The 72089-nt window shown below is 42.2% G+C and overlaps 1 long non-coding RNA gene across 1 annotated transcript; it reads right to left on the reverse strand.

Moving 5' to 3' along the window:
- Positions 1-24662: 24662 nt before the first annotated feature.
- On the reverse strand, positions 24663-37829 carry LOC117517810. Its single transcript, XR_004562843.1, has 3 exons — positions 37406-37829; positions 35141-35142; positions 24663-24677 (listed from the first exon to the last, which is right to left on the reverse strand). It is a non-coding gene; the product is annotated as an uncharacterized LOC117517810 (long non-coding RNA).
- Between the last annotated feature and the right edge of the window lie 34260 nt (positions 37830-72089).

A 72089-nucleotide genomic window follows, 5' to 3' on the forward strand; every position in this document is an offset into this window, starting at 1 on the left:
ATGCACAATTTCTCGGATAGTCACACGACTGAAAAGCCACCGAAACCCATCTGAGCCATCTCAAAGCCATCCTGTGAGACCAACATGGAGGTGGTTTTGTGGCGCGCCATGAGCGGCACGGTGGCGCATCCCTCCGCTCCTCTTTCCATGAAAAAAAACTCCTGTAACAGTGGAATGTGCCGAAAAAGTGCTGATGTCCACGCCTTCTGCCTTTTTTTGTGGAAGTCAGACGACGTCCCGGATCAACAAAGCCTTCACGTTGGAAATGATCTGGTTGTTTCAGCGGGGTGTCAGGCTGTCGATCGGCACTCGGAGTGCGCCGCTCTCTCAGACGCTGTGGGCGGTCTTTAAACCGTCTGGATCACTACTTAATATGTGTAATGCCCATAAAATCGTCGCTGAAAGCCATATGAATTTTCCGAATGGTGTCCACCTGGAGGCCTCTCACAGTTTCTGAGAAAGTTTGATGCAGCAAAGCTCCAAATCATTCAGACATTTATTCGCAATAAAAATCTGACGAGAGGGGTGGACCACTGCTCACACAAAGCCTGCTCACAGGCGAATGACGCAACCGACAGGCGTGAAAAAACTCACGCATGCGCACGAAGGTTCAAGCTTGGCTGATGCAATCACACGTGATTCAAATCCATATGGTTTTTGCAAAAAAATAAAAAGGTTGGATACTTTTCTAACAGACCTCATAATCTAGGACACCGGAGTCTTGATCCCCTTAAGAGCACCCAAAACCAAATTGTGGTGACGGCCACTAAGACACAGCCATCCACGCAGAGAACCAGATCACAGCTAAATATCCGATCACTACTGCAGCTGGTGTGTTGGGCCAAGACAAAAGTACAGAACCTTACCATATGACATGGACCACTCCTGCACATCAGAAGCCATACAGCCGACTACACGCAACAACGGAAATGGGTCCAGGATGCAGGGCCCCAGGAGAAAAAGGGCAGCGGAAGGGCACAGGGGCCAGGAAGGGCAGCCACTGGACAGCAAGATGAACCACCAGGGGAGCTGCCCGGCGGCACCACAACCCCCCCCCCCCCCCCCCCCCCCCCCGAGGCACAGAAAGCAATGATATCGATACCAAAACATTAAGTGGCTTATTTATTACTGATATTACTGACTATTTACCAATTTTTTTTTATAGTAACTGATCTAAATTTCAATAAAAAGTGTACTGAGAAAATACAATATTGCAAGCGCCTGCAATCTGAAGAAGCTATCACTACCTTAAAAGTGATTTACTTTTACAGGATTAGAATCCTATTTATGAGAAGCAAGATGCAAATTTAGCATATTCCGAATTTGAAAACATATTTCTCAATATATACAACAAATATTGTCCAATTATACAGTATAAGAAAAATAATAAATATAAAGTTAACCCATGGATAACAAAAGGTCTTCAAAAGGCTTGTAAGAAGAAAAATATGCTATACAGAGAATTCATTAAAAGTTAGTCAAGAGAGGCAGAGATTAAATATAAGGACTATAAAAATAAACTAACAACTATTATGCGGAACTGTAAAAAAAAAAAATCATAAATTGAAAAAATACTAAACAATATTAAAACAACATAAAGGAAACTTGGAAAATACTGAATAGTATTACCCAACTACCCAACATACTTCAATCATAACAACAAAGATGAATATAACATGAGTCAAGTAGTGAATAGTTTCAGTAAATTTTTTGCTAATACTGGGCCAGATCTGACAGCTGAAATTCCACACAGCCCATGGGAAAATAAGCAATTAATCACCAGAAATCCGCACACAATGTTTCTTGGCCCGGTAGATGAAAAGGAAATTATTAATGTAGTTAGTAGTGGCAAAAGTGATAGCCTTATTTAAAACTGGTAGCGGCATCTTTTTACTAACTACAAGCCTGTGTCTCTATTGTCACAATTTTCTAAGCTATTGAAAAAAACTTTACAATAGCAGACTGGATTAAAAAAAAAAAAAACAAAAAAAACAAAAAAACAACACAACTTGCTTGATGAAAGTCAATATGGTTTTAGAGCGAAAAGGTCCACTGCACTGGCATTGCTCAATTCAATAGAAGAGATCAATAAACATGTGGACCAAAGGGACATAGTATTAGGTTTATTTATTGACCTAAGAAAGGCTTTTGACACAATTGATCACAATATATATTTTCAAAAGATGGAACTGTAGGGATCAGAAGGGTGGCTCTGAGTTGGATTAAAAGTTACTTATAAAACCAGAAGCAGTTTGTTAAACTCAGGGACTACGGTTCTTCATGTCTGGACATCATTTGTGAGCTTCCACAGGGTTCTGTGTTGGGACCAAAATTATTTATTTTATACATCAACAAGTTATGTAAAGTTTCAGATTTGTTTAAAGCAGTTCTCTTTGCAGATGACACAAACCTGTTTTGCTCAGGAGAAAATCTGCAACAATTATCTGATTTAGGAACTGAAATGATAAAGTTAAAGAGATGGTTTGATATCAACAAATGATCACAAAACTTGTCAAAAACTAAATTAATGTAATTTGGAAATTATAAAAAACATACAAATACAGTTAAATATACAAGGGGTAAAAATATAACGTGTCAAAGAAAATAAGTTTTTAGGTGTCATTATTGATGAAAAAATGAATTGGAAAGCTCATAGTCGACATGTTCAAAAGAAGGTATCGAAGAGTACTGCTGTATTAAATAAAGCAAAGCATGTTCTTGATTGCAGAGCACTACACACTTTGTATTGTTCATTGGTTGCACCCTACCTGACTTACTGTGCTGAGGTTTGGGGCAACAATTATAAAACTACATTGCAACCATTATTCATTCTTCAAAAAAGAGCATTAAGAACAATTCATAATGCAGGTTATCATGACCACACCAACCCACGTTCATTAAATCTCAAATATTAAAACTTCACAATATGATTTTGTTCAAGACTATTCAATTAATGTACAAAGTGAAAAATGAACAAGTGCCCTTTAGAATTCAAGAATTTTTTACTGAGAGAGAGGGAAAATATAATTTACGGGGCTTGTATCATTTTAAAATTGCTGGTGCTCGGACGACCAGGAAAGGTTTGTCTCCATGTGTGGCCCTAGAATATGGATAACCTGACGGAGGAACTCAAACGATGTCCAAATATCAATCAGTTTAAAGATCAATATAAAGACATGATGTTTTCAAGATATGTATCTGCTGAAGAAGGCTGAGTTTTGTGTGTTGCCAATTGTAAATGTAAATTTGTAAGGTAGCATTCGGAATGTGTCCTTTATGATGAAGTGATTTAAGTGGTTGAAAAAGGGAATGGGAATAGATGTTTTGTTTTTTTTTTTTTACTTCTCCCCACTCCTTTTGGAGTAGATAATTTTATTTTTGGTTAAAGGGGTAGAGTTCACATACAAATACTTGGGAACTGAACAAAATGCTACAATCAAGCACAAAGAAATGAGAACAAAAACAAAGGAATACCTAAACCGCTTAAAAAAGATCTGCAAAACAGAGTTGACACCAAAAAATAAGATCACAGCCATAAACTAGTTTGCAATAGCAGTGGTGACCTATGGGTTTGGCATAGTAGACTGGCCACAGCGTGAGCTTAATAAGTTGGACAGAAAAACCAGGAAGATGCTCAACCTCCACAAAGTCACGTACACAAATCAGTGCATGGACAGAATATATCTCCCTCGCAGAGAAGGTGGTCTGGGTCCCACTGAAATCAACCAGGCCTACAGAGCATTGATAATAAGTATTGGACAGTACTTAAAGACCTCTGAAGAAGAAATCATGAAAAAGGTTGCACAACACCACGAGAAGACCTTATCCGAACAGACCTCAGTCACCAAACTGGGAAAAAAAATTTGGTGGACAACTTATACGAGAGAGAAAGCAACATTCTGATGCCTGCAACAAAACTCGCAAGACAGACTAGAGAACAACACAGCAAAAGAGAAAGAAAACATCGAGTGGACAGATGGAAACAGCACAAAAGGGCTGGATGAGTCCAAGAAGTATTTGAAAAAGAATACAATGACAAAGTTGGATCAATGCAGTGGCTGAAAAATGGAGAAATTGGTTTTGATGGAGAAAGAATTCTAGTTGGAGCACACACATACATCTGGAGCTGGTCGCCGGGTGCCAAAAAGGCGACCTCTGCTCCTAACTGGCAATTAGGATGGGTAAAATGCAGTAAACACATTTCATTGTGCAAAGAACATGTTCCTATGTGCATATGACAATAAACTTCTTTTGAATCCTTTGAATCCTTTTGAATCCTTTGAAATGGCTTCAGAAAATGGCAGGGATCTCACAAAATGATAAATGCAGATTCTGTCATACAGCTGTTGAGAGTGTAAACCATCTAACATCAGCATGCCAGATCCTCATGGCAAATGGACATTATACATCCCGACACAACATCCCTCTCCACTGGAAAGTATGCAAGGAACTGGAGATGGAAATCAAGGAAAACATCTGGGAGTATGAGCCAGCACCAGTCTCATCCAACAGAAAAGTAACTGTCTTCTATGACAAAGAGATCCCAGCAGGAAGACATTTTGAAGGAGGTGCAATAAAACCTGATATTGTCATCTGAAACAAGCAAGAGAAAACAGCCAAAATTATCGATGTGACAGTCCCCAATGACTACGGCCTGAACTGAGCTGAAAGGGGAAAGATCACGAAATACCAAGACCTGAAAAATGATGTACGAACAACATGGTCATTAAAAGACATCGATATCATCCCAGTTGTGGTGGGGGCAACAGGCCTAATGAAGAAGAACCTGAAGAAATACCTTGAATCAATCCCTGGTCACCCAAGTGTCCACGAGGTGCAGTTATCAGCAATTAAAGAAACAATCACCATCTTGAAGAGAGCCCTTGGATACAATGCCAGCAATGCCTAGGGTCCAATGAGCATTCTATTAAAAAGAAATCCAAGAGCAAAAAAAAAGGTGTCCATCAGTGTGTCAGAAGATTTGGACTAAAAGGTGGTGTGAAGGTGTGATGTGTTTGGATGTTCATGGTGTTTAACCTGTCAGCAAGGTGTGGCAGTAGTCGAGGTGTGAGATGGCGTCTGTCAGGAGGCCTGTTGTATGTTGGGAAACATTCTGATTCTCTGAATGTTGTAATGTTGAAATTGTAAATTTTGTTGAAAATACAGAATATTTTTCAGTAAAAATGGAAACATATCCTAATTTTTTTCCTTCTTCAGTTCTTTATGGATTTTGATTGTTTCTGTTTGCTTCATCGACGCACTGTTCACATTTCTTACTCACAAATTAAAATTTTGAGTTGTTGTGAAAAATGTAGATTTTTTTGTGAAAATATTGAAATTCATCAAACACATTTTCTACTTCAGTTTCTGATTTTAATTCTGATGAGTTTGATTCATCTAAACACTTCACAATTCTTTCTCACAAAAGTTTGAATTTTTGTCATCATTAAATACTGTTTGTTTGGAAAACAACAAAATTCACCCAAAACACTTTCTTCTAGTTTCTGATAAATTTTACTTCTGATGGTTTTGTTTGATTCATGAAAGCTCTATTCTAAATTACAGAATTTTAAATTTGGGCAAAGTACTAACTTTTGGTCATGAAAACTGAAATACACCCAAAGTGGTTAAGTTTTCAAATTCCCTGAGAGACAAAAATAAATAAATAAATAAAAATAATAATAAGGAAATAAATAAATAAATAAATAAATAAATAAATAAATAAATAAATAAATAAAAAAAACACCAAAACAGGATAACATTGAAGAAAATTTACAGATTATCATTAAAGATTTGAAGAACCTCAACTTCCAGCAATATTTCCAGCAAATTTCTGTCCCCTGATACAGTTGACACACTGCTGTCAACATTTCAGCTGGTAAGAGAGTAAACTGAGCGACCTTATGTCAAAAACTGATTTATGGCCCTGTCAGCCAATCAGAATCGGCTACGTCACTAAGCACCCGCCCCCTAACCACGCCCTTAACCCCCTCTCCTAGTCCCACCTCCAAGCCCCGCCCCTGGCCCCCTCCCCTAACCCCGCCCCTACCTCCCCTCCCACCCGGGTCTAATATTTTAATGTCATTTTATTTCATGAATTAAAGAACGATTAAAAAAATACCTAGATCTTTTTTAATGTATTAAAGAATTAACTAATTCTGAAATAATTAAACATAAATCAGTGTCTAATATTTAATACCCCTTTAATATTTTTTAATTCTTAAATTAAAGCGCGTCCTTTTATGGTTTTTAATGCCTCAATTAAAGAAGGATTAAAAAATACCCGTATCTGTTGCACAATTATGGGAGGTTTTCTTCAATTTAGTGATTAAACACGAATATTTTAATACCCCTTTAATATTTTTTAATTCTTAAATTAATGCGTCTCCTTTTCTGTTTTTTAATTCTTAAATTAAAGAAGGGTTAAAAATAACCGTCTCTCAGCTGTAACGGCTGTAAGTCTTTGTAGCAAGACGGTCAAATACCCACGCATAGAGCTCTTCACGGAAACATGACCCCACAGCTGTAATACCTGTTGCAGACACTAGCTGTGTGTGTGTGTGTCTGTCTGGGGGGGGTGTGTGTGTGTGTGACCTGCGCAGCAGTGGTGTCACGCCGGATGGTCTTTTATAACATAGTAGAGAAGCTTGAATCTTTGGTTGAAGCTTGAATGTTTTATTACATCCGATTTCCTGATGACGGGGTCGTTCGCTGGGCTTGTTTGAAGATGGAAAAACAAAGCTTATTCTTAGTCACGATAGATGCAGTTTCTTTTAAGATATTACCCGGTCGATCAGGGGCTGCGGGACACCCGCTGATCGCTGATGCCGCCCGAGGTGATGAAGCCGGAAAAAACAAAGTTTCTTCTCAGTCACGTCCCCTTGTGGGAAGGAGTCACCGCTCATTTCCACTATGACCGGTGAAGAGTGAAGGCGTCTGGACCCTGCAATGGGTATAAAATAGAATTAATTTGCGGTAAAAAAAAAAAAAAAATCCCCTGGTCCTGAAAAACCATGTTGTTTAATTAAGTTTTCTTGTCTTCGAGCAGAGTGCAAAAACCACATCAGCTTTCAGGGTAAGTGATTTAAGTAATCTTTTTTTGATAGAAATGACTGTTTTTAAATGATGCACGCGGTCTGAAACTGTGTCTTTTTTAGACAAAACCACGCAGACGCTCCAGAGTGCATTCGGACCCGGCCTCGGTAATATATGTGAAATATTACAGAATATCTGCTTGCGAGGGTGCTGCTTTTTATTTATTTATTTATTTTAATTCTAGAAATCAAGTCAGAGCCCCCTGAAGAAGTTCGAAGGCTGGAAGCCCCGACTTCACCACGCAGATGTAAGTACACCGACCGAAATTAAATCACGGTTAAAACTCTGGAATAACCCGATTTTTTCTGTTACAGCCCGTGGAGAAGCGGGTCAGCGGCACAGAACCGTAAAACAATCCACGGATTTACACGGTAAGGAGTCGGAGTTTATGGAGTTTTTCTCTTTTTTTTCAGCACGTGGTGGAGGGAGACCATCTATTTTCCACCGAGACGCAAGGCTCGAAGATATTCTGAGCTGGGATTAATCTCATCTCGCAACTTTTTTGAAAATGTGTATTCTGTTTTTTTTTCTTATTCCAATGGAACGGGAGAATTCATTTTGAAGAGGTATATTAATTGATTTTCTTGAGGTAGATTCATCCTGGTACAGATTTTAAAAGATGGAAGGAGAGAATTCAGGTCGGGAAAATAACTTCGGACGTGTATTGGATTTAAACGCTTCAATAATCGACTCAGCGGGGAGCGCTCCTGGAACAGATGGCCCATTACCTGAGGCGTTAAATTCGCCGCCTCGAAATAACATCGAATCCGGAGAGAGACTTTTAAGCCGTGTTCGTTTAACACCGCTAAATGATGCTCTTAACAATTTGGCGGCTGAACAAGAATCGGAAGAAATTAACCCCTACATCATTTCTGCGGTTAACGCGATAAATTCGACGGTCCAGTCTGATACTGAAGAGCCCCCTGACCCCCCGCACACCCCGCCTCCAGACGAGTCCGGTCCCGCGCCGTTGAACCAGGTACGTCTGACTCCTCTAAATAACGCCGTAAACCTCCTCGCATGTGAAGTTAATCCTCACGTCCAATCCGCGGTGGATGAATTAAATCAAACGCCTAATGACGCGCGCATTTTTTTACCTTTAAGAAGTCCCTCCCCGCGCAATGCGCACGGAGAAGATATTTTAAACAGAGCTCGTTTAACCCCGATAAACGCGGCGATCTCTGTTTTGATGGAAGGCAGGGATGATGCACGACCGGGGTCCAGCCGACACTCTCCCATGATGGGCGGTGGGGCTGCTGACGTCATCAGGAGACCGGCTTTAAACAATATCGAAATCAGGCAGCCTCTAAATTTCCACCGCGTCGACGAAATTCCCGACTACGCGGAATTTTATCGTAACGTCGTTGGGACTCTTCAGAACTTGGTCGAAAAGGCTTTAACACACGCCAGGGCCGGGGACTTTATCCAAATGGAGATTCGTGGGGACTCAGTCTACAACGAGGCCGCTTTGATCAGCTCATATAACGACGCGGGCGATGTGACGGGCTTCCAAAATCTGTTAGAACGATTGATACAATCGAATTCCAACGTTTTATCTGACGAGTCTCTGGAATTAGTGGTCCAAGTCATCCGCAACCAGAACGGCGCGGGGAAACGCAGAATAGATGAAATCCTCCATCATGAGGTTCTGAGGAAAAAATCCAAATGCCTTAATATCGTGTATAATCCTGACAACAGTTTATGTTTCGTGATAAACCTCGTTCAATTATTGAATCCTCATCTGACTACGCACGAGGCGGAGCAGCGCGGGTAGGCGTTACAAATTAGCGTCGGATTAACGGCTGCTACGCCGGTATCTTTAGAGCAGGTGGGAAAATTTGATAACGTTCTGGGTTGTAAAATTGTGGTGTTTTTCAGAGCTGAAGGGGAGAGAAATCTGACAAAATTCCAAACAGGAATACCAGCGCAGCAGAAAACTCTTTTCATTTTTCTGTTTAATAATCATTTTTACGGAATCACCGATTTAAAGAGATTTTTGGGAGTGAGATATGTGAGTTTTGCTTTGAGGGGTACAATAACCCCGCCTCCCATAATTGTCCGTCATATTGTAAAATTTGTGAATCCACGCAGTGTTACGAGAAAAATAACCCGGTATTCTGCAGCGAATGTAACAAGAAGTGTCGCTCACCCGCCTGTTACAGCCTGCATAAACAACCGAAGTATCGTCCTTCCGCCGGTAAGTTCGTTAATGTGTGTGATAACAGAAAAAAAATGCCCTTGATGTAAACGCGAGTATTACATAGCATTTTCTAAAAACAGCGCTCCGCACGTGTGTAAGCAGAAGAGGTGTCATATATGCGGCGAGGCTCTCCAGGAGCCGAGCGAGGGTCACCTCTGCTATATGACGCCGGTCAAAGCTGAAGAGATGCATTCAGAGAAATATGTTTTTTATGACTTTGAAACGTATGTCGATAATAACGGGGAACACGTGCCGTTTTACGTCAGCGCTGTAACAAAGACGGGTGATTTTTGGAGCGCATGGGGGACAGACTGTGTAGCCCGCTTCTTTAAACATTTTAGAACGAGAAAATTCAAAGAATACGTGTTCATCGCTCACAACTCAAAAGATTTTGATGGCTATCTGCTTCTAAAGTATTTAGTCCAGCAGGGCGTAACCCCCGCTGTGATTATGACCGGGAGTAAACTATTACTCATGACAGACGCCGCCTTTAAACAGAAATATATAGATTCATTATCTTTCCTTACAATGCGCTTATCTCAGATGCCTAAAGCACTGGGAATCCGTCTGAAAGACGAAATCGTCCGCAAAGGTTACTTTCTGCACCTGTTCAGTTCAGAAAAAAATCTGAACTATGTCGGGCCGTACCCTGACTTTGCGGCTTACGGGGTCGTAAATATGTCAGAGGGAGAAAGAGAGGAATTTAACGCGTGGTACATGAGCAAAAAAAAACGCGATTTTCGATTTTAAAGCCGAGGCCGTTATGTCCGGAAATTTCTCTCAATAATTTCCGGATGTCCCGTGGGATATGTGAAATTTACGTTAACGTAAGGATACAGCGAGGTCACGTCGACGTAATAGACCCTCTCATCTAGCTTAACCGTGATGGAAGGCGGGGATGATGCACGACCGGGGTCCAGCCGACACTCTCCCATGACGGGCGGTGGGGCTGCTGACGTCATCAGGAGACCGGCTTTAAACAATATCGAAATCAGGCAGCCTCTAAATTTCCACCGCGTCGACGAAATTCCCGACTACGCGGAATTTTATCGTAACGTCGTTGGGACTCTTCAGAACTCGGTCGAAAAGGCTTTAACACACGCCAGGGCCGGGGACTTTATCCAAATGGAGATTCGTGGGGACTCAGTCTACAACAAGGCCGCTTTGATCAGCTCATATAACGACGCGGGCGATGTGACGGGCTTCCAAAATCTGCTAGAACGATTGATACAATCGAATTCCAACGTTTTATCTGACGAGTCTCTGGAATTAGTGGTCCAAGTCATCCGCAACCAGAACGGCGCGGGGAAACGCAGAATAGATGAAATCCTCCATCATGAGGTTCTGAGGAAAAAATCCAAATGCCTTAATATCGTGTATAATCCTGACAACAGTTTATGTTTCGTGATAAACCTCGTTCAATTATTGAATCCTCATCTGACTACGCACGAGGCGAAGCAGCGCGAGCAGGCATTACAAATTAGCGTCGGATTAACGGCTGCTACGCTGGTATCTTTAGAGCAGGTGGGAAAATTTGATAATGTTCTGGGTTGTAAAATTGTGGTGTTTTTCAGAGCTGAAGGGGAGAGAAAGCTGACAAAATTCCAAACAGGAATACCAGCGCAGCAGAAAACTCTTTTCATTTTTCTGTTTAATAATCATTTTTACGGAATCACCGATTTAAAGAGATTTTTGGGAGTGAGATATGTGAGTTTTGCTTTGAGGGGTACAATAACCCCGCCTCCCATAATTGTCCGTCATATTGTAAAATTTGTGAATCCACGCAGTGTTACGAGAAAAATAACCCGGTATTCTGCAGCGAATGTAACAAGAAGTGTCGCTCACCCGCCTGTTACAGCCTGCATAAACAACCGAAGTATCGTCCTTCCGCCGGTAAGTTCGTTAATGTGTGTGATAACAGAAAAAAAATGCCCTTGATGTAAACGCGAGTATTACATAGCATTTTCTAAAAACAGCACTCCGCACGTGTGTAAGCAGAAGAGGTGTCATATATGCGGCGAGGCTCTCCAGGAGCCGAGCGAGGGTCACCTCTGCTATATGACGCCGGTCAAAGCTGAAGAGATGCATTCAGAGAAATATGTTTTTTATGACTTTGAAACGTATGTCGATAATAACGGGGAACACGTGCCGTTTTACGTCAGCGCTGTAACAAAGACGGGTGATTTTTGGAGCGCATGGGGGACAGACTGCGTAGCCCGCTTCTTTAAACATTTTAGAACGAGAAAATTCAAAGAATACGTGTTCATCGCTCACAACTCAAAAGATTTTGACGGCTATCTGCTTCTAAAGTATTTAGTCCAGCAGGGCGTAACCCCCGCTGTGATTATGACCGGGAGTAAACTATTACTCATGACAGACGCCGCCTTTAAACAGAAATATATAGATTCATTATCTTTCCTTACAATGCGCTTATCTCAGATGCCTAAAGCCCTGGGAATCCGTCTGAAAGACGAAATCGTCCGCAAAGGTTACTTTCTGCACCTGTTCAGTTCAGAAAAAAATCTGAACTATGTCGGGCCGTACCCTGACTTTGCGGCTTACGGGGTCGTAAATATGTCAGAGGGAGAAAGAGAGGAATTTAACGCGTGGTACATGAGCAAAAAAAAACGCGATTTTCGATTTTAAAGCCGAGGCCGTTATGTCCGGAAATTTCTCTCAATAATTTCCGGATGCCCCGTGGGATATGTGAAATTTACGTTAACGTAAGGATACAGCGAGGTCACGTCGACGTAATAGACCCTCTCATCTAGCTTAGCCGTGTACCTCAGACGGGACGCGCAAGTCCGACCTCCGTATAAAGCGTTGCGAGGTTCGAGGGGCAGCGGTAACCCCCTGCGGCTGAGGAAACGGTGAACGCTCTCATCCCTCAGCCTCATTTCAAGCCACTGATGTTCCCAAATTACGCTGAGGCTGACGCCCAGCATAGCCTGCAGAAAGGCTATTTTTTTCTGACACGCTGCGTGGAGCTCTCCAAATGAAGTGTTTGTGAGAGAGTTTATTTTGTGCTGTGTAAAACACGTTGCACACCCGTGGTAAAAACACCCGAGAAACTCCCACACTTTTATCCGCCCGTCAATCTGAGCATACCCATCAACATAATAACCTCCTATTTTTTTCTCCCCCCTGTTTAGAGCGTGATCGACGGTAATGTTTTGCATCTCAGCAACCCATTCTAACCACTGCACGGCCACGTCCGAATATTTTTTATGCTTCGTTCTATAATTGTCGGCGGAGGGGATCGCCAGCGTTTTTGGAGCGAGAAAGTTAGTTTGGAAGACTTTCATACACGCCGAGGCGATTGTAACGCAGGTAAAAGGATCCACGCGTGTTTCAGCGATGAATTCAGCCATAAATTTGGAGCAGACTGCAGCCAGGATTTTTGTATCATTATCACAATACATAACGGCCTCAGCTTTAAAATCGAAAATCGCGGATTTTTTTGCTCACGTACCACGCGTTAAATTCCTCTCTTTCTCCCTCTGACATATTTGCGACCCCGTAAGCCGCAGAGTCAGGGTACGGCCTGACATAGTTCAGATTTTTTTCAGAACTGAACAGGTGCGGAAAGTAACCTTTGCGGATGATTTCGTCTTTCAGCCGGATTCCCAGGGCTTTAGGCATCTGAGATAAGCGCATTGTAAGGAAAGATAATGAATCTATATATTTCTGTTTAAAGGCAGCGTCTGTCATGAGTAATAGTTTACTCCCGGTCATAATCACACTGTAAAAAACAGAATTACGCTTTGTTCAAGTAATTTCATATTCACTATTGAACTGACAAGAAAATGTGAATAATTATGAATGAAGAGAAAACGTCGCATCAAACTTATAGGGTGCACCTCAATGATGTGCAAATGTACAATAGTGAATATTCTGGATTGAAAATACATAATTGCCACAGGTGTTGTTTTAGCGCATGACTAATGCACGGGGTTTCCTCCAAGTGCAAGGGCATTGGCAACGCCGTTCTCTTTGAAGTTCTCCCACTTGGCTTCTTGGATGGGCAAACTTTGAAACGGTACATTTTTTACCCTTCTGTAAGCATGTATATAACATTGTATCCTACTCAGTAAATAATTTAAAAGGTCTGTGTGCGTTTTGATGAATTGCAAGATTTCGATGCATGTACTAGTTTTGACCCAGTGTTTGCTGTTGGGCTAGCTGATATGGTGTTCACGTTAGCTAAATTTTGGAGCGAATTCCTGCAGGAATGGAATGTGTTTGTTAAGCCCCGGTCACAACCCACCGTGCGTTTTTTTTTTCGCCATACGTTTTCTGCGGATGCCATGGCCACTACGTTTTTGTACAGGGCTGTGAAAACTGCGGATCCGCCAGGAAAAATACCACTCAAAGTGTAGCTGTTATGACAGTTGTCGTAAAGCAGGACTGGTTGGTGCGGCGACGCTGTGTGGCTCCTGTGCGTCGCTTAAGCTAAACTTAGCATGTGGATATCCTGAACTTTTAGAGCTTTCAAGTTTTTAAAAGAAGATTTGTGCAGCATGTCTGTGTCACGGAGCGATGTCGCACAGAGAGAAGATGGCGAGAAAGACTGTTTGAAAAAGTCTTATAAGGACAAGAATCCGTGAAATTGTCACTGGCTTCATCAACACACCTGAAAGATAAAAGAAACGGGAAAAGTGAACTGTGCCATCAGGAAACACGGTAAGAACTTTTATCTCCCTGGAAAATAAACATTCTGCTGTTCAAACGGGATTTTAGACAAGATTATGTGACTTTTATTCACTAATCAAGACTTTATTTCATTGTAAAAAAAAAAAGACTGTGGCTTTGAATGGATTTAGGCTGCATGAATTTACACAAGAATTTGTGACTTTTTTACTATAAGGTATGTTATTGATATATTATCATGATTTTCCAAATATTCTACAAGCTTTAGCTGTGGTTTTTGAAATGCTGTAACGGTCTTTTCAGTCTTCATGAATTTCATGTAGTTTAATTGTTCTGAGTTAATGCATAATTTGGTTTACAATTAAAAGGAAAATCATTCCAGGTCCTACTTCCACGTCATATTCTGTTATTTCAACATAATCATTGACAGGTCAAATAAAAGGTTGAATGTAGGATCATTTAAATATGCAGTAATTTTGAGATTTGTTCTTCCAGGAGATGCTGAAAAAGTATCATTAGATAAAAATTTAATTCTGGGGCCCCACAGGGCCCTAGACCCCAGCTCCTGGACGCTGTAAATGTGAAGCTGTTCTGTGTCTGTGCAGATAATCTTGGAGCGCACAGTTTAGCAGGATTCCAGGAAAGTTTTACTGTTACATTTTGTCATTTTTGTTTGAGTCACAGGGAAATAGCAACTGTCAAACCAGGTGATTTTGTTTTGAGAACTGTTGAGCAGCATAATAAGTTTATGGAGGAGCTTAAGCAAAACGAAGCTCTTCAGAGTGTAAATGGCGTTAAACGAGAGTGTGTGTTGAGTAAGCACTTGTCTTCCTTTCATCCTGTGAAGGGGTTCCCCCCGATGTCTTGCACGACACTTTTGAAGGCATTGTTCCAGTCGAGTTAGCATTGTGCCTATCAGATTTGATTTCCAAAGGTTTTTTCACATTGGACAGACTTAACCACAGCATCAGATCATTCCCATATAAATACTCAGATAAAGTCAACAAGCCGAAGATCATTGCTAAATCAGCCCTTTCAAAGAGGTCTATAGGGGGCAATGGTCATGAAAACTGGGCGCTGCTGCGACTGCTTCCTCTCATGGTTGGTGGACTTGTCTCAGAGAATGAACCACCATGGGAGATATTAATGGACTTGAAGGAGATCGTTCAGATAGTTGTTTCTGACAGATTCACAGAGGAAACATTAAGCTTTCTGGCAACCAAGTTATCAGATCATCGCTTACTACTCAGATCCACATTTCCTGATTTTGTCTTAAAACCAAAGCATCATATAATTGAACACTATCCACACCTCATACGTTGTTATGGTCCATTAGTGGAACTATGGACCATGAGGTTCAAGTCAAAGCATAGTGTCTTCAAGACAGTTGCTTGTGATGTGCATAACACAAAAAATGTACTGCTTTCTGTAGCTACTAAGCATCAGCAGTTAATGGCTTACAATTTGTGTGGACAAAGCCTCTTCAAGTCTGACTTGTACATTGACAAAGTGGTAGCTGTTCAGGTGGGAACTTTGGACAGTGCACAGAGGTCTGCGGTGTTAAGAAAGTTACCACATGTTGACACTGTATCTATTACTCGTAAACTCGAACTGTTTGGAACAGAATATTCCCAAGCCATGATTGTCACAGCGGGGCATTGCCATGGCCAGCCAGACTTTTTCAAAATTTTGAACATCATTGTCCATGGTGACAAAGTATTATTCCTGTCAAAGAAGCTTATCGCCTGGTACTTTGAGCATTATAGGTCTTTTCAAGTAGAGGACAGTGTCTATGGTGAAATCACTGTTGTTGACGTCAATGAATTGAATAATTACTATCCTTTGGCAGCTTACCTTGTTGGGGGAAGGCTCTGGGTGACACTGAGGACACATTGTTAGAGGGATAATGGTGAGTCTTAAAACGTTATTCCAAAACTAATCTCATAATTCCAATTCCATGAATGTTTGTATTGTGTATAATGTATCTTCCTGAAGCTGAGTGTTTTCTGTTTCATAGGCACTGTTGCTTAGAGTAATATCTGCTGATGAAGCAAGACGTGTCCAACTTCCACGAGTGCCAGAGTCGGTGGATGCGCTCATGGATGTGATAAAAGAAAAACTACAACTTCAGGGGGATTTCCAGTTACAATTTGAGGACCCTGAATTCCAAAATGCCCGCTGCGATTTGTCACATATATCAGAACTTCCGCCTGATCGTGCAATTCTACACATTAAGTGGACAGGGCATTCATCTTATCAAGATCCCTTGGATATATCTCAGTCCCTTGGATCTATCTCGTCACTTGACACTGCAAGCTTAAGCTCCTCCAAAGGCCCCTCACCCTCCGCCTCACCCAGCCCCTCGCCCGCTGCCTCAACAAATTTACGGAGTGCGTCAGAGTGGCCCTCTCCATTCCCTATCCCCGCTATGTCCCTTGATGTTGAGCTGAAGTTAAGAAAAGGCAATGAGGCATATGAGAAGACAAATAAAGGCATTGATGTTACAAGAGACATTAAGACAGACATTCTTGACAAAATTGCCCATGCTGCTTTTGATATAAAAGCGTATCCTCAGCCTCATGAACTTACATCCATTGCATTTGCATTGATTACCAAATACCCATGTCTCAGAGAGGTCAATGGCAATGGTTATGATGGGTGGCTTGGCAGTATCAGGTGTTATGTGTCGGACGCAGCTCGGAGAACCGACCAGCGTTTGAAAGACCCAGTATGAAATAAGCAGAGCACGGTACAAAGGCTAACTGAATTTAATACATAACAGTGATACATAAAAAACAAAGTGCGGTCTGGCGTGGTGCGCTCCCAGCAGCGCTAACGGTCCGGAGCCAGAAGCTGTTCGGACTCAAGGACCCCGCCGACACCCCCCAGGTGGCCGCAACAAACCGAGTCTGTGAAAGAAGGAACCATTATGTGAGTCCACACTCTACACACAGAGAGAACACTTAAAGGTGTACAAACAGCAAACACTTCCTGGCTTGATTACTAATCAACTTCCCAACCTGCAGGCATGGAACATCCAGTTCACAAAACTCCACTGCAGTGGAAGTCGATACATGACTAACATACAGCTCAATATAATAAAGGTGTGAGGGACACCACATTTACTGACTGTATAAATGTTAGTCACAAAATCTAACGTACCTCAGGAAGTGTGCTGACGAGCGTGAGACCTCACCCCCTCCTCTTTCACAGACCGTGCATCAAACCTGGACGTTCTCTGCATCCATTGATGATGAGATGGCTCCCAAGACGACGATCTCACCCGTCTGGTCACAAGGTCGAGTCTCTGGCAAATACACACTGTGCACTCCAGTCTTAAATGCCACCATGTTCCAATCCATGCAGATGCACCACAGCTGTGAGTCCTGATGAGCCGCAGGTGATCAGCCTCAGGTGATCAGGGTGAGGTCCTGATAAACTCAGCAACACAGCCACTCAGTTCCAAATGCAAACCACCTGGAAGGAGAAGCAAAGGACAGAAACAAAAAGGCAGCCAGGCCCCCCCAGCCATATAACAATCAGGAACAAGTTCAACAACTTCAGAGCAAAGCTGCGGCTGGCTGGCTGCAGTGAAGTTTCTCTTAATTGCAAAAGAAAGGCAGATGGAGGCACTGCAGCATACACACTGAAGAAGGCCAAGCGTGGTGAGATTAACCATTTTCCTGAACATCCGAATCAGCAGGATGATTCCTCACTTGAACAGCACAGAAAGCTCTTAGTGGAAGCAACAAAGATGGCCAAAATAGATGAGAAGTTCATTAGGGAAACCATGGAAATGACCTTTTCCCTGAGAAGGGAGGTTGTTGATGATCAGCCGATGGTGATTGAAGTGCAGGACAGATGGCCTGCTTTGTTTTTCAGAGAGCAGGTAAGAATTTACACATTTTGTCTTTCTGTAACTTCTGTAGACGTCTCTTAACAGGTATGTTTCCTGAGAACCCTTCCACTGTGTTTAACTCGTACCTTTGTATGTTTGATTTTTGTATTTGACAGATTGATGCAGTGTTTTATTGCATCACAAACAAGATGCTATTGGCAACATTCAGAGCTGCAGTGGACAAGTACACTCCCAAACTACTTCGTCTGTACCGTGCACGAAAAGCAGCCTTTGGGAAGGCTATGGACGATGTGATGGCAAAGCTTGATGATGAGGTATGTTATGGTTGAAATACACTATATTACCAAAAGTATTCGCTAACCTGCCTTGACTCGCATGAACTTAACTGCCATCCCATTCCTAACCCATAGGGTTCTGTTGGGAAAGTGTAGGTACACGGACCCACAACAGGGGGCGCAAATGAACGGACAATGGAGGAAGTCAAATACAACACTTTACTGTTGTGAAAGGGCACAACAAACACAACAGATTACAATAATAGACAAAAGGTCAAATCGCAACAGGTGTCGTGTGGGCAGGCTCGAAGATAGGAGACGTCTGTCCAAAGTAGAACCAGAACCACACGATTTCCTCCGCCACCAGACCCCGGGAATACTGGAGCCGCCAAGTCCCGAACTCCCAGGTGGCCACTGTCTCCGCGTGTCGGATCTGGTACTGCTGGCGAGGAACAAAAAAACAATTAAAGGTGGGCGTGTATGCACCCAGCAATTCACACGGCAGGAAAACCAACTCCACCTCTTGTTGGAAAAAGAGTCTGTTACACGATACACAAAAAGTCACAAAAGGTTACTGTCGAATAAATCTCACAGCCAGCTGAGAACGTTACCTTCCTGGTAAAGCGATATCTCGGCAAAGAGGTGGAGATGACGTCTTGCTGATATACTGATGCTGATCAGATGAGTGGTGACAGCTGTCATTAGTGATGAGTGTCAGCTGTCACCCCGGCTAGTCCTGTTAGGCGGCAGCGCCCTCTGGTGCCTGGAGCCCGCACTCCAGGCAGGGTGCCCTCTGGTGGTGGTGGGCCAGCAGTACCTCCTCTTCAGCGGCCCACACAACAGGGTTCGGTATGATATCGGTCCACCTTTTGCAGCTTTTACAGCTTCAACTCATCTGGGAAGGCTGTCCACAAGTTTGAGTGTGTTTATAGGAATTTTTGACCATTCTTCCAAAAGCGCATTGGTGAGGTCACACACTGATGTTGGTCGAGAAGGCCTGGCTCTCAGTCTCTGCGCTAATTCATCCCAAAGGTGTTCTATTGGGTTCAGGTTAGGACTCTGTGCAGGCCAGTCAAGTTCATCCATACCATACTCTGTCATCCATGTCTTTGTGGACCTTGCTTTGTGCACTGGTGCACAGTCATGTTGTAAGAGGAAGGGATGCGCTCCAAACTGTTCCCAAAACGTTGGGAGCATGGAATTGTCCAAAATGTTTTGGTATCATTTGGACAATTCCATGCTCCCAATGTTTTGGGAACAGTTCGGAGCGCGTCCCTTCCTCTTCCAACGTGACTGTGCACAAAGCAAGGTCCATGATGACAAAGTATGGTGTGGATGAACTTGACTGGCCTGCACAGAGTCCTAACCTGAACCCAATAGAACACCTTTGGGATGAATTAGAGCGGAGACTGAGAGCCAGGCCTTCTCGACCAACATCAGTGTGTGACCTCACCAATGCGCTTTTGGAAGAATGGTCAAAAATTCCTATAAACACACTCATCAAACTTGTGGACAGCCTTCCCAGATGAGTTGAAGCTGTAATAGCTGCAAAAGGTGGACCGATATCATATTGAACCCTATGGGTTAGGAATGGGATGGCAGTTAAGTTCATGTGGGTCAAGGCAGGTTAGTGAGTACTTTTGGTAATATAGTGTATACCTTTTGCAACACTGTTCAAACTGGGTAATAAAAAAAAAAATCACACACTTATCTTATTTGCTTAAAAAGATCTTTAATTTTTGGCAGTAGAAAAGTCAAATAAATTTGACTTTTACTATTAGGAAGTTTATGAACTCTCAACTCCCTATGTTTGTCTTTCTTTTTCTTTTGGATAGACCTGTGACATCCTCAGGCACCGCAAATATGCTGGTCTTCGAGGACTTCCAGTATTTCTCCGCGAGGAACCTATGGAACTCTTCAAACAATGCCTTGTAAGTACTCATTAGTATTAAACAAAAACCACCGCTTTTTAAAACTGATATGGTATTATGACACATGTATACACATGCACACTGAAAGCAACTCGCTGTTCAGTGCAGACGTACGTCTGTTCAATCCTTTCTGAGATCTTGGCCATTCTAATGGGGCCATGGCTTGTTTGCATTTTTAAAAAAAAAATGTCTTTAACATACTCCAAATGTCATCCTAAGTTATGCAATATTAGCAGACGCCTTATAATACAGCAGTAACTTTTGGGATTATCTTTGAATTGTGTTGAGACGTTTATTTTATAAAATGTAAACAAACCGTAACACCATTAGAATGGCTGACATGTCAGAAAGGATTGGACAAACAAATGAACATCATCGGGTAGTGACAAGTCAAGGGTAGCGTAGGCAATACAAGTGCATGTTGAAATTGCCAGGAATTCTCCTTTAAGGCACATCTCTTGTGTCCACTGCAGTTTCATAATAAGTTATTGATTGACCAACCACACATGGCAAAAGACAATCTTTACTGTGCATAAATCACATCAAATAACTTCTTGTGCAATATTACCGTGTATGTACACCTCTGTATATACAACCCCTGGCAAAAATTATGGCATCACCGGCCTCAGAGGATGTTCATTCAGTTGTTTAATTTTGTAGAAAAAAAGCAGATCACAGACATGACACAAAACTAAAGTCATTTCAAATGGCAACTTTCTGGCTTTAAGAAACACTATAAGAAATCAAGAAAAAAAATTGTGGCAGTCAGTAACGGTTACTTTTTTAGATCAAGCAGAGGGAAAAAATATGGAATCACTCAATTCTGAGGAATAAATTATGGAATCACCCTGTAAATTTTCATCCCCAAAACTAACACCTGCATCAAATCAGATCTGCTCGTTAGTCTGCATCTAAAAAGGAGTGATCACACCTTGGAGAGCTGTTGCACCAAGTGGACTGACATGAATCATGGCTCCAACACGAGAGATGTCAGTTCAAACAAAGGAGAGGATTATCAAACTCTTAAAAGAGGGTAAATCATCACACAATGTTGCAAAAGATGTTGGTTGTTCACAGTCAGCTGTGTCTAAACTCTGGACCAAATACAAACAACATGGGAAGGTTGTTAAAGGCAAACATACTGGTAGACCAAGGAACACATCAAAGCGTCAAGACAGAAAACTTAAAGCAATATGTCTCAAAAATCGAAAATGCACAACAAAACAAATGAGGAACAAATGGGAGGAAACTGGAGTCAACGTCTGTGACCGAACTGTAAGAAACCGCCTAAAGGAAATGGGATTTACATACAGAAAAGCTAAACGAAAGCCATCATTAACATCTAAACAGAAAAAAACAAGGTTACAATGGGCTAAGGAAAAGCAAATGTGGACTGTGGATGACTGGATGAAAGTCATATTCAGTGATGAAGAGTACTGTTTGTCACTCATTAAGTCCATGCCTCAGAGACTGCAAGCTGTTATAAAAGCCAGAGGTGGTGCAACAAAATACTAGTGATGTGTTGGAACGTTATTTTGTTTTTCATGATTCCATAATTTTTTCCTCAATTTAGTGATTCCATATTTTTTTCCCTCTGCTTGGTCTAAAAAAGTAACCGTTACTGACTGCCACAATTTTTTTTCCTGATTTCTTATAGTGTTTCTTAAAGCCAGAAAGTTGCCATTTGAAATGACTTTAGTTTTGTGTCATGTCTGTGATCTGCTTTTTTTCTACAAAATTAAACAACTGAATGAACATCCTCTGAGGCCGGTGATTCCATAATTTCTGCCAGGGGTTGTATAAAGCTTCTTACACCTTACCTCAGGTCTGTGCACATCTCCCCCAACCCCTCTTAGTTTTAACCTGTTCTTGCTATATACACAGGTCCAAAGATAATGAGAACACCACAGCCAATGCAATGCAACTCCAGGTCAGTCATACTTCTGTGACACCAGCCTGTCCAGTTAGGAAGCAATACTCATTGTGAGCCCATTTTGCCTACTGTTGTGCGAATTTAACAAGCAATGGGTAGAAATTAAAGGTAATAACTAAAACAAGGCCCAAAAAAGTTATTCTGCTGGTGGTGGCCACAGCTCATTTCTTCTTTTTCATCCTTTCTGGCTAATTTTTTGGTCACATGTGCATTTTGTCAGTGTCCCACCCCTGGGGAGACTAAGATGGTGTCTATCACCCACTGAATTTGCTCAGCTAGTGCCACTCATCCAAGACGGCACATCAATGTGTGCTGTGGTAAGGTTTACTGTGTCCCCCAGCACAGTGTCCAGAGAATGGAGATGCCAGGAGACGTGCCAGTACACCAGGGGATGTAGAGGAGGCCGTAGGATGGTTTACAACCCAGCAGCAGGATCACCATCTCCTTCCTTGTGCCAGGTGCCACAGGAAGAGCACTGCCAGAGCTCTGCGAAATGAGCTTTGCAGGCCACTAATGTGCATGTTTCTGCTCAAATGGTCAGAAACAGACTTCTTGAGGGTATGAGGGTCTGATGTTCACAAGTGGGTCCTACGCTTACAGAGTGGCACTGTAGGGAGCGATTTGCGTATACCAGAGAACATCAAGATGGGCACATTCACCATTGGTGCCCTGTGCTCTTCGCTGATGAGAGCAGGCTCACACTGAACACATGTGACAGACATGGCAAAGCCTGAAGATGCCATGGAGAATGTTATACTGCCTGCAACATCATTTGTGAAGCACACAGGGCGCCAATGGCAAATAAGCAAATTTTGACGTTCTCTGGTTTATGCAAATTGCTTTCTGCGGTGCCGCTCTGTAAGCATAGGCCCCACGAGTGGATATCAGGCCCTCATACTCTCCTCATGAAGTCAGTTTCTGACCATTTGAGCATCAACATGCACATTAATGGCCTGTAAAGCTCATTTGGCAGGGCTCTGGCAGTGCCACCTGGCACAAGGAAGGAGATGGCAATCCCGCTTCTGGGTTGTAAACCGTCCTATGGCCTCCTCCATGTCCCCTGGTGTACTGGCATGTCTCTTGGCATCTCCTCCATGCTCTGGACACTGTGGTGGGTGCACAGCAAACCTTCTTCCCACAGCGCACATTGATGTGCCATTTTGGATGAGTAGCACTACCTGAGCAAATTCAGTGGGTTATAGACACCGCCTCGTGGTACCTACAGGGTTGTGGAACCGTCAAAATGCACGTGACCAAAAATCAGCCAGAAAGGATGAGAAAAAACAGAAATTGTCTGTGGACAACACCTGCGGAATAACTTTATTTTTGGGGCACATTTTGTTTATTACCTTTTAATTTCTACCCACAACAGTAGGCAAAATGGATTCACAATGAATGTTGCTTCCTAATTGGACAGGCTGGCATCACAGAAATATGACTGAGTTGGAGTTGTGTTGTTTTGGTGTTCCCTTTATTTTTTGGAGTGTACTTATTCAGTGGAATGCATATGTGTAGTCAGTGCAGGTGTTAGTGTATCTGTTTCTCCTTATTTTGATGCACCTGTGGCGCCTTCCTGAGGGCAACCATTCAAAACAGGAGTGCTGAAGAAGCTGTCCTTGATCAGCTGAAGCAGCAAGGGGTGGGGTGTAGATCTCCATCAGAAGAGAGCAGGCCACTGTTGGGTCATCAGCAAACATCACAATGAGGTTGCTGTCAATCATGACTGTGGAGACAGTACTGGAGGCGAGGGGCAGAACTAGACAGATTTGCAAAGTCGATATGAGCTCTAAGACTTTTATGCTTTGTTTTCCTCAGGAGACTGATGCAGATGATGTGGCTCTCCGGGGCGTGGCTGTGGGCATTCTTTATGTTCACGAAGATTGTGGTCCGGGAAGATCTACACGAGTGCAAAACATTACGGTAATCCTTGAAGAGAGAATTGTTTTGCAAGATATCCCAGACACTCCAACTGCTCTGGCATACCTTTTTGGCCTGCTTTACGCTCTCAATATTTCCTACCCAAAGGCTCTGAAGTATACCTTTGATACTTTACAAAATATCTTCATGGAAATGGGTCCAAAATGCACACAGCGTGTGCTATCTCTGAAAAATAAACTTAATCTGTAAGACTTAGAGTGAATAGCAGGTTGTATGGTGAACTGAGTGTTCTAGTTAGATCAGGTTCCTTTCAGTAGCCCATAATGTTCTTGTGTATGTTTGGAAAAAATAAGTTTATTTGAGAGTGATTATGTGGGCAGCATGTTTACATTTGCACGTTTTAACGTCAATGTTTTTAATAGTGTTAGTTTGCCCATATTGTTGTTGTTGTTGTGTATGTTTGGAAAAAATAAGGATGGTGTACAACAGTTTTATTTTAGAGTGATTATGTGGGCAGCATGTTTGCATTTGCACGTTTTAACTTTGTTTTTAATAGTTTTAACCTCCTCATTTGGGCCATGGAGGTTCAACATTGTCTTTTTTTTTTCTTGTAATAATACTTTCTACATTATCGCTTTTTTACTTACCATTTTAAGAACAGCTTGGTGAGAATGCCAAGCTACCTCAGTTAAGAAATGCACTTGTGCTGTAGCTTGGCCTAAGAAACCGTGAAGATGGCAAAGTTTTATTTAAAAGTTTAAACGTTTTTATTTCAAGAAATGGAACCCCATGTTTGTTCATGTTCGAAAAGACTTCACATAGATTGAAAAGGGGGTGTGTGCTCTGTATGAAAGTTCTGATTTTGGTAATTGAAATAAAGTTTGGAAGAAAAAAGTTCATTGTATATTTCATTATTGAAGTTTTATAATGGTGTAGAACAATGAAGAAAGGCATGTGTAGTTAAGTGATAAATTGTGACGACCTCAATTACCTTTTTGTAGTGCTGTGAATGTCACTGTTCAGCAAAAAGAGAAAGCTATGTTGGTAGAATGAGGAATTGAAAATAATGGATCACTCGCCTAACTAAGAATTTATAATTGGGACAACAGTGTTTTCATAGTTGACTTAATATATAGTTCATCATCGGCAAAACATAAGTCTTAGTGCAGACTGTTGCCTGCAAATTTTAAGTATTCTCAACTAATCTTTTTATACAGTGCACAGCGGGGGTTACGCCCTGCTGGACTAAATACTTTAGAAGCAGATAGCCGTCAAAACCTTTTGAGTTGTGAGTGATGAACACGTATTCTTTGAATTTTCTCGTTCTAAAATGTTTAAAGAAGCGGGCTACGCAGTCTGTCCCCATGCGCTCCAAAAATCACCCGTCTTTGTTACAGCGCTGACGTAAAACGGCACGTGTTCCCCGTTATTATCGACATACGTTTCAAAGTCATAAAAAACATATTTCTCTGAATGCATCTCTTCAGCTTTGAGCAGCGTCATATAGCAGAGGTGACCCTCGCTCGGCTCCTGGAGAGCCTCGCCGCATATATGACACCTCTTCTGCTTACACACGTGCGGAGTGCTGTTTTTAGAAAATGCTATGTAATACTCGCGTTTACATCGAGGGCATTTTTTTCTGTTATTACACACATTAACGAACTTACCGGCGAAAGGACGATACTTCGGTTGTTTATGCAGGCTGTAACAGGCGGGTGAGCGACACTTCTTGTTACATTCGCTGCAGAATACTGGGTTATTTTTCTCGTAACACTGCGTGGATTCACAAATTTTACAATATGACGGACAATTATGGGAGGCGGGGTTATTGTACCCCTCAAAGCAAAACTCACATATCTCACTCCCAAAAATCTCTTTAAATCGGTGATTCCGTAAAAATGATTATTAAACAGAAAAATGAAGAGTTTTCTGCTGCGCTGGTATTCCAGTTTGGAATTTTGTCAGCTTTCTCTCCCCTTCAGCTCTGAAAAACACCACAATTTTACAACCCAGAACGTTTTCAAATTTTCCCACCTGCTCTAAAGATACCGGCGTAGCAGCCGTTAATCCGACGCTAATTTGTAACGCCTACCCGCGCTGCTCCGCCTCGTGCGTAGTCAGGTGAGGATTCAATAATTGAATGAGGTTTATCACGAAACATAAACTGTTGTCAGGATTATACACGATATTAAGGCATTTGGATTTTTTCCTCAGAACCTCGTGATGGAGGAGGTCATCTATTCTGCGCTTCCCCGCGCCGTTCTGGTTGCGGATGACTTGGACCACTAATTCCAGAGACTCGTCGGATAAAACGTTGGAATTCGATTGTATCAATCGTTCTAGCAGATTTTGGAAGCCCGTCACATCGCCCGCGTCGTTATATGAGCTGATCAAAGCGGCCTCGTCGTAGACTGAGTCCCCACGAATCTCCATTTGGATAAAGTCCCCGGCCCTGGCGTGTGTTAAAGCCTTTTCGACCGAGTTCTGAAGAGTCCCAACGACGTTACGATAAAATTCCGCGTAGTCGGGAATTTCGTCGACGCGGTGGAAATTTAGAGGCTGCCTGATTTTGATATTGTTAAAACCGGTCTCCTGATGACGTTAGCAGCCCCACCGCCCATCATGGGAGAGTGTCGGCTGGACCCCGGTCATGCATCATCCCTGCCTTCCATCAAAACAGAGATTGCTGCGTTTATCGGGGTTAAACGAGCTCTGTTTAAAATCCCTTCTCCGTGCGCATTGCGCGGGGAGGGACTTCTTAAAGGTGAAAAAACACGCGCGTCGTTAGGCATTTGATTTAATTCATCCACCGCGGATTGGACGTGAGGATTAACTTCACACGCGAGGAGGTTTACGGCGTTATTTAGAGGAGTCAGACGTACCTGGTTCAACGCCGTGGGACTGGACTCGTCTGGAGGCGGGGTGTGCGGGGGGTCAGGGGGCTCTTCAGTATCAGACTGGACCGTCGAATTTATCGCGTTAACCGCAGAAATGATGTAGGGGTTAATTTCTTCCGATTCTCGTTCAGCCGCCAAATTGTTAAGAGCATCATTTAGCGGTGTTAAACGAACACGGCTTAAAAGTCTCTCTCCAGACTCGATGTTATTTCGAGGCGGTGAATTTAACGCCTCGGGTATTATTGAAGCGTTTAAATCCAATACACGTCCGAAGTTATTTTCCCGACCTGAATTCTCTCCTTCCATCTTTTAAAATCTGTACCAGGATGAATCTACCTCAAGAAAATCAATTAATATACCTCTTCAAAATGAATTCTCCCGTTCCATCGGAATAAGAAAAAAAAACAGAATACACATTTTCCAACAAGTTGCGAGATGAGATTAATCCCAGCTCAGAATATCTTCGAGCCTTGTGTCTCGGTGGAAAATAGATGGTCTCCCTCCACCGCGTGCTGAAAAAAAAAGAGAAAAACATTAGTTATTAAATATTTAAAATAAATAAATAAATAAACTCCGACTCCTTACCGTGTAAATCCGTGGATCGTTTTACGGTTCTCTGCCGCTGACCCGCTTCTCCACGGGCTGTAACAGAAAAAATCGGGTTATTCCAGAGTTTTAACCGTGATTTAATTTCGGTCAGTGTACTTACATCTGCGTGGTGAAGTCGGGGCTTCCAGCCTTCGAACTTCTTCAGGGGGCTCTGACTTGATTTCTAGAATTAAAATAAATAAATAAATAAAAAGCAGCACCCTCGCAAGCAGATATTCTGTAATATTTTAAATATATTACAGAGGCCGGGTCCGAATGCACTCTGGAGCGTCTGCGTGGTTTTGTCTAAAAAAGACACAGTTTCAGACCGCGTGCATCATTTAAAAACAGTCATTTCTATCAAAAAAGATTACTTAAATCACTTACCCTGAAAGCTGATGTGGTTTTCGCACTCTGCTCGAAGACAAGAAAACTTAATTAAACAACATGGTTTTTTAGGACCAGGGGATTTTTTTTTTTTACCGCAAATTAATTCTATTTTATACCCATTGCAGGGTCCAGACGCCTTCACTCTTCACCGGTCGTAGTGGAAATGAGCGGTGACTCCTTCCCACAGGGGGACGTGACTGAGAAGAAACTTTGTTTTTTCCGCCTTCATCACCTCGGGCGGCATCAGCGATCAGCGGGTGTCCCGCAGCCCCTGATCGACCGGGTAATATCTTAAAAGAAACTGCATCTATCGTGACTAAGAATAAGCTTTGTTTTTCCGTCTTCAAACAAGCCCAGCGAACGACCCCGTCATCAGGAAATCGGATGTAATAAAACATTCAAGCTTCAACCAAAGATTCAAGCTTCTCTACTATGTTATAAAAGACCATCCGGCGTGACACCCCCGCTGCGCAGGTCTCACACACACACACACACACACACACACACACACACACACACACACACACACACACACACACACACACACACACACACACACACACACACACGCACACACACCCCCAAACAGACACACACGCACACAGCTAGCGTCTGCAACAGGTATTATAGCCGTGGGGTCATGTTTCCGTGAAGAGCTCTATGCGTGGGTATTTGACCGTCTTGCTGCAAAGACTTACAGCCGTTACAGCCGAGAGACAGTTATTTTTAACCCTTCTTTAATTTAAGAATTAACAGAAAAGGAGACGCATTAATTTAAGAATTAAAAAATATTAAAGGGGTATTAAAATATTCGTGTTTAATCATTAAATTGAAGAAAACTTCCCATAATTGTGCAAAAGATACAGGTATTTTTTAATCCTTCTTTAATTGAGGCATTAAAAACCATAAAAGGACGCGTTTTAATTTAAGAATTAAAAAATATTAAAGGGGTATTAAATATTAGACACTGATTTATGTTTAATTATTTCAGAATTAGTTAATTCTTTAATACATTAAAAAAGATCTAGGTATTTTTTAATCATTCTTTAATTCATGAAATAAAATGACATTAGAATACTAGGTGGGAGGGGAGGTAGGGCTTGGAGGCGGAGCTTGGGGCGGGGTTAGGGGAGGTGCTAGGGGCGGGGCTAGGAGGCGGGACTAGATGAGAGGTTAGGGGCGTGGCTTAGGGGGCGGGACATAGTGACATAGTCGATTCTGAGTGGCTGTGACATCATAAGGGCCCGGGATTAGGGGCGGGGCTTAGTGATTGGCTGACAGGGCCATAAATCAGTTTTTGACATAAGGTCGCTCAGTTTACTCTCTCTGGTACTTCAGGTTTCATTCAAAAGTCTATTTACACAATAGTATAAACACTAAAATGACTCTTACAGAATTTACAGCCATTGGTAAAGAATTTTATTTGGGGTGTGTCATTTTCCTCGCCTGCATAGTGCGGAGAAATAGTTGGAGAATAAACCCGGGTGAGGTCTGGTTATTAACTAGAACTGATTCATGATGTCTGCTGCTATACCTGTAAGGTCAGAGGTCAAACCATTAGTGGTGACAGAAGTTGATGGTGGACGTGGAACAAGGAGTGTCTTAAAGGTGAACAACATTTTTCCTGAATTAGCAGCGTTTCTGATTCTGTCATCAAGACAATTTGGCAGCAGAAATGCTGGAAGATCAACATGACAGAAGAGACGGACATGAACTGAGGATAACAGGGTGTCCAGATTTACAACGCTGCCGTTCAGCTGCTCTGATCCAGGTTTCTGACAGCTTCAGTCAGCTGGATGTTGGCTCCTCCTCCTCTGCATGGACAGACACACCCACCATAATGTGTCAGCTGTGTTCTGTGGTCATTCTGTAAAACACTCCTGCATTACATTGATGCAGCTCTATGACATCATATTAAAATGTTGCCAATCAAGCCTCTGTGAGGGTGATCACCTTTGACCTTTGCATCATATTAGAAAAATCCTTTTACCAAAAAATTCATGGTTTTCGGGTTCGGCAGTGGTCACTTTCAACAGCAGAAAATCAGCCGATCCTGTTTTTAATGATAAACTGTCCAGACACAAACTCTGAATGTGTCTCTGGATGAGTCTCACACAGTTGGATCATGTCCTTTACATGGACTGAGAGCCACGTGGCATCATGGGTGTGGTCAAGAGCAAACATCCAAGGCAGAAGTAGAGTCAGTACTTGTATATCCAACTCAAAGTCAGCCTACCTCTATGACCTCATAAAGAGCAGCATGTGAATCTCCAGGGTCAGTGTTTGGAGCCAGTAGTCAAAGTGAACACTTGCTTCAGCTTGTTGTTGACCCCATATTGACGTCTGGGGGTGTTGTACTTATCAGAAATGAGTTTCTCATGTCCAGAAACATGGAAATACATATTTGGTTTACATTTCTATCACATTTAGATCCTAAGATTCACCCGTCTCTAATTTCATGTTCAGAAATTAGATATTCCCCAGGTCAATGACCTCTAGCTGATCCAAGAGGTCAAACCACATCTTAAAGCTTCTGTCATCAAGAACAAACCCTGAAAGTTTCATGTTTTCATTCTGTGCACAACTGTCACGATTAACAGCCCCACTAACTTTTTTTTTTATTGAAGAGCATCATGTAGAAGAATGAACCTGTTCGCACTTTTATTGTGACTTGTTTGTAAAACACACAAACAAAAACCGAGACAAATGACACTTGATCCATGATACATTTAAACTTTGTTACATTTTATAAATTCATTCATTAACATCAAGGAAGTGATTTAAACTTGGTTGATCTGTAAATTGTGTTGCCAGAGTCACGGTTCAGTTTGACGTAAAAGAGAAGCAGTAAAATTAAGAACTGTGCACCATTTTCTCTGAGACACAAACAGCAGTTGAACAACACAGACAGTTGGACTCAACATTGTTTGGTTTTTAATTTGCCCTGTAGATCTATGACCCATTTACACAAATTAATTTGTACTGATTCAGATATGAATTAACACTTAATTACTGACAAAGTTTTAAGTTAAATGGTTGAAAAAGGTTGTCAAATATTACAGTGGAAACCCTTTAGAGAGACAAATGTTCAGTTTTTGTTGTCCATACTTCAGTTCTCAGGCCAAAGTCATTTTTATGACACAGCTGACATACGTTTAATAGAAAATTTTTTAATAAATATGAAGCGGTGTGTGAAGAAGAATTCAGTCCAGCAAACTGTCTGTCTCCATCTGTGAGGTATCCCTGTTTACCATTTGGTTTGTACTGGAACATAACTGCATTTATATAAAAAATCCCTCATATTAACAACAGCTTCTTCTCAACAGTAACAGTTGTTACTATTAAGATGAAATAATTTCAGTTGTCAGTATGTTTGTTTCTTCAGGAAATGTAGCAACCAAGTCAAGTTTAACCAATCAGAACCTTCAATTTGTGGACCCTTTTCACACCAAAATCTGTTAATTTGACATAATCGAGGGGAAGCTGTGAACACATGAAAACAAAACCTTTAAAATGGGTTAAAATAATTTCAAGAAACTTTTCTTTAATTACAAGGGGGTGTCTTTATTAATAAAATCAAATCAGCACAAAGCAGAAAAAAGTCAGAAAAAAAGTTTAATATAACACCAAAGAAAATACTTAAAATCTGAAAAATGACATATTTTACAAAAAAAAAGAAAGAAAATGATTGAAATTTAAAAACAGCCTAACAGTCAAAATATTTCAAAATCACTAAACAAATTTTAATTCAAAATGGATTAAAATCAGAAAAAGTAATTAAAACAAATGTGTTTTTAAAAGCAATGGAATCATCAGAAATTTGTTTAAAACTTTCAGTATCAATGTTCCAAACGTAAAACTTCGCACCCTCATGAAAATGATGAATCTTAATAAAATTCTGTCTGTCAAAACCTAAAACTACACTCAAAAATATAAACGCAACACTTTTGTTTTTGCTCCCATTTTGTATGAGATGAACTCAAAGATCTAAAACTTTTTCCACATTCACAATATCACCATTTCCCTCAAATATTGTTCACAAACCAGTCTAAATCTGTGACAGTGAGCACTTCTCCTTTGCTGAGATAATCCATCCCACCTCACAGGTGTGCCATATCAAGATGCTGATTAGACACCATGATTAGTGCACAGGTGTGCCTTAGACTGCCCACAATAAAAGGCCACTCTGAAAGGTGCAGTTTTGTTTTATTGGGGAGGGATACCAGTCAGTATGTGGTGTGACCACCATTTGCCTCATCTCCTTCGCATAGAGTTGATCAGGTTGTCAATTGTGGCCTGTGGAATGTTGGTCCACTCCTCTTCAATGGCTGTGCAAAGTTGCTGGATATTGGCAGGAACTGGTACACGCTGTCGTATACGCCGGTCCAGAGCATCCCAAACATGCTCAATGGGTGACATGTCCGGTGAGTATGCCGGCCATGCAAGAACTGGGACATTTTCAGCTTCCAAGAATTGTGTACAGATCCTTGCAACATGGGGCCGTGCATTATCCTGCTGCAACATGAGGTGATGTTCTTGGATGTATGGCACAACAATGGGCCTCAGGATCTCGTCACGTTATCTCTGTGCATTCAAAATGCCATCAATAAAATGCACCTGTGTTCTTCGTCCATAACAGACGCCTGCCCATACCATAACCCCACCGCCACCATGGGCCACTCGATCCACATTGACATCAGAAAACCACTCACCCACACGACGCCACACACGCTGTCTGCCATCTGCCCTGAACAGTGTGAACCGGGATTCATCCGTGAAGAGAACACCTCTTCAACGTGCCAAACGCCAGCGAATGTGAGCATTTGCCCACTCAAGTCGGTTACGACGATGAACTGGAGTCAGGTCGAGACCCCGATGAGGACAACAAGCATGCAGATGAGCTTCCCTGAGACGGTTTCTGACAGTTTGTGCAGAAATTCTTTGGTTATGCAAACCAATTGTTTCAGTAGCTGTCTGAGTGGCTGGTCTCAGACGATCTTGGAGGTGAACATGCTGGATGTGGAGGTCCTGGGCTGGTGTGGTTACACGTGGTCTGCAGTTGTGAGGCTGGTTGGATGTACTGCCAAATTCTCTGAAACGCCTTTGGAGACGGCTTATGGTAGAGAAATGAACATTCAATACACGAGCAACAGCTCTGGTTGACATTCCTGCTGTCAGCATGCCAATTGCATGCTCCCTCAAATCTTGCGACATCTGTGGCATTGTGCTGTGTGATAAAACTGCACCTTTCAGAGTGGCCTTTTATTGTGGGCAGTCTAAGGCACACCTGTGCACTAATCATGGTGTCTAATCAGCATCTTGATATGGCACACCTGTGAGGTGGGATGGATTATCTCAGCAAAGAAGTGCTCACTATCACAGATTTAGACTGGTTTGTGAACAATATTTGAGGGAAATGGTGATATTGTGTATGTGGAAAAAGTTTTAGATCTTTGAGTTCATCTCATACAAAATAGGAGCAAAACCAAAAGTGTTGCGTTTATATTTTTGTTGAGTGTAGATGCACGTTATTCAACACACACTGGATCAGAACAGAACCGGATGTTTAATGGCCAAGTTGTTACATTGACTCTAACTCCTGTTAAAATATGTACAGTAGTGTTCAGAATAGTAGTGCTATGTGACTAAAAAGATTAATCCAGGTTTTGAGTATATTTCTTGTTACATGGGAAACAAGGTACCAGTAGATTCTCACAAAACCAACAAGACCAAGCATTCATGATATGCACACTCTTAAGGCTATGAAATTGGGCTATTAGTAAAAAAAAAAAAAAAAAGTAGAAAAGGGGGTGTTCATAATAATAGTAGCATCTGCTGTTGATGCTACAAACTCAAAACTATTATGTTCAAACTGCTTTTTAAAGCAATCCTGTGAATCACTAAACTAGTATTTAGTTGTATAACCAGTTTTTTATGATTTCTTCACATCTGCGAGGCATTTAGTTGGTTTTGAACCAAGATTTTGCTCGTTTGCTAGTGTGCTTGGGGTCATTGTCTTGTTGAAAGACCCATTTCAAGGACATGACCTCTTCAGCATAAGGCAACATGACCTCAAGTATTTTGACATATCCAAACTGATCCATGATACCTGGTATGTGATATATAGGCCCAACACCATAGTAAGAGAAACATGCCCGTATCATGATGCTTGCACCACCATGCTTCCCTGTCTTCACTGTGCAATATTACTCTCAGTCCACAAAATATTCCTCCATTTCTCTTTAGGCCAGTTGTGTTCTTTGGCAAATTGTAACCTCTTCTGCACGTCTTTTATTTAACAGAGGGACTTTGCGGGGGATTCTTGCAAATAAATGTTTCACACAGACGTCTTCTGTCACAGCACTTGCAGGTAACTCCAGACTGTCTTTGATCATTCTGGAGCTCATCAATGGGTGAGCCTTTGCCATTCTGGTTATTCTTCTATTCATTTTGATGGTTGTTTTCCATTTTCTTCCACGCGTTTTTTTTTTTTGTCCATTTTAAAGCATTGGAGATCATTGTAGATGAACAGCCTATAATTTTTTGCACCTGCGTATAAGTTTTCCCCTCTCCAATCAACTTTTTAATCAAACTACTTCTTCTGAACAATGTCTTGAACGCCACATTTTCCTCAGGCTTTCAAAGAGAAAAGCATGTTCAACAGGTGCTGGCTTCATCCTTAAATAGCCGACTGCGTCCGATGATGGTAATATTTGCTGTTTTGGTTCCTGCACATTCTTGCTATGTGTGACGGGCGGTTAAGTATGAAGATGAGACAAGAACAATTTTAATGACAAACCATCCAGTCATCACCCGCTTCCCCAAAAATGTTACCTGACTCACCTTTGCAGGACCTGCTGTGCGCATGCTGCACGTGCACACCTTTCCAGCACTCACACACTCAACAGGTGTCAGATTTAACATCAATGTTTCTTTGTTTTGGTGAGTTTATTAGATCAGAGAATCCAGCAGTAACTTGAAGTCCCCCACCCATCCCGTTCCCCCACACGCACATTTTGATGGACCTTCTGCAGGACGGAGGTAGAAGATGACGAGTTGTCCGTCCCCAAGAAATCAATCAATCAATTTTTTTATATAGCACCAAATCACAACAAACAGTTGCCCCAAGGCGCTTTATATTGTAAGGCAAGGCCATACAATAATTATGTAAAACCCCAACGGTCAAAACGACCCCCTGTGAGCAAGCACTTGGTTACAGTGGGAAGGAAAAACTCTCTTTTAACAGGAAGAAACCTCCAACAGAACCAGGCTCAGGGAGGGGCAGTCTTCTGCTGGGACTGGTTGGGGCTGAGGGAGAGAACCAGGAAAAAGACATGCTGTGGAGGGGAGCAGAGATCGATCACTAATGATTAAATGCAGAGTGGTGCATACAGAGCAAAAAGAGAAAGAAACAGTGCATCATGGGAACCCCCCAGCAGTCTACGTCTATAGCAGCATAACTAAGGGATGGTTCAGGGTCACCTGATCCAGCCCTAACTATAAGCTTTTGCAAAAAGGAAAGTTTTAAGCCTAATCTTAAAAGTAGAGAGGGTGTCTGTCTCCCTGATCTGAATTGGGAGCTGGTTCCACAGGAGAGGAGCCTGAAAGCTGAAGGCTCTGCCTCCCATTCTACTCTTACAAACCCTAGGAACTACAAGTAAGCCTGCAGTCTGAGAGCGAAGCGCTCTATTGGGGTGATATGGTACTACGAGGTCCCTAAGATAAGATGGGACCTGATTATTTTAAATTCTATTCTAGAATTAACAGGAAGCCAATGAAGAGAGGCCAATATGGGTGAGATATGCTCTCTCCTTCTAGTCCCCGTCAGTACTCTAGCTGCAGCATTTTGAATTAATTGAAGGCTTTTTAGGGAACTTTTAGGACAACCTGATAATAATGAATTACAATAGTCCAGCCTAGAGGAAATAAATGCATGAATTAGTTTTTCAGCATCACTCTGAGACAAGACCTTTCTGATTTTAGTGATATTGCGTAAAGGCTTCAGTGAACAGATTGAACCATGTGCTGCTGCTGAAATTGAAGATGTCAACTTGTCACATGACCTACCTACTGGAGCATGAGCCTGATGGAAGCCCCGCCCTCAAAACATGTCAGGTGTTGACAAATTGTTCTTTGGTGTTAATTGAGATTTGTAGATATTTTTAAATGGTTTAGGTATTCTTATGTTACTCTCTCTCTCTCTCAATTTCTTATATTCCCAAGTATTCGCATGTGGAATCTTGAGCCAAATCTTCAATGTAGCTCCCTTCCTCCAACTGTATGTTTTCTGCTGCTTTCTTTTTACCCCCTCTGATTGCACATTTAGAACATTTATCCAGTCCAAATTCCATACCAATGTCCACGGTGACGCTATCAACTTCCTCCACTAGCCGAATGAGTTCCTGCTCCGAGTTAGCACAGATCTTCAAGTCGTCTATAAATAAGAGCTGGTTCACCCACTTCCCGATGTTTCCTACCTCTGCCTCTATTTAAGTCATACCCGATGTCATGCTCCTTCAGGATGTTGCTGAGCAGTTCTATGGTTAAGCAGAATAAAAGTGGTGAGAGGCTGTCTCCCTGAAATATCCCTCTCTGAACTCGGATGTCTGGGATTGTTATTTGTCCCTCTGTGTGATTTAGGGTGATGGTGGTGTTCCACTTGTTCATTTGTGCTCGCAGGAAAGATCTTATTTCCTCAATGATGTTGTAGAGTTCGAAGCACCTCGTGATCCAGGAGTGTGGCACGCTGTTAAATGCCTTTTTTGTAATCAATCCAAGCCATGCTGAGGTTTCGCCTCCTTTTTTCCCCAGTCCTCCAGTACAGCTTTGTTTATGAGTAACTGGTCTTTAGCTCCTCATCTTTTTCTGAAACAACCTTTCTGTTCATTTTCCAGGTAGCCACCAGTGTCAAGATGTTCATAAATGGCATCAGGTATGATTCCTGTCAGCCATTTGGATGTTGTTGTTAGGCAGCAGTTGGGTCTGTACTTGTTGGGTAGCTGTGTTTCTTTGGTCTTTGGAAGTAGGCTTGTGTTCCCAGTTGTTAGCCCCTCTGGTGTGTCCTCTTCTCCATTCAATGTTTTTGTGAAGGCCATGGCACAGTGGTGGTGAAAGGCTGTCAGCATATTCAACCAAAAATTTGGATTTTGTTGATGCCAGGTGCTTTGAAGTTATTGTATTCACTCATTTTCTTTCTGATCTCCTCTTCAGTGATTACAATTGCTGACATTTGCTGTTTGTCTTTGTTTTTCTGTTATTTCAATCCACTCTGTGTCCTGGTGTTGTTTTGGGTCTTCAAAGAGTGGTCTCCAGAATTTTTCAACTTCTTCTCTCAGGTGGCTGTTAGCCTGGGTTTTTTTTTTTTTTTTTGCAAATTGTTTGTTTATCAGTTTTGGTTGTATTTTCTTGTCTTTATTCCGAATTTGTGTAGCAAAAGCTTTCACTAAAGCTTGATGTTCAGCCAGCCTCCCACCCAGTTGTTCATCTTCAACATTGTATTTTCTTTTAATGCGATTTAGTTTTTTAAGGAGATTCCTTTTATGGTTTTGGCCTCTCAAAAATGTTGTCATTTGGGAGATCTCTGCTCTTCGGTGGCTGATTTTCTGTTGTAATGTCTTTTTCTATTGTGGCACAGTACTCTTTTTCTTGATTCTGGTCCCCCCTCTTCTCTCCAAATCATGTGGAGCTATTTGACTTTTATGTACCATACTGCTCCATAATTTACATAGTTTTAATCTGTCAGTGTGGTTCCTTCTGGGACCAGTCTGGCCAATCCCAGGTTAACTTTCTGTAGTATACTTTTGAACTTTTTCTCCTTTAATTTGGTCAGTTGTGGACGCACTTTCATGTCCATTCTCCTCGTTTCCTCAATCTTGTTAACGAATTCCTCTTCTAATTTTCACTGCTGTGGGTCTGGGTGAATCTGTATATTGTTTTCTGGTTGAGGTGGTGAATGACTCCTAATTTGTTGGGGTGGTGGATAACTCCACTTTTGCTGTTGTGGTGTGTCTTTGGTTTTTCATTCATCTTTGATGTCTTTTTAGTAGAATGCAATGGCCCCAAACCTGGGGTCTAAAGTTGCACCCTAGGCTCTATAGTTATCCTAACCAGATCTGGCATTGTATCCGAGGGCTCTCCTGTATGACTTCTCATGTGTCTGTTCAGGTGGCTCTTTTGTCCAAATCTTTTACCACACTCAGAACAGACAAATGGTTTTTGCCCTGTATGCATTATCATGTGAGTGTTCAGGTTGCTCTTTCGTCCAAATCTTTTACCACACTCAGAACAGACAAATGCTTTTTGCCCTGTATGAATTATCATGTGTGTGTTCAGAACACCCTTTTGCCCAAATCTTTTACCACATCCAGAACAGACAAATGCTTTTTGACCTGTATGAATTATCATGTGTGTGTTCAGGTGACTCTTCCGGCCAAATCTTTTACCACACTCAGAACAGACAAATGCTTTTTGCCCTGTATGGATTATCATGTGTGTGTTGAGGGAGCTCTTTAGCCCAAATCTTTTACCACACTCAGAACAGACAAATGCTTTTTGCCCTGTATGAATTATCATGTGTTTGCTCAGGTTGCTCTTTAGTCCAAATCTTTTACCACACTCAGAACAGACAAATGCTTTTTGCCCTGTATGAATTATCATGTGTTTGTTCAGGTTGCTCTTTAGTCCAAATCTTTTACCACACTCAGAACAGACAAATGCTTTTTGCCCTGTATGAATTATCATGTGTGTGTTTAGGTGGCTCTTGAGCCCAAATCTTTTACCACACTCAGAACAGCCAAATGGTTTTTGTCCTGTCTGAATTCTAATTTGTTTGTTCAGAGTGCCCTTCTGTTTTTTACTCTGATCAGAACAGCTAAAAGGTTTTATGCTTGCTTGCCTCTCCTTGTGTTGCTCTGAGTTGTTCACGTGACCAGATGCTTTTCCATATTTAGAGCCTTTAAATTGTTTCTCATCAGTGTTGCCTGAACGAACAATGTTTTTTTGATAGTTAAAACCTGACTGAAGTTCTCTGGTCTGTTTCCAGTCATAACTGTCATCAGTCTCAGCTCCAGAACTGTCTGAACTCCTGCCACTTGTATCTGGTTGTAAATGACTGTGTGGACCCGAGTTGCTGGATGGTTGTGGTCCTCCATTGCCTTCTCCATCAGCTTCTGCTGTCAGTATTCTGTGTACAGATGAGCTGCTGGCTACAGGCTCAGCCTCTGTGCTCTCATCACTTCGGCTTTGATGAAACTGTGATGACTCTGGTTTTTCATCATCATTTTCACTCTTCACAGGGACGGCAGTGAAACCAAACTTGGTGAGATCTGCCGCCTCCAGCTGCTGAAGCTCCTCTTCCTGCTGACTTATCCACAGCTTCTCTTCTTCTTTAATGTCCTCCTGGTCAACACTCAGATTCCATTCCTGATGTTCAGGGAGAGTTTCTTCTTTCATCACCAACAAAGGCTGCATGTCTGCAAAGAAACAAATTAACAATAAATGTTAGAACAACTCTCATTAAAATAAAGTAGCTGAGTGGTGAGTCTGACCTGATGACAGTAATACCCCCGTCACGCACCATCGCAGTATGCACGGCGATGGCCATGCAGCCAGGCTGGCCCATCTGTGATTACCCATGTGATCTTTGTTACTAGCCAGCTGGCAAGGCAAATGTCATGTCCACCCCATTATAGTAATAATAGTCCACATGATGTGGTGTCATTCCACCCACCCACGTTAAGTGGCCAGGGACAGCTGGACACGTGGACCCTCTGTGTGGATGACCGGCGTGTTCATGATGTGAGCGCATTGGATATTCATGTCTGTGCAGATCAGAGCTGCTCCAGGCAGGTGGCCCACAGCAGCCATGAACTTCACTGGCCTGCGCTCTGGTCAGTGAGCACGCAAGGGATGGATGTTTTTCTTTTTATAGCCTCTCTTTCTTCCTCTCTCTCTTTTGCAAACCCACATTTCTGCACACTTCCACATTTACACTTGCAGGAAAGTGACGTCATCATTTTCAGTTTTTCGACTCCCTTTGTCCAAGATCAACGGGACTTTGAATTCAAGGTAACCAAAAGGATTCTGGTGGCAGTGAGTTGTGGATTCTGGCACGTAGCGGTTTGCTTTATTTTGATCCAACACTTGGCACTAAAAGGTCAACATCAGTAACCTGTTGTACAAGAGCAGCTCTGGTTATGAGCAGACAAAGAATAATTATCTTTGCTCCCAGAATTTATTCATCACTGCAATATTAATTCAAATCAACATGACTTCAATAATAAAATCCATTATTTTGTGCAGCTTTCAATAACAACTAAAGCTACGGATCTTTTCCTTGGTAACATTAATAGGCGGCTTTGCTACCAGGCGTAACATGTCGACCCAAATAGAATAAATAAATAAAATAATTTAATTAAACTCAATTTATTTGTCTTGTGCCAAATCACAACATAGTCGCCCCAAGGCACAGCTCACAGTAACAGAAAGCAGTATGAAGTCCTATGTTTTAGATCAAACTTAAGTTTAAACTAAAGTTCAAGGCTTAAAGGATTGTTGCATTTATTGTGGACCGCCTGTGACACCCAGAACCGTGTCTGGCAGTAAAGAAGAATTGATCACTCTCGCATACACAGCATCCGCCCATCAGCTTAATTAAATAAACTGGCATTAGACCTTATTTTGCAGAAATTCAGAGGAAATCTGATTTCACTTCTTGCTTTCTTTTTTTGAAACAGTCAGGGTTATTTAACAGAATGTATCAGGTCAGAATTTACTTCCTCTTCCATGCTCCAGTCTAGTATTGGCAGTAATGCACCAGTGGATTAGTTCCCAACCACCATTAAAAAGAAACAGAGATTAAATATATATTGTATTTTCTTTTGCACATTTTCACCTTTTCTTTTCCTTTAACAAAATTGATTATCACAATTTTGTTTGATAAGATGACTAACAGTACTAACCGCAAGAACCATAATCATTTTCATATTTTTGGCTTCCCTCATCCTAACTGACCTAACTTTAAATCGATAACCCCAAACAGACTCGGTAATGCCTGAGCTTAGACATTACATTAAAAAACGATATTTCTTCACATCCTGCTGTAGGGATGTGAAGAAATGAGAAAAATGAGAATATATGAATTGGGGCTGCCACAAACGATTACTTTGATAGTCAACGATTATTTTTGCGATTAAGTCGACTAGTCGGATCATACGTAATTTCCTAAATTTAAGGTCTGCGCATTTTTCGAGAAACGTCAGGGGATGAAAACATGAACATTTCCAAATCAGTGACTATTTCTTAGACTTCATTTACATCAATCATTCAGAAATACAAACAGTGTGGTACTTTATAGCAAATCTGTGTCAGGTAGGCAGTTCTCAAAAAAAAAAGTCCATGCTGGAAGGAGACAAGTGAGGGAAGCCACCAAGAGAATTTGAAGAACTTCTGGCTTCTGTGAGTGGAGAAACTGGGAATAGTGCAACATTTTACATATAGTCCCAACTTGTTCTGATTTGTGGTTGTTTCTGTTGCATTTCTGAAATTACAGAACTGCGATAAAGAAAAGTGTGAACATTTTATTGTGTTTTAAAACTCTGTGGAGCAAACGCAAACACCAAACTCTTATAAAGAGGGAAAAAATACACGGACATGTGCAGGAAAACTTTGATATAAACTGAACAGAACAATGCAGGCTGATTTGACTCCCGATATTTTTTTTGTATAAATAAATCAGAATAAAATAAGAGGCAACTCACTTTTAAATAAATAAAACATATCTGCAGCTTATAATAACTTTGAAAAATAACAAAAATCAGCAGTTTGTATTTTTATTCTGACTCCAGTTCATTTTAGTGTGATGAAGTCATCCTTTTTTCTCCTCATCAGTCACATTTTATGATTGAACAATACATTAAGCTCAAGATAGAACAAATAGATACCTTTGGAAAATAACAGCTGTTAAAGTTCAGAGTTCTCACCTGCTTTTTGTGATCTGCATCTCTGAACATCACTGCACAGCTTCTCCACGTCAAGGTTTTTTTAAACCTGTGTATGCGTAATTTTTGCTCAGTTCATTTATATATTCTCATTTGTAAAGGATTTTTTAATGGATATTTGACTGTTTATTTCATCTCATGATCTTATAAATTCAGTATATGATGTGTGAACGGTGTGAACAGAATGGTGCAGTTGGACCCACACGGGTAGAGAAAGTGCAAAGAGAAGTAAAGGCAGCTCCCCAGTTTTGTTTTTAACATGTTCACTCGGGTTAAAATCCTCTCTCTCTGCTCCGCGCTCGCTGTCTCATGTGCACCGATGGTTCTCAGCAGAATGTAAAGTCTTGCCTCCGTTCAAGAATCTCCCTCCCCCACTCCTTCCCTCGCAGTGTGCAGCTGGTTGACTCCGCACACACACACCTTCGGTAAACTGCGCATTTTAGACGGCTTTGAACAAGACGGTCACTGTTTTAATCGCCCGTCTTTCACAAAATTGTACATCCATATGACGGCAGGACAGCTCGCTGCCTAAAACTATGAACTGAGAGAAAAACGACTTAAATAAAATAAACAACTCGTCGACTACTAAATTAATTGTCGATGGTTTCAGTAGTCCATGTAGTCGTGACTAGTCGACTACTTGTGGCAGCCCTAATATGAATGAACATATTAAAAATCACACATACTTGTTAAAAAAACAAACGAACTTCAAAACAGGTGAGAACTCTGAATGTCAATAAGCTGTTATTTTCCAAAGATATTAATTAGATTTTGAGCTTAATGTAGTCTTTTATGTTCTAGCACATAACATGACCGAATGACTTCATCACACTAAAATTAATTTGAGTCAGAATAAAAATGCAAGCTGCTGATTTTTATGTTATTTTTCAAGCTGCAGCTATACGTTTTATTTATTTCAAAGAAAGTCACCTCTTACTTTATTATAAAAAAAATAAAAAAACACTGGAGTCAAATCAGTCTGTGTTGTTCAGTTTTTCCTGCACATGTATTTTTTCCTTCTTTTTAAGAGTTTGGTGTTTGCATTTATTCTAGAAAGTATCATAAATAAATAAATAAATAAATAAATAAATAAAATGTTACTTTTGTTTGTACCAGTTCTGTAATTTAAAAAATGCAACAGAAAACCACAAATCAGGAAAATTTGACTATATGTAAAATGAAGCTAAAAATAAAAAAGTTGCACTACTCCCAATTTCTCCACTCACAGCCACAAAAGCCAAAAAAATCTTCCAGAGTTGTGTCTTGGTGGCTTCCCTCACTTGTCTTATTCCAGCATGGACATTTAGTTTTTGAGAAGTGCCTACATGAACAGATTTACCATAAAGTACCATACTGTTTATATTTCTGAATGATTGATGTAAATGAAGTCTAAGAAATATTCAGTGACTTGGAAATGTCCGTGTATTCATCACCTGACATTTCTCAAGAAAACTGTTATAAAAAAGATTCATTCTTACATTTAGAATAAACTGCCCTGCTCTAACCTTTTTTTTTTAACTTTCTAGGAATGGATATATATTAAATAAAAGAATGCTGACCTCACAAAACATGAAATATGTTGGTTTCATACAGTCTGCAGTTACAGAAATAGAAGTCAAAATGTCAGGATCATTGTAGAGTTCCCACCACATTTTTCATATCATCCAAACTTTTCTGATTTGGGGTTGTAAAAAACAAACAACAACAAAAAAACAAAATATGCATATATAGTTGAACTGTATATAGAAAAACTTTAAGATGGGCTATCTTTATTCATTCTTCTTAAAGGTCAAATATGTTTTGAGGATCTAGAAGAATTTTATTTGTGAAAGACGGGACAAAAATGCCGCTTTTGACAGCAAAGGTTGCAGACCCCTGAACAAGACTGATCCCAAATATGAGTAAATTAAGTACTTTTATTTATTTTTGGTGTTTTTTGTGGCATTTTGGAAGTGTAAGAATGCACTCCATCTTTAAACCGGTTCATGTACTTGTATCGCTATTTTTTCTAAATTTTCATGAAGGAGGCCCCCGGACCGCTACGGGTTTGGTATGTGCAACGCTGGTCGGCGCATAAAATTTTGGACACCCTGATTTCTTTTTGGACACTCAAAAGTTCAATTACTGTCTAAAAATATGCTTGAAGCTACTGCAGATAGTTCATGAGAGATCACTTATACCCCATCACACATGCGCCAACTGAGGCCGAATTGCGTCAGAATGACACATCTGGCCACAATCGGGAAATATTGACTTGTGGTCTGAAGACCAACGGACGGCAGTCTGTGAGCATCTACATATTTGGTCCCATTCGCTCGGCTGTACCGAGTGTGTTGCACATGTTCAAAACACTCTTAGCACCATCGAGATGGAATGCACATCTGACGGCGGCCTATATGCAGTTTTTGCATCATCTGATCGCAGTCTACAGTTGTGCTCAAAAGTTTACATACCCTGGCAGAAGTTTAGTTTTTTGGCCGTTCTTCAGAGAATATGAATGATAACACAAATACTTTCTTTTACTCATGGTTAGTGGTTGGGTGAAGCCATTTATTGTCAAACAACTGTGTTTACTCTTTTGAACTCATAATGACAAAACAAACTACCCAAATGATCCTGATCAAAAGTTTACATACTCCTTTTCTTAATACCACGCTACCATTGACATTAACGCTTGTCCGATTGTCCGGGACAAGTGTAAAATGTGATCGGACAAGCAATAGCTCTAAATCGTTGTCAGACCAGACAAGTGGCATTTTTTTTTTTTTTGGTTTAAAACATTCAAATTCTTCTCGCACCTCGTGAGAAAGCATCTTCGGTTTTTCATGCCACTCTCCACGCAGCCGACAACCGGAAAACATGATAACACAGGGTTCTCCCCAGACAATGGAACAACGGCACCGCGCCACAGTGTTCTGACAGTGCCGTCACACTCTGCCCTGCTATCAGGTAGTTTTTCTAAAATACAGCCAGGCTGTTTGTGCTGAACTGGCCGCTCCCCCCTCCCCCGCGGGCAGAGAGCCAAGCAGCGCTGCAGCGGAAAAAAACTCTGTCAAAGTCTTCACATAAAATGAGCTCCTACTGCTTGCATAGCTCCATTCATTTACGGGGTCTGTTAGAAAAGTATCGGACCTTTTTATTTTTTGCATTGAGAAAGTTTGTGAGTAGCCGGACACAGGATTATCCATGGCTAGGGCACAAGGAAGAGGACAACACAATATACTGCCATGTCTGTCGGGATTTTCCTTCAATTGCGGACCAGTAAGTCATTTTTAAATGTGAAATAAAGTAATTTGATTTGCTTTATAAAAAAAAGCATACTGGCAAATGATCATGCATTGAACAGTGATGAATTCAGAAAACAAACAGGAGAGAAGCAGATGCATATTGGCATTTACCAATTATTTTAATTTTTTCCCCAATTATGAACAATCGCAGGAGAGAAACATTATGAGCTATGTCTTGGTTAACAGATTAAAAGGCTAGAGGCTATGCATGCAATATGTAATCAAATTTATTTTTTGGAAATTCAATTTTACCACCCACACAGGAGAGAAGCAATTCATGAAAAAGTGTAATTTTAGTACTTCCACCGTAGCATGCCCCCAGACACCCCTAGGTTACACGCGCCATTGGCGTATGTATTGCGTGCCTGCGGCGCTCGTTTGTCCGGACTACCAGCTTTTCCTATAGGAAAAGTAAACCGCCAGGGTTACTTGTCCTATTGACACGTACACTAAAAAGCTTAATGTCAATGCTTGCCATGCGTTGCCCCTTTAACATCAATGACAGCTTGGAGTCTTTTGTGGTAGTTGTGGACGAGGCTCTCTGATGGTAAAGCTGCCACTGAATATGTCTTGGACTTTATTTATATTAATTACAAAGAAATACAAACACTATGGCACTTTATGGTAAATCTATATGGAGTAGACAGTTCTCAAAAACTGACTGACTGTGCAAGAAGGAGAAGAGTGAGAAAAGCCACCAAGACACCCAAACAACCCAGGAGACGTTATGGGCTTAGGTGGCTGTGATTGGAGAACTTATGCACAGTGCAAGCTTTGCATTTTGCATCACTACTCTTAGCTTCATAGTGGAGTTGAGCAGAGGACTTTCTTTCACCAAAACAGATCAAATCCAGGCTTGCATCTCAGATGTACCGCCTGGCAATTTATATCTAAACTTTCAAGTCTTTTTAAGAAAATCCTCCTCTATACCACTTTATCATGAAGATGGATAACTGGTGATACAAAATGCAAAGCTTGCACTGTGCACAGTTTCTCCAATCACAGCCACATAAGCCCATAACTTCTCCTGGGTTGTCTGGGTGTCTCGGTGGCTTTCCTCACGCTTCTACTTCTTGCACAGACAGTTTTTGAAAACTGTCTACTCCATGCAGATTTACCATAGAGTGCCATATTGTTTGTATTTCTTTGTAACTGATGTAAATAAAGTCTGAAACATATTCAGTGGGAGCTTCACCATCAGAGAGCCTCGTCCAGAACTACCACAAAAGACTCCAAGCTGTCACTGATGTTAAAGGGGGCAATACACAGTATTAAGAACAGGGGTATGTAAACTTTTGATCAGGTTCATTTGGGTAGTTTCTGTTGTCATTATGATTTGAAAAGAGTAAACACTGCTGTTTGCCAATAAATTGCTTCACCCAACCACTAACCATGAGTAAAAAAAAAAAGTTATTGTTCATATTCTCTGAAAAATGGCCAAAAAAATCTGCCAGGGTATGTAAACTTTTGAGCACAACTGTACACATTCTGACAGCATCAAAATAGCATTTGAGATGATCTGATCGCGGCTGATTGAGCTCTAAGATCGATCGGTCACAGTAAAGCCTACCGGTGTGTTGTGCTGCGTTTGTCCACCTCCACTGGACGCCGGCCAGGGAGGACAAAGGAAATGTTGATAATAACATGTACGTGGCACACAATCATCATGTACAAAGGGTGTGAACAGCACACAATTAAACTGAAAGTACAGTGTCCCGCTGTATCTCTCCGTGGTCTCATGCAAAGTAATGCGTCACAGCACACGTCAGGCAGGGAGCTGAATGGATCTCATCGGTGTGATATGCATATTATTACCTGAACACCATCTAAACTCTGTAGGAGGCGTCACATGGAACTGTATCCCAGGCCATGACAATGTTATTAAACATGAGACAGAACCAGGACCACAGCCTGTGGTGAAAAGCCTCTCACCCTAGCTGCTGTGTGCTGCAAATAACCACGGAAAAATTAATGATAATCCAACCGACATCACGGTGTTCAGACTTGCGTTGTGCTCCTGAAGTGAGAAATAAAGAAATTAAAGATCACAGGAAAGGCTCCACCTGATGTATGGTGTGACTGCTTGGCCCACTGCCAGCTAACTTTCAGCAAAGGTGTCCAGTGGCATGTGCGCACATGTGCCTCGCGCGCACGCTTAATGGCTCATGCAGCCCTTATGAACACACACACACAGACACACACAGACACACACACATATCTGAGTGATAATTTCAGCCCCATGCATGTGCACACACACTCTGAATACTGGCGCGCCAAGCGCATTCTGCACAGTTTATGCATTAATAAAATCCAGTCATTTGGTTTGAATAATTCTTAATAAATCATGACAGGGTGCTGCCATGCAAGATGCTCACTGCACACTGGGAGCAACTTGGGGATTAAGGACCTTGCCCAAGGGCCCTTAGTTATTTTCCGCCAGGACAGGTTTGAACTGAGCACCCTCTGATCTCAAGCCCACCGCTTAACCACTAGGCCATCACCTCCCCAAAAGCTTTATGAAAAGGTTTATTCACCTGGGTAGGGTATCGAGAACCGGTTCTTTACAGGTATTATTAAGAAATTATTCGACCCACTGACATCAATAGCCTTTTTGCTTAACGATTCCCTTATCAGTCCTTCAGAGCGGCCATTGTTTTTCGCTGTGTTTGTCGGGAAAATTATCTTGTCTCTACGTTGATTACAGAACCCCTGCAGGGTCTGTAATCAATCATTTCTGCTGTGTGGCTCTACTTTGAAGCTTGAAGCAATGAAGCATTGATTCAACCCGCTGCTTTGTGGTTCTTTGTTTTATGTTGCTTTATCTTAACTTTTCCCCGCTAAAACCCCAAAGAGCATATGTCTGTGAGTAATATTTACCTTTTTTATGTTAAACCGACCTGTTATGGTCTTCTGAAACAGTTGATAGATGTATTTTTAAAACTTAAAATGGGACCTATGCTAACGCGTTAGCATGTCTATGGCATTTTCAATGTTAAAGTTAGCATTAAGCTGTTCGCATATCAGCACGCTTGTGTGCATTTGTTTTCTGTATAATAATTAATGGCTCAGCATTTTTTGTCATGAAAGAGTCAAATGTATTACAAATTGTAATTTTTTATTTATTTTTGTTTATATATTATTAATAATAATAGCAACATCAACAATAATAGTAATAATAACTAATAATGCTACAATACAATTTTATAGAAAGAGACAAAAAGAACCTGATTAAAAACAACAGAAAATCTAAAACCAGCTAACAATGAACATAAATAAGTAGATATAGAAATAAATGTTTCCTGTGAACACCTAGTGACTCTTACACCTCCACTTCATCCCTGTCTTATTTAAGTTTAATGACAGTTTGTTTCAGTCAAAGCATATTTTCAATTTGTTAATTTCTTCAGTGATTTCCTCCAGAACATTCTGCCAAACTAGAAAACTGCTGCATCCTAGTAAGAGCAGAATACTACTGAAATAAATTTGAATAAGTTTATTTTTTTCTCTCACCAAAATGAATGTGCACTCACTGCAGTTTATTGTCTGGCATAGCCCCAGGTTGCATTTCAGTGCTTCTAGAATTCAAGCATTTTCGTGTGGGTGGTGTTGGGGGTAATTTTGGGTTTCAGCTTTTTTTGTTTTTCACCACTTTCATCCCTGAATATGTCAATCGTGAGTCACTTTTGTGTGGATTAAAATTACTAACTGGGACTCCTGTCTTGTTCCGAGAAAGAAACGAGAATCATCCTCCGTTCTGTTCACACAGCTCCAAACGCTGCACGGCTCTGACGAGTCAAGTTAGAACGATAGAATCCAGTATGAATTAATAACTTCAAAGCAAAACACCATTTTGTTTATTTTTATTTATGTCCAGAGATCAAGGATACAGTAACCAATTTCAGATTTATTTACTTTAAGACTTAATGAAATACACAGAAAACCTGTAATGCCTACTTTTAGTACAAAATTCATGAGGTACCGATAAGGGAATCGATAAGGAATTGGATTGATAAGCAGAATCGATAATGGCATCGATAGATAAAATCTTATCAATACCCATCCCTAGTGACCAATTTCATATTTATTTACTTTAAGACTCAATAAAATGTTATTGACATAGAAAACCTGTAAAGCCTACTTTTCGTTTGAGGGGGCATGCCTGCTCCCCCAGAAAGTTTTTGAATTTGAGAAGCTCTGAGGTGCAATCTGAGGCTATTCCAGACAATAAATTGCAGTGAGTGCAGCACCCATTTTGGTGATGAAACTCAAATTTTTCTTCTTCAAAGTCACTCCATTACAAATATATATTTTCAACATAAAGTAACAGAAACTAATCATACCTGTAAAGTAATGCACAAACACTTGACTTCACCTGTACTACATTAATATACTTCAATCTACTTCTAAACTTTTCAACCTGTCAGACAGATACGATCAGTTTGGCCACCTTTGGTCTTGTTGACAGCAGAAAGAAGTTTTTCTACTTTACACTTTGAATGTATTCTCCTCCTCTTGTACATTAAAGTATTTTCAGAGTTTGTTTGCTCATCTTTGAAAAGTGGATGGTCACCATACAATGCTGTCAGATTCACAACACATTATACATGTATGTCCCCCCCCCAGATACGTAGAGATTTGCTAATTCAAAGTGGCTAAGGATACGTACATCCGTATCTTCTGCGGGACTGCTAAAGGTACGGACCAAGGAGAATAAGCGAAGTGCACAACGCATCTGCGCATGCGTGGGTCAAACGGGGGCAAAAATTCCAACTACCAAACTCACACCGCTCCCACTGAATTTCGTATACAGTAGCATTAGCAGACTGTGAAAGTTAAGGCCTACAGGGATTGTTTCAAAGGCTTTAAGCCTTAAGCGACGCATACAATAATGACAGGTGCGCACGGGTACGGACATATTTGCGCATTCTGATTGGTTGGTGAGACATGACATCACCAGGGAATACCCGCCGTATCTTTTGAACGGTCTCTGTAGATATGGTGTCCCATCAAGATGAGGTGAACGTTGAGATGAGGTGCGTCGCGCTACTGCACATGCGTGAGCATGCGCACATCGCTCTACCATGGACTTGAAGAAGTCACCCGCTGAGATGACGTGCCTCGCGCAACTGCACACGGGGAGATGATGTAACTCGCTTGACGTGCAACTGCGCATGCGTATTTTGTGTTTTTTTTTTGCTTTTTCCGTCAAAGTTTTTTTAATTAATTGTATTCAGTGTACGTGTATTTATAGCCTAGTAAGTAAAACATTTTCTGTATTTTACGTTAGGAGCATAAATGTATGTATATGTATATTTTGCCTGTCGAAATAAGCAAACTCCAGGTTAAAAATACTTATCGTTTTATAGTGAGCAGATTTTATACATTACTACGTTCGGATGAACAATTTATACATTTACTTGCCCATCAAAATCAGCGAACTTCGTCAAGTCATTTTTTTTTCAGTGCACACATATGCAGTTACACAAGGAACCTCATCTCGACGCACCTCCGCTCGACAGACTTATCTGTCGAGATGAGGTGCCATGACAGAACAACGGATCCGTACCCGTAGCCACGGCCTTGATAATTTGCTGATTAGTCCAAGAGCAGATTTTCAGAAGGGCTCTAGAAATAGGAAAACGTAGCACGCCCAGTATTTATTTGGTTTGACTTTTTTTGCAGGTTGGGACACACCTAAGAAACATACCTAGCCCTGTTGTAGTCATAAATTGTGGTATAGATAATTTGCTATGAGGGTTGGAATATACAGACGAAACGCGGCAAAACGGCAGAAACAAAATTCGTCATAAATGTTAATATCTTGCAACTTAAGCTACAGACATGTTTTGGTGTCAAAATGTGAGGAATTGAAAGATAGGAACAACAAAACAACCAATAACATTTGGTAGTCATATATTTGCTCTTATGAACATCAAAATGCAAAAACCTCAAATAATCAGCCTAAAAACCATTTCGGTTTAGCCGCCGCCAATACACACAAATGACGTATGTACACAATTGAAAAAGCCACAAGAACTGTTTGAAGCTTTTAAAGCTGAAGGAGTGTCAAAATCAAATATCTTCGCTTTCTGGAACTCTTACATTGACTGAGATAATCAAAGTTTTACTTGGCTTCATCCGAGCAGAGAGAACTGCAGACTGGCAGTGACATTTATCTTTCACTGCTGCAATGGTGGCTTACTTTTTTGCCATGGATCGACCCAGTTACTCAAAATGGATTCCAGTCTACCTCACGGATATGCAAAAGCTCCCGGACACACATCCTAGAGTTCATGCAGAATTCATGAATGGCAACCATCCAGTAAGTCGAGCTACCCAACCATTCAGCCAGGTTTGGACAGATATGGCCCTAGAGCAAAGTGTAAACTTGGATTCAAAGAAACAAGGAGGGATCATAGGAATTACACAGAAATCTGGAACTCGTGAACAATGGTTCCTCACTAGTCATCAAAGAGCAGCCATAACAACAGCAATGAAGGATATATGTGGATTGCATGGCAATGAACACACTGGAACACACAAAGAGAGTGGGAGACAATGGATCGATCGGGATGAATCTGATGTACAGAAATTGCTGTCAGTGTTTTCTTCTGAACTGATGACAAACCCTTTCTCTCTGGAACAAAGCATCGATGGTCAAGTACTGCCACTGGTGTTGTAATGCCATCTGACCTGACGAATAACTTGGTGAACGCAGTTGAGCATGGTCGGAATCACATGAAAACGTTCATTGTGGAACGTCTAAACAAATGTTCTAAAGGTTTCTGGGATCCAGTACCACAACTAAAACCGAAAACTTTTGCTGACTTAGCTCAAAAGAAACACATGAAAACAAAAGACAAAAAACTCAAGTGGTTAACGCAGACAGACAACTGTTTGGACGACTGATCATAGTGGCAAAATCAAGGGATGTTGACCTCAAATACATACTCACCTATGAATTGTCAGTTGTCCCGTTTTCCTTGGCCCATGCAGATGGAACACTCAGAGCGAACACCAAGAGTGCCTTGCTTGCTGTACTTGAGGAAGGTGTAGATAAGTTCCACAGACTACCAAATTCAGAGCCAACACCACTCACTGCAGTCATAGTGGATGTCATGGCCATGATCCAGATGGTCAAGGTTACTGGAGTGGCAACATTTGGTGCTTTGGCAGAAAAATATTGGGAAGCTTGCACAAGAGTCCTGAGTCAGAATGATTACCATCGAGTAGACATCATTTTTGATCGATATGACAAGAAACATTCGATCAAAGAACAGACACGTTTGAAACGAGGAGCTTCAACATCACTGGAGATCAAAATTACTGGGGATAACACTCCGATTCCAAGCCAATGGAGCAAGTTCCTCAACAACCCTGTCAACAAGGCAAACCTTACAAACTTTCTTTGTCAGAAGTGGAATGATACATTCACAGATGTGGTACCTGTTGGCAAAACTGTTGTCCTAGCTGGAGGTTTTCGTGATCTGTTGAGAGTTGCTATGCTCACTTCTGGCAATTCCAAAGTTGTGGACGAGCTGCACTGTGACCATGAAGAAGCAGACACTAGGATATTACTGCATGCCCTTCATGCCTCTCAGGACCATGACAACGTGGTAATACAGTCACCTGATACAGATGTGGCAGTACTAAGCATTCACACTTTCACGTCAATGCACTGTCCCGAACTGTGGTTTAGAACTGGTACAAAAGACAAGCTACGATATTTGCCAGTACATACCATAGCTAATCTGCTTGGTCCCTCCCTGTGTGCTGCACTCCCAGGATTCCAATCTTTAACTGGATGTGACAGCACCAGTGCACTCTCTGGGATAGGAAAGAAAAAGGGCTTTGACTTGCTGAAGACCTCTCCTGAGCATCAGCAAAGCATATCCAAACTTGGAGATAGCTTGGAACTGTCCACAGAGTGTCAAATGTCTTGCGAAAAACTGGTTTGCAAGTTTTACTCTAAAAACGCTCGTGCTACTGCTGATGAGACCAGGTACTTTTTATTTTGCCAAAAACAGAAGCAAAATGAAAATCTACCACCAACGTCAAACAGTCTCAAACACCACATCAAGCGAGCCAATTTCCAAGCATTTGTTTGGAAGAAATGTCTGTGTGTCATCCAGAACTTGCCATCACCAACTGGGCATGATTGGGAGCTTGTCAGTGGATCTACACATATTAGGCCAGTTCTGATGTCACAGGAGCCTGCTCCTTCAACCATTTTAGAGCTGATTGCATGCAAGTGTAAAAAATCAGCTTGCAGGAGAACAGACCTCTGTCAGTGCAAATCAAACAACTTAGTGTGTACAGAAGCTTGCTTATGCATGGCAGGGGAGTCATGTGAAAACACTCAAATGAATGTCACAGAAGACTGATATTGATGATTAGGGATTGTACAGCAAGTGTTATCTTTGAAATGGTGTGTGCCACTTTTAAATATTCATTCTGTGGTTCATTCATGTACACATTTAGTCAAACATCAAAACCTTGTGTACAGTAAAACGTCAAATATCGTATTCTTTAAATAGAACCTTTATTGTGGGCCGAAGAAAATTAGGGGGGAGGTAATGCTTGTGGTAATAACTAAGTTTTTTGAATGTATGTGTATAACTTCTTTAATTTCATTATTTAACAGAACAATACAGGATGATTTTGGTGTATCAAGTGAACACCTAGGTGTTGTAGTTTTTGAAATATTTTAATTTGTGTGTATTGGCGGCCGACAAAACCGAAATGGATTTTAGGCTGATTATTTGAGATTTTTGCATTTTGTTGTTCATAAGAGCAAATATATGACTACCACATGTTATTGGTTGTTTTTAATCTTTCAATTCCTCACATTTTGACACCAAAAACATGTCTATAGCTTAATTATTTTGCAAGATATTAACATTTATGGCAAATTTCATTTCTGCCATTTCACAGCGTGTCGTCGGTATATTCCAACCCTCATAGCAAATTACCTATACCACAATTTATGACTTCAACGGGGCTAGGTATGTTTCTTAGGTGTGTCCCAACCTGGAAAAAAGTCAAACCAAATAAATACTACGTCAGTATTTATTTGTGCTACGTCAGTATATGCCACCACCATAGTGCTCTTGGACTAGATCTACTTTATCCACCACAGATCTCCGGTCACAGAGTAGACATGGACACAAAAACAGTTCAGAGCCTTTATATGCAGATTTGTTGTCTAACAGATGAACTTGAATGGCTCAGATTAACATGCAGGGTGCACAGTAGTTGGAATTGGGTGAATGAACGAATTAATGGTTTCTGCAAGACAGAAACACGAATAAAACTGTGATTTTCGTCACAAATCCTAAACACACGGTGCTTATTAATACAGTAATATCAGAAACACTAATAACTGCAGTACTATGTAAGTAGTTGGCCGAAGCAGACCACAAAGGGGCTAGTTAGCTTAGCCCTTAGCCAATAATGCTAAATAACTTAAAACAGCCACACTCGGCAGGAATCACTATCAACCCCACGCAACATCCATCCCCTATAAAACAGAAAACCCTCTACAAATAGGTAACTCACCCTCTTCACGAAGGAATTCTACTTTAGAACCAGCGTTGTTGGAGCCAAAAATAACACCGTTAACGCGACCGAAGCTAACAGCGCATTGGGGCTGCCCAAAGCGATGCCTAACCGAAACAACATACAGATACGACCGCTGCAAAAATGGTGGGACCCCTGAGGCTTATTTTGCGCCTCTGGTATTTTGCTAGACGATATTTTTTGAGTCAGAAATACATTCCAATACTTTTGTTATTTTATTTTAAAAATCGCATAACACGTGGATGTCTCCTTTTTATCAGTCACCTGGGTCATTTTGAGATCAGTGCGAATCGTTTGAACAACTGCCTACTTTCTGGGTATTCTGTGTTAGTACGCGCCCGTGGCCGACGTCCTTGATGAATTCCTGCGCAAAAAGTAGTTCACAGATCTAAATTAATTCTAAAATTTACTAGTAATAAAATTATAAAGATAACTGAAGTTTTAAGAGTGGACGTAGATATTTTAAGAAACTTAAAGTTTATGAGCAACCTCACCTGTTATTGCTCAAGCACATTATAAACATAACATAAACATTGACACGATGGAGTTTGACGCGGAAGAGCACGGGATCCCATCTTCTCGTGAATCCTGTTGCTCTGTGTGTGTGTGTGTGTGTGTGTGTGTGTGTGTGTGTGTGTGTGTGTGTGTGTGTGTGTGTGTGTGTGTGTGTGTGTGTGTGTGTGTGTGTGTGTGCGGGCATATGCGTCACCTGATTCCACTCACTGTGTGCTGTTAGGCATGAGCTGTAAAATATTAATATTATTATTATTATTATTATTTCCAAAACTTTATTTCAACAAATACAATAACGAACAAAGCACAAGGCCACAAAAAAGTCACAGTATCACCTATATAAATTGAAATAGATATACAAGAAAAATACAAAAGAAGGCGTCCGCGTGTGTTTTCTTTTTTCTTTTTTACTCTTTAGTTCACAGGGAAAAGTTCATAGTTTTGAAAGTTCATAGTCTTATTTTCTTTTTTCTCATTTTCTATTCTCTCTCCACTGGGAATTTGTCATTCATGTCTCTAGGACCATGTTACTGACTTTCTTTTGATATTTGCACAGCTATAATGGACATAGTAGAGAAGCTTGAATCTTTGACTGGACTGGGTTGCTTGACGTGAGGACGTTTCGCTTCAAATCACAGAAGCTTCCTCAGCTAAAATTCTTGCTCTGGTAGTCTGACTTCTGTCTTGACTCTTGTCAAGAAACCAGTTTATTCTTCTCTACAAGAGTCTTCTCTACATCGCTCTACCCCAGATTTGAAGACGTCACCCGTCGAGATGTGGTGCGTCGCGCAATTGCACATGTAGAGATGATGCAACTCGCTCGATGTGCAACTGCGCGTGCGCATTTTGTTTTTTGTTTTTCCCTCTAACCACCACGGAGAAGTGCGCTTCATCTGCGGAGGTGAACAGCCAGTGGAGCAAACGACGTTTTTAAAAAATATATATAGAACACACTGCTTCACTTTAAATGCACAAGTCCGTTTCAGACGATCAGCACAGACCCTTTCTCTTCAAAGGCTTTATTTTACTTAGCATGTGGCTTTGTAAACTTGTAGCATCGCCTGCTACATTGATTAGCGCTTACATTAGTTATGGACATGCTCTACGGTCTTCTTCTGGGATTTTTATACATTTACTTGCCCATCAAAATAAGCGAACTTCAAGTAATTTCAGTGCATGCATGTGTAGTTACGCGAGTGCCTCGCGTAACTACACATGGGGAGATGATGTAATTCGCTCGATATGCAACTGCACATGTGCATTTTGTTTTGTTTTTTCCGTAAAAGTTTTTTTTTATTTATTAATTGTATTCAGTGTATTTATAGCCTAGTAAGTAAAACATTTTCTGTATTTTACGTTAGGAGCATAAATGTATGTATATGTATATTTTGCCTGTCAAAATAAGCTAACTCCAGGTTAAAAATACTTATCGTTATATAGTGAGTAGATTTTATACATTACTACGTTCGGATGAACAATTTATACATTTACTTGCCCATCAAAATAAGCGAACTTTGTCATGTAATTTTTTCAGTGCACACATGTGCTGTTACGTGACGCACCTCATTTCGACGGCGCACCTTTTCTCGACGGTGCACCTCATCTCGACAGAACACCGGCCCACGCACGTCTAAACATGCAGCGGCCCACCGGGCAAATGCCCAAAATCACAGCTTATCAGTCCAAGCCTGGTTACTTTATACTTTTATACTTTAAGTAGGTTTTGGAGCACATACTTTTTCACTTTTACTTGAGTAAAGAGGTCAAGTTGATACTTCAGCTTTTACCAGAGTGTTTTTAAACTGCAGTATCTATACTTCTACTTAAGTAACAAATGTGTGTACTTTTGACACCACTGATATCAGAGGAGGATAGGGAGCAGGAAGCAAAAATTCTCAACCCTTATGGGAAAAGTTTATCTAGCAGTTTCCCCTTTCATCACTTAAGGGATTACTCTGGCAGAGGAAATTGAAACTTGAGGGTGTGTGATAATAGCTGTGTAACAGTTAGTGCTTGCTGCTTATTATCAATGAAAAGAAAATACATAACGTTGATATCCAGATCATAAAAAAAATCAGCAGAATTCTGGGGGGGGGGGGGGTCAGTTGAACCCCCTGAACCCCCTCTATATATGGGCATGGGCTCTCAGAGATGCCAAGTCAGGGTCATATTGTCTTGTCAAAAGTTCAGGCAACACGTTTGCGATAAAAAAGTCTTCTGCCTTTAGCAACGTCTCCTGCAGAAACTCTTGGTTTCTGAGGATGCGTAGCACAATCATTTCCTCCTGTGACCATAACATAAAGACACAATACTCAACATCACACACAAACATATAATTTATAATTTTTAATTTATTAATTTATATAGCACCAAATCACGACAAAGTCGCACCAAGGCGCTTCACATAATTCACAACACAAATTAATCTAAATTCAAAATTAAAAGCAAGAAAAGCACAGTTAAAAGATAAAACACAGTAGAATAAAAAGAAATTACAAAGCAAACACAAACAGATTAAAAAAATTAATGATAAGACAGTCTAAAAAAGTGGAGCATATGGAGCTGTGTCTGATAGTAGTATGGGTGTGATTGTTTTAAAACGTCAGATTTGTCCAAACAAAACATTTTGTCTTCTGCACATCCATGGAAATTGTGACAGTATTTGTATGGACACTCGTATGGACCGCCTCTACTGGTGGTTGGCTCTCACTGCGGTATTGTATCACTTCCTGTTCCGGAGCACAGCGGTGTTTTTCTGTATCTGTTAGCTGTTTAATCTGCGCAGTTAGATTGATCTAGTTAACTAGATTACGATTTGTTTCCCAGTGTAATCTTTACGTGCCTTAACTAAAGCACTCCTTCTGCTGAATCACCTCTAAATTATTTACACATTATTCACTTTGCATGTTTTTAGGAATCTGCTAGGTTAGCGTAGCTACTAGCTCTTAGCCGATTTAGCATGGCGGCTTCTCCTGTCTCTCCCGCACTTTTCTGCTCTGGGTGTGAAATGTTTAGTTATTCCTCGGCCTCCTTTAGCAGTAACGGTACTTGTAATAAGTGTAGCTTATTCGTAGCTTTGGAGGCCAGGCTGGGCGAATTGGAGACTCGGCTCCACACCGTGGAAAATTCTACAGCTAGCCAGGCCCCTGTAGTCGGTGCGGACCAAGGTAGCTTAGCCGCCGTTAGTTCCCCCCTGGCAGATCCCGAGCAGTCGGGAAAGCAGGCCGACTGGGTGACTGTGAGGAGGAAGCGTATCCCTAAACAGAAGCCCTGTGTACACCGCCAACCCGTTCACATCTCTAACCGTTTTTCCCCACTCGACGACACACCCGCCGAGGATCAAACTCTGGTTATTGGCGACTCTGTTTTGAGAAATGTGAAGTTAGCGACACCAGCAACCATAGTCAATTGTCTTCCGGGGGCCAGAGCAGGCGACATTGAAGGAAATTTGAAACTGCTGGCTAAGGCTAAGCGTAAATTTGGTAAGATTGTAATTCACGTTGGCAGTAATGACACTCGGTTACGCCAATGGAGGTCACTAAAATTAACATTAAATCGGTGTGTAACTTTGCAAAAACAATGTCGGACTCTGTTGTTTTCTCTGGGCCCCTCCCCAATCGGACCGGGAGTGACATGTTTAGCCGCATGTTCTCCTTGAATTGCTGGCTGTCTGAGTGGTGTCCAAAAAATGAGGTGGGCTTCATAGATAATTGGCAAAGCTTCTGGGGAAAACCTGGTCTTGTTAGGAGAGACGGCATCCATCCCACTTTGGATGGAGCAGCTCTCATTTCTAGAAATCTGGCCAATTTTCTTAAATCCTCCAAACTGTGACTATCCAGGGTTGGGACCAGGAAGCAGAGTTGTAGTCTTACACACCTCTCTGCAGCTTCTCTCCCCCTGCCATCCCCTCATTACCCCATCCCCGTAGAGACGGTGCCTGCTCCCAGACCACCAATAACCAGCAAAAATCTATTTAAGCATAAAAATTCAAAAAGAAAAAATAATATAGCACCTTCAACTGCACCACAGACTAAAACAGTTAAATGTGGTCTATTAAACATTAGGTCTCTCTCTTCTAAGTCCCTGTTGGTAAATGATATAATAATTGATCAACATATTGATTTATTCTGCCTAACAGAAACCTGGTTACAGCAGGATGAATACGTTAGTTTAAATGAGTCAACACCCCCGAGTCACACTAACTGTCAGAATGCTCGTAGCACGGGCCGGGGCGGAGGATTAGCAGCAATCTTCCATTCCAGCTTATTAATTAATCAAAAACCCAGACAGAGCTTTAATTCATTTGGAAGGTTGTCTCTTAGTCTTGTCCATCCAAATTGGAAGTCCCAAAAACCAGTTTTATTTGTTATTATCTATCGTCCACCTGGTCGTTACTGTGAGTTTCTCTGTGAATTTTCAGACCTTTTGTCTGACTTAGTGCTTAGCTCAGATAAGATAATTATAGTGGGCGATTTTAACATCCACACAGATGCTGAGAATGACAGCCTCAACACTGCATTTAATCTATTATTAGACTCTATTGGCTTTGCTCAAAAAGTAAATGAGTCCACCCACCACTTTAATCATATCTTAGATCTTGTTCTGACTTATGGTATGGAAATAGAAGACTTAACAGTATTCCCTGAAAACTCCCTTCTGTCTGATCATTTCTTAATAACATTTACATTTACTCTGATGGACTACCCAGCAGTGGGGAATAAGTTTCATTACACTAGAAGTCTTTCAGAAAGCGCTGTAACTAGGTTTAAGGATATGATTCCTTCTTTATGTTCTCTAATGCCATATACCAACACAGTGCAGAGTAGCTACCTAAACTCTGTAAGGGAGATAGAGTATCTCGTCAATAGTTTTACATCCTCATTGAAGACAACTTTGGATGCTGTAGCTCCTCTGAAAAAGAGAGCTTTAAATCAGAAGTGTCTGACTCCGTGGTATAACTCACAAACTCGTAGCTTAAAGCAGATAACCCGTAAGTTGGAGAGGAAATGGCGTCTCACTAATTTAGAAGATCTTCACTTAGCCTGGAAAAAGAGTCTGTTGCTCTATAAAAAAGCCCTCCGTAAAGCTAGGACATCTTTCTACTCATCACTAATTGAAGAAAATAAGAACAACCCCAGGTTTCTTTTCAGCACTGTAGCCAGGCTGACAAAGAGTCAGAGCTCTATTGAGCTGAATATTCCATTAACTTTAACTAGTAATGACTTCATGACTTTCTTTGCTAACAAAATTTTAACTATTAGAGAAAAAATTACTCATAACCATCCCAAAGACGTATCGTTATCTTTGGCTGCTTTCAGTGATGCCGGTATTTGGTTAGACTCTTTCTCTCCGATTGTTCTGTCTGAGTTATTTTCATTAGTTACTTCATCCAAACCATCAACATGTTTATTAGACCCCATTCCTACCAGGCTGCTCAAGGAAGCCCTACCATTATTTAATGCTTCGATCTTAAATATGATCAATCTATCTTTGTTAGTTGGCTATGTACCACAGGCTTTTAAGGTGGCAGTAATTAAACCATTACTTAAAAAGCCATCACTTGACCCAGCTATCTTAGCTAATTATAGGCCAATCTCCAACCTTCCTTTTCTCTCAAAAATTCTTGAAAGGGTAGTTGTAAAACAGCTAACTGATCATCTGCAGAGGAATGGTCTATTTGAAGAGTTTCAGTCAGGTTTTAGAATTCATCATAGTACAGAAACAGCATTAGTGAAGGTTACAAATGATCTTCTTATGGCCTCGGACAGTGGACTCATCTCTGTGCTTGTTCTGTTAGACCTCAGTGCTGCTTTTGATACTGTTGACCATAAAATTTTATTACAGAGATTAGAGCATGCCATAGGTATTAAAGGCACTGCGCTGCGGTGGTTTGAATCATATTTGTCTAATAGATTACAATTTGTTCATGTAAATGGGGAATCTTCTTCACAGACTAAAGTTAATTATGGAGTTCCACAAGGTTCTGTGCTAGGACCAATTTTATTCACTTTATACATGCTTCCCTTAGGCAGTATTATTAGACGGTATTGCTTAAATTTTCATTGTTACGCAGATGATACCCAGCTTTATCTATCCATGAAGCCAGAGGACACACACCAATTAGCTAAACTGCAGGATTGTCTTACAGACATAAAGACATGGATGACCTCTAATTTCCTGCTTTTAAACTCAGATAAAACTGAAGTTATTGTACTTGGCCCCACAAATCTTAGAAACATGGTGTCTAACCAGATCCTTACTCTGGATGGCATTACCCTGACCTCTAGTAATACTGTGAGAAATCTTGGAGTCATTTTTGATCAGGATATGTCATTCAAAGCGCATATTAAACAAATATGTAGGACTGCTTTTTTGCATTTACGCAATATCTCTAAAATCAGAAAGGTCTTGTCTCAGAGTGATGCTGAAAAACTAATTCATGCATTTATTTCCTCTAGGCTGGACTATTGTAATTCATTATTATCAGGTTGTCCTAAAAGTTCCCTAAAAAGCCTTCAGTTAATTCAAAATGCTGCAGCTAGAGTACTGACGGGGACTAGAAGGAGAGAGCATATCTCACCCATATTGGCCTCTCTTCATTGGCTTCCTGTTAATTCTAGAATAGAATTTAAAATTCTTCTTCTTACTTATAAGGTTTTGAATAATCAGGTCCCATCTTATCTTAGGGACCTCGTAGTACCATATCACCCCAATAGAGCGCTTCGCTCTCAGACTGCAGGCTTACTTGTAGTTCCTAGGGTTTGTAAGAGTAGAATGGGAGGCAGAGCCTTCAGCTTTCAGGCTCCTCTCCTGTGGAACCAGCTCCCAATTCAGATCAGGGAGACAGGCACCCTCTCTACTTTTAAGATTAGGCTTAAAACTTTCCTTTTTGCTAAATCTTATAGTTAGGGCTGGATCAGGTGACCCTAAACCATCCCTTAGTTATGCTGCTATAGACGTAGACTGCTGGGGGGTTCCCATGATGCACTGTTTCTTTCTCTTTTTGCTCTGTATGCACCACTCTGCATTTAATCATTAGTGATCGATCTCTGCTCCCCTCCACAGCATGTCTTTTTCCTGGTTCTCTCCCTCAGCCCCAACCAGTCCCAGCAGAAGACTGCCCCTCCCTGAGCCTGGTTCTGCTGGAGGTTTCTTCCTGTTAAAAGGGAGTTTTTCCTTCCCACTGTAGCCAAGTGCTTGCTCACAGGGGGTCGTTTTGACCGTTGGGGTTTTACATAATTATTGTATGGCCTTGCCTTACAATATGAAGCGCCTTGGGGCAACTGTTTGTTGTGATTTGGCGCTATATAAAAAAATTGATTGATTGACTTTATTTCCACCACACCTTTGCCACAGCAGGTGCAGCTTGCTATGCCATCAGGTGATGAGCCTAGGTGCGGCTCAGAAGGCAGCACGACTAAGCCACTGGACCTTACACAGAAATCTGCGTGACTCTTCGCCATAAAATCTATGTAACACTGTCGTGCCACTTCCTCCATATTTTGTCCCCACATCACAGCTGGAACATTTAAAGTTTTTGTGTTGTAATGCATTATATCCATCAGATACGTTTTGCTAAGCTTGTCAGATGTGGCTGGATGATGAAATTTGGTGCTTGTGATCCGACCTGCCCTATGGATGTGCCACTCCCTGGACTTTGACTGTTGCCGGGTGTGAAATGTTTCCTTGCTTTTGTCCTGTAATTCCTGAGGTGAGCGGTCCCTGTATGATGCATTAAATAAAGCAGTCAAAGGCTCAGGTAAACCTGTATGCTCCTCTTCATTATTGCCGGATGAGGCAGTGTCCATGTCACTGTTCCCCAGACTTGTCAACACTGCAGCATCTGGAGCCACAACCTGCAGTTCCTGTATGTCCTCATCTGTCAGCACTGATAGAAGAGCAACAAATAGACTGTTATTATGCTGCATAATATCCACATTTAAAAGTGTGAGAAGAAAATGTAAAAGTAGGTTTCCAGACAGCCCCTACATAGGATATGTTCTGTCCCTAAATTTTGTGACTGCACATGAAAAATGATGAAACATGGAGGGGGTGTCTGAAAAAATCTGCAATCTGCCCTTAGAGATAGTTGGTCAATGTATGTGGGGATCATAAAAACATAAATGAACTTTGCTCCTGGTAAAAGCTAGTCTGGAGCCCCAGAATGTTACATACACTGTAGCATACGTATGTGACACGTATCTAGCCTCTGTAATACATGCCTCTGGGTGTGATGATCTGAGCAAATTTTGAAGCTGCTGGAAACTTCCTGACTAACGTTTTTGGTTTGTGGAAGCTTATCTCCCTCAGTGGAGCTGGTGTGACTTCTTTCCTACTCTGTTTCCACAAGCACACACCAGAAGTAACTGCTGCTTTCTCCGTCTTTCCCGTTTTAACAACGCTCTATTTTGAATACTGTAGTATTGCAGCTGCATGGCTGCAGCATGATGCAAGACTGTAATGTAAAAAGACATAAACAACATAGCATACTCGGACTGATAATCTGTGATTTTGGGCATTTGTCCGGTGGGCCGCTGCACGTTTTCACGTGCGTGGGCCGGCCCTCCCATATTTACAGAGATTATGGAAATACAGTGTTCTTGAACCGCGCGCTGCTGTCAACACGAGGAAAGTCCGTGATCGGTGAAGCTACAGCATTTAATCGACGTAGCTGCAGAACCACACACGGCGCAGTCTTATTCTACGTTTCAGTTTTGTTTCCGTTCGATCACAACGGTGACTTACATCGAGCACAATGATTGACATGACCAACAGCTAATGACAATTGGAGAAGCATACAGGGTGGCCAATCAGATTGCAGGAAGAGCAGGCGGCCGCTCCCGCCCCTGCAGTGTTGCCAGATGTACGATAATTATCATATTTGTACGATAGTTTTACCCTCTGTACGATGTACGATCAATAATGGGAAAAAATCCAAAATGTACGATAATTTCAGTTGGTTGCCAAAACATGCATCTCTGTCTGACACCCAAGAATCATTTTGCAGGCGTTGCACTTACATTTTTTAAAATTTATTATTATTAATTTATATAGCGCCAATTCACGACAATATCGTCTCAAGGCGCTTCACAACATAAAAAACAGTTAAAAATTTAAAACACAATAAAAACAGCCATAAGAAAAAAAAACAGCAGTAAAAAAGTACAAGATTAAAAACACATTTAATTAAGTGGTTTTGTAAACTTAATTTGCTTTGTCCTCTACACTGTTAATTAATTTTAACCAATTTAATTTAAAGGTTTTGGTGTTATTAGTTAATCAAGTTATTTAATTTAAGTTTTTCAAGCTTCTTTTTTGCCTCCATTCCACTCAGTAATGTTCATGCAAAATATTACCTTAATTTTCTCTCTCTCTCTCTCTCTCTCTCTCTCTCTCTCTCTCTCTCTCTCTCTCTCTCTCTCTCTCTCTCTCTCTCTCTCACTCACTCACTCACACTTTGGAGACACAAAAGCTTTTTTCCACCTGTGTGCTTTTGCTTCCGTTTTGTACTATGATCAAGGTGAAATGACAGTGAAAGTGTGTTTAGGTGTGTGTTCATGGTGTTTAGGTGTATAGTATTTGTTCATTGGGGGTTTGGTATGGACGGGTGGGTGTGCGTGTTTGGGGGTGGATTCGTCGGGCCAATAGTGGGCTGGTCCAGAGGAAAAATCTGTGTCGTCACTAGAGAGCTGCGTGTCGTCAGAGCGAGCTGCAAAAAGTTTGTACCTGAGTTTTCAGAGGTGGTGTTTGTAGTTGCCATCTGCCACACCGGTGTTTGCCAACCCGGACAGTGGGAATACCACCTCAACCGGCAACTTAGCCCCGCAACTGGACAGCAACAACGTCCGAGGCCCGCCCAACGTAGTGAATTCACTGAGGCCACGCGCTGCGTCATTAAAGCCGCGCGTCACGAGTGCCGCTTCCCTGAGGCCTCGTGCAGCCACCGCGGATCCATTAGCGCGGAAACACCGAGGCCGCGCGGCACCAGCGCAGTGCAGATCCATCCCGGTGACAAGCAACGCAGGCTGTTAACATCGGCGATCGTCAAGCTGCCCATAAGCCGACCATGGGGCCTAAGAAGGTTCTGATAGCGGAGGAAGGTGACGATATTAAAAAATCTCTGGACTTTCTATCAGAGGAGATTTCTGTTGTGAAGCAGCAACAGAAATCAATCATGGATCTGGTGGAGGAGGTGAAGGCATTACGGCTCCAGAACGCCGAGAAAGACCGGCATCCGGTGCAGCTGGAAAATAGAGTGGCTGAATTGGAGCAGTACACCAGAATCAACGACGTCATCATCACAGGTCTTCACATCAAACCACGGTCCTACGCACGGGCGGTAACAGATGAGAGCGGAGGGGAGCCCAGTGAACAGGAGGTCAGCTCTGTGGAAAAACAGGTTGTTGATTTCCTCCTATCTAAAGGTATAGAAATGGATTTAAATAACATTGAAGCGTGCCACCCTCTGCCCCGGAGAAATGACGGTGATAAACAAACCGTCATCATGAGATTCATCAACAGAAAACACAAAACAGCACTGTTAAAACAAGGAAGAAAACTGAAAGGGACAAACGTATTCATCAATGAACATCTGACCAAACGGAATGCCGACATCGCCAGGAAAGCACGCTTCTTAAAGAAACAGGGAAAAATCCAGCACACATGGACTTCAAACTGTAAAATATTCATCAAACTGAACGGATCACCAGAACAAGCAAAAGTCATGGCAATAAGGAACATCGAGGAGCTGGACAAATATGAACAATAGGTATGAGGACTCAAACACATCACAGCACCATGATGCAGACTGGAGCAACCCACTCATCCACATCATCTACACCCGGAGACAAGAGAGACATAATGACTAAGGATAATGATCCGTTTATTTCTGCCCAGGAGCTCTGTCTAGATACATTTAATTATAATAACTCTGCTAACCACCCCTTCGAATCTGAAAATGATCCTGATACCTTTTTCAGTGAGAATATTGTGAGACAGTGCAAATATTTTACAGAAGAACAATTCAAAAATTATAAAATCAATGATGAAGATTTTTCAATTATACATTTCAACAGCAGAAGTCTTTCTCGTAATCTGTCCACTATTAATGATTGTTTGAAAACATCCAAAAGACGTTTTTCAGTTACTGCAGTTTCAGAAACATGGTTAAATGAGGATAATAAAGATCTGGTATATCTTGATGGTTATGAATTGTTCCTGGTTAATAGGCAGACGAGAAGGGGCGGAGACGTTGCATTGTTTGTAAGGTCAGATTATAACTGTAAACTCATCAACAACATGTCATTTACAGTGGACAACATCATGGAATGTGTTACCACAGAAATTACATCTATAAACTCCAAAAACATAGTTGTTAGTTGCATTTACAGAGCTCCTGGGACAAATATTGACACCTTTGAAGACATTATCTTAGGAATGTACAACAAAATCAATAGAAATAAGCATTTATTTGTCTGTGGAGATTTCAATATAGATTTTTTAAACCCTCACAATCATCCACAAATTACCTCATTTATAAACACCTTGTATTGTTTAGTACTGTTTCCAACCATCATTCATCCTAGCAGAATAACTATGGATACAACAACTCTCATTGACAATATTTTAACTAACGTTATATCCGGTAATCTTAGTGGGGGACTACTGGTCAGTGATATCAGTGATCACTTGCCAATTTTCTCAGTCTTTGCATTGGAGGGTTGTTGTATGTATCGAAGCAATATCAAATTCATGAGAAGAAAAGTAACACCTGAAACAATTGATAATTTAAGGGAGGATTTATCAAGTCAGAATTGGTCAGATGTGTTGTGTGGGCTGCCAGAAGAGGAGGTACTGCTGGCCCACCACCAGAGGGCGCCCTGCCTGAAGTGCGGGCTTCAGGCACGAGGGGGCACTGCCACCTTACAGGAACAGCCGAGGTGACAGCTGTCACTCATCAACTATGACAGCTGTCACCGATCATCTGCACTTCACCCTGGATAAAAGCAGGATGACACCTCCACCACGTCGCTGAGATATCGTACTTCTTGGAGGTAACTTTCTCTGCCTGCATATTGTACTAATTGATTTCAAGAGCTACTTTGTTGCAGCTGTCTACCCAGAGGACCGGCGTGGGCCGCGACTGTTTCGTTCTACGTCCCACCAGATAAGTGGTACTCAGACGCTGCACGAGTGTGTGTGTTAGAGGTGGAGGTGGAATTCCCACCGTTGTTGTTACGGGGTGTACACACACCCACACTTGACTGTCTTTGCTCTTCGCCAGCAGTACCAGATCCGACACGCTGAGACGGTGGCCACCTGGGGAATTCGGGACCTGGCGGCTCCAGTATTCTTCGGGTTCGGTGGCGGTGGAAATCGTGTGGTTCCGGTTCATCTCCAGACGGACGTCTCCTATCGTCGAGCCTGCCCACACGACACCTTTATCCATTGACTTGTATTTATTCTGTTGTGGGTCCGTGTCACTACACTGGAGGCTGGTCCATGGGGAGTGTTTTCTCTGCAGCTCAAAAGAGCACATACAGAAAAACTGCCCCAAACGGCCAAAATGACAACACCCGCCCTTAGAGACTGGGCTAAGGGGGGGTCATAACATTCACGTGGGACACACACATATCGCCACACGACTCCCAGTCACAATCCTGAGCGGGGATTTAACCCTTCAAGCCCCAGCACTGGTGGACACGGGGTCCAAAAGAGAATCTGCTAGACAGCAGATGGGCAAGGGAGGTAGGGCTCCCTCTGGTGGTGCTTCCTTCGCCATTGCAGGTGCGGGCACTAGATGGCACCCTTCTCCCTTTAATCATGCACAAGACACCACCTGTAACTCTGGTGGTGTCTGGGAATCATCGGGAGGAGATCAAGTTTTTTGTGACTCCTTCTACCTCCCACGTGATTTTGGGCTTCCCGTGGATGCTAAAACACAATCCCCGGATTGATTGGCCGTCCGGGGTGGTGGTACAGTGGAGCGAGAGCTGCCATCGGGTGTGTTTAGGATCCTCGGTCCCCCCCGGTTCCCAGGCTAAGGAGCCGGTCAAAGTCCCTCCCAATCTGTCGGTGGTGCCGGTTGAGTACCACGATCTTGCTGACGTTTTCAGCAAGGATCGGGCACTCACCCTTCCCCCGCACCGTCCGTACGATTGCGCCATCGATTTGATTCCAGGCGTGGAGTTCCCGTCCAGCAGGCTGTACAACCTCTCACGACCTGAGCGCGAATCGATGGAGACCTACATCCGGGACTCCTTAGCTGCCGGGCTGATCCGGAACTCCACCTCCCCGATGGGAGCAGGTTTCTTTTTTGTGGGCAAGAAAGATGGCGGTCTTCGTCCATGCATTGATTATCGGGGGCTGAACGAGATCACGGTTCGCAACCGATACCCGTTGCCTTTGTTGGATTCGGTGTTCACCCCCCTGCATGGAGCCAAAATGTTCACAAAGCTGGATCTTAGGAACGCATATCACCTAGTTCGGGTCCGGAAGAGAGACGAGTGGAAGACGGCATTCAACACCCTGTTAGGTCATTTTGAGTACCTGGTCATGCCGTTCGGCCTCACTAACGCCCCCGCGACGTTCCAAGCTTTGGTAAATGACGTCTTGCGGGACTTCCTGCACCGATTCGTCTTCGTGTATCTGGACGATATACTCATTTTTTCTCTGGACCCTGAGACTCATGTACGGCATGTACGTCAGGTCCTGCAGCGGTTGTTGGAGAACCGGCTGTTTGTGAAGGGCGAGAAGTGTGAGTTTCACCGCACCTCTTTGTCCTTCCTGGGGTTTATCATCTCCTCCAACTCCGTCGCCCCGGATCCGGCCAAGGTCGCGGCGGTGAGAGACTGGCCCCAACCTACGAGCCGGAGGAAGCTGCAACAGTTCCTCGGCTTTGCAAATTTCTACAGGAGGTTCATTAAGGGGTATAGTCAGGTAGTTAGCCCCCTGACAGCCCTGACCTCACCAAAAGTTCCCTTCACCTGGTTGGATCGGTGCGATGCCGCGTTCAGGGAGTTGAAACAGCGCTTCTCGACTGCACCCGTCTTGGTGCAGCCCGATCCCAGTCGCCAGTTTGTGGTTGAAGTGGACGCCTCTGACTCAGGGATAGGAGCCGTGCTATCCCAGAGCGGAGAGACCGATAAGGTTCTTCACCCGTGTGCCTATTTCTCCCGCAGGTTGACCCCAGCAGAGCAGAACTATGACGTGGGCAATCGAGAACTCCTAGCAGTGAAAGAGGCTCTTGAGGAGTGGAGACACCTGCTGGAGGGAGCGTCAGTGCCTTTCACGGTTTTTACTGACCACCAGAACCTGGAGTATATCAGGACCGCCAGGTGACTGAACCCCAGGCAAGCCCGCTGGTCACTGTTCTTCGGCCGTTTTGACTTCCGGATCACCTACCGCCCCGGGACCAAAAACCAGAGGTCGGATGCCTTGTCCCGGGTGCATGAACACGAAGTCAAGACCGAGCTGTCGGATCCACCGGAACCCATCGTACCGGAGTCCACTATCGTGGCCACCCTTACCTGGGACGTGGAGAAGACCGTCCGGGAGGCCCTGGCACGGAGCCCGGATCCTGGAACAGGGCCGAAGAATAGACTATACATCCCACCAGAAGCCAGGGCTGCCGTCCTGGACTTCTGTCACGGGTCCAAGCTCTCCTGCCACCCAGGGGTGCGTAGGACCGTGGCAGTGGTCCGGCAGCACTTCTGGTGGGCGTCCCTGGAGGCTGATGTCCGGGCTTACATCCAGGCCTGCACCACCTGCACCAGGGGCAAGGCGGACCACCAAAAGGCACAGGGACTCCTTCAGCCACTTCCTGTGCCTCATCGCCCCTGGTCCCACATCGGTCTGGATTTCGTCACGGGCCTCCCGCCATCCCGGGGGCACACCACCATCCTCACGATAGTGGACCGGTTCTCCAAGGCGGCCCACTTCGTGGCCCTCCCGAAGCTCCCGTCGGCCCAGGAGACAGCGGATCTCCTGGTCCACCATGTCGTACGTCTGCATGGGATACCAACAGACATCGTCTCAGATCGTGGTCCCCAGTTTTCCTCGCAGGTTTGGAAGAGTTTCTGCCGGGAGCTGGGGGCCACCGTGAGCCTCTCGTCTGGGTATCACCCTCAGACCAACGGACAGGCTGAACGGGCTAATCAAGAGCTGGAGCAGGCCCTGCGATGTACTACATCCGCACACCCGACGGCTTGGAGTGAACACCTGGCCTGGATCGAGTATGCGCATAACAGCCAAGTGTCCTCTGCCACCGGCCTCTCCCCGTTCGAGGTGTGTCTGGGGTACCAGCCCCCTTTGTTTCCTGTGGTGGAGGGAGAGGTCGGTGTACCCTCGGTCCAGGCCCACCTGCGGACATGCCGTCGGGTGTGGCGCACCGCCCGTTCGGCCTTGTTGAGGGCCCGGACGAGGGCAAAGTCCCATGCAGACCGTCGATGGTCCCCGGCTCCCGCATATCAGCCCGGGCAGGAGGTATGGCTATCCACACGGGACATACCTCTCCAGGTGACTTCCCCCAAACTAAAGGACTGATACATAGGGCCCTTCCGGATCCTCAAGGTCCTCAGTCACGCCGCAGTGAGGCTCCAACTCCCGGCCTCACTGCGGATCCATCCAGTCTTTCACGTGTCAAGGTTGAAACCATATCACACCTCACCCCTCTGTACACCCGGTCTGGCGCCGCCTCCTGCCCATATCATCGACGGGGAGCCAGCCTGGACAGTACGCCGGCTCCTGGATGTCCGTCGAATGGGCCGGGGTTTCCAATATTTGGTGGACTGGGAGGGGTATGGACCCGAAGAACGCTCCTGGCCGATTTCTACCGTCGCCACCCGGACAAGCCTGGTCGGGCGCCAGGAGGCGCCAGTTGAGGGGGGGGTCCTGTTGTGTGGGCCGCCAGAAGAGGAGGTACTGCTGGCCCACCACCAGAGGGCGCCCTGCCTGAAGTGCGGGCTTCAGGCACGAGGGGGTGCTGTCGCCTTACAGGAACAGCCGAGGTGACAGCTGTCACTCATCAACTATGACAGCTGTCACCGATCATCTGCACTTCACCCCGGATAAAAGCAGGATGACACCTCCACCACGTCGCCGAGATATCGTACTTCTTGGAGGTAACTTTCTCTGCCTGCGTATTGTACTAATTGATTTCAAGAGCTACTTTGTTGCAGCTGTCTACCCAGAGGACCGGCGTGGGCCGCGACTGTTTCGTTCTACGTCCCACCAGATAAGTGGTACTCAGACGCTGCACGAGTGTGTGTTAGAGGTGGAGGTGGAATTCCCACCATTGTTGTTACGGGGTGTACACACACCCACACTTGACTGTCTTTGCTCTTCGCCAGCAGTACCAGATCCGACACGCTGAGACGGTGGCCTCCTGGGGAATTCGGGACCTGGCGGCTCCAGTATTCTTCGGGTTTGGTGGCGGTGGAAATCGTGTGGTTCCGGTTCATCTCCAGACGGACGTCTCCTATCGTCGAGCCTGCCCACACGACACCTTTATCCATTGACTTGTATTTATTCTATAATCTGCTGTGTGTGGTTGTGACATTCACAACAGTAAAGTGTTCAAATTTAACTCCCTCTATTGCCCGTTCATTTGCGCCCCCTGTTGTGGGTCCGTGTCACTACACTTTCCCAACAAGATGTTTTTGTTGATGAAGTTGACAGGTCATATGATGCTTTCATTTCCATTTTTTTCCAGTTTGTATAATAAACACTGTCCATTTGTTGACAAAATATATAGAAATCAATATAGCAACAAACCATGGATAACTAAGGGGCTTCAGAGGGCATGTAAAAAGAAAAACGTACTATATAAACAATTCATAAAACTACGAACTAAGGAAGCTGAAAGTAAATATAAAACATATAAGAATAAGTTAATCAATATCATGAGACTCAGTAAAAAAATATATTATAATGAGTTACTTGTCAAAAATAGAAATAACATCAAAAACACATGGAACATATTAAATGAAATAGTAAAAAAGAATAGAGTAACTAGAGA

The sequence above is a fragment of the Thalassophryne amazonica genome, chromosome 9, assembly GCF_902500255.1.
Source record: "Thalassophryne amazonica chromosome 9, fThaAma1.1, whole genome shotgun sequence".
Lineage (NCBI taxonomy): Eukaryota > Metazoa > Chordata > Actinopteri > Batrachoidiformes > Batrachoididae > Thalassophryne > Thalassophryne amazonica.